The 53952-nt window shown below is 33.5% G+C and overlaps 10 protein-coding genes across 10 annotated transcripts; 7 read left to right on the forward strand and 3 right to left on the reverse strand.

Moving 5' to 3' along the window:
* Positions 1-342: 342 nt before the first annotated feature.
* LOC133700600 (subtilisin-like protease) lies at positions 343-2741 on the forward strand. Its single transcript, XM_062124175.1, has one exon. The coding sequence runs from the start codon at positions 343-345 to the stop codon at positions 2623-2625; it is 2283 nt and encodes a 760-aa protein (XP_061980159.1). The 3' UTR covers positions 2626-2741.
* Positions 2742-4378: 1637 nt separating this feature from the next.
* LOC133700637 (trihelix transcription factor ENAP1-like) lies at positions 4379-6210 on the forward strand. The gene has a single exon (XM_062124222.1). The coding sequence runs from the start codon at positions 4752-4754 to the stop codon at positions 5616-5618; it is 867 nt and encodes a 288-aa protein (XP_061980206.1). The 5' UTR covers positions 4379-4751; the 3' UTR covers positions 5619-6210.
* Positions 6211-6339: 129 nt separating this feature from the next.
* On the forward strand, positions 6340-9214 carry LOC133701956 (subtilisin-like protease). The gene has a single exon (XM_062126152.1). It carries the CDS (start codon positions 7280-7282, stop codon positions 9212-9214), a length of 1935 nt encoding a protein of 644 aa, XP_061982136.1. The 5' UTR covers positions 6340-7279.
* Positions 9215-13505: 4291 nt separating this feature from the next.
* Positions 13506-15888, forward strand: LOC133700717 (subtilisin-like protease 4). The gene has a single exon (XM_062124355.1). It carries the CDS (start codon positions 13549-13551, stop codon positions 15847-15849), a length of 2301 nt encoding a protein of 766 aa, XP_061980339.1. The 5' UTR covers positions 13506-13548; the 3' UTR covers positions 15850-15888.
* Positions 15889-16237: 349 nt separating this feature from the next.
* Positions 16238-19010, reverse strand: LOC133700718 (uncharacterized). The gene is made up of 3 exons (XM_062124356.1): positions 18782-19010; positions 17882-17997; positions 16238-17587 (listed from the first exon to the last, which is right to left on the reverse strand). The coding sequence occupies exons 1-3, from the start codon at positions 18977-18979 to the stop codon at positions 17095-17097; spliced, it is 807 nt and encodes a 268-aa protein (XP_061980340.1). The 5' UTR covers positions 18980-19010; the 3' UTR covers positions 16238-17094.
* Positions 19011-25659: 6649 nt separating this feature from the next.
* Positions 25660-27623, forward strand: LOC133700752 (glyoxylate/hydroxypyruvate reductase HPR3-like). The gene is made up of 2 exons (XM_062124402.1): positions 25660-26146; positions 27037-27623. The coding sequence occupies exons 1-2, from the start codon at positions 25673-25675 to the stop codon at positions 27559-27561; spliced, it is 999 nt and encodes a 332-aa protein (XP_061980386.1). The 5' UTR covers positions 25660-25672; the 3' UTR covers positions 27562-27623.
* A 4581-nt stretch (positions 27624-32204) lies between these two features.
* LOC133702231 (leucoanthocyanidin dioxygenase-like) lies at positions 32205-33862 on the reverse strand. Its single transcript, XM_062126519.1, has 2 exons — positions 33242-33862; positions 32205-32961 (listed from the first exon to the last, which is right to left on the reverse strand). The coding sequence occupies exons 1-2, from the start codon at positions 33748-33750 to the stop codon at positions 32388-32390; spliced, it is 1083 nt and encodes a 360-aa protein (XP_061982503.1). The 5' UTR covers positions 33751-33862; the 3' UTR covers positions 32205-32387.
* Positions 33863-40612: 6750 nt separating this feature from the next.
* Positions 40613-43701, forward strand: LOC133700840 (PGR5-like protein 1A, chloroplastic). Its single transcript, XM_062124533.1, has 11 exons — positions 40613-40912; positions 41165-41280; positions 41391-41487; positions 41621-41721; positions 41987-42043; positions 42199-42275; positions 42504-42555; positions 42757-42867; positions 42978-43075; positions 43161-43236; positions 43402-43701. The coding sequence occupies exons 1-10, from the start codon at positions 40708-40710 to the stop codon at positions 43228-43230; spliced, it is 984 nt and encodes a 327-aa protein (XP_061980517.1). The 5' UTR covers positions 40613-40707; the 3' UTR covers positions 43231-43236; positions 43402-43701.
* A 1913-nt stretch (positions 43702-45614) lies between these two features.
* LOC133701083 (histone deacetylase complex subunit SAP18-like) lies at positions 45615-47854 on the reverse strand. Its single transcript, XM_062124868.1, has 6 exons — positions 47656-47854; positions 47521-47553; positions 46485-46595; positions 46251-46346; positions 45953-46021; positions 45615-45870 (listed from the first exon to the last, which is right to left on the reverse strand). Exons 1-6 carry the CDS (start codon positions 47794-47796, stop codon positions 45838-45840), a joined length of 483 nt encoding a protein of 160 aa, XP_061980852.1. The 5' UTR covers positions 47797-47854; the 3' UTR covers positions 45615-45837.
* A 2819-nt stretch (positions 47855-50673) lies between these two features.
* Positions 50674-52082, forward strand: LOC133701413 (uncharacterized). The gene has a single exon (XM_062125321.1). The coding sequence runs from the start codon at positions 51009-51011 to the stop codon at positions 51939-51941; it is 933 nt and encodes a 310-aa protein (XP_061981305.1). The 5' UTR covers positions 50674-51008; the 3' UTR covers positions 51942-52082.
* Positions 52083-53952: the final 1870 nt, after the last annotated feature.

Genomic DNA, 53952 nt, shown 5'->3' on the forward strand with positions numbered 1-53952 from the left:
GGGAAAAACAATAAACCAGTTGGCAATGGAGCAGAATCCAAGGTTCTGCAAAATCTATTGCAACTTCGTTCTGGCAAAGACTAGCGGCTTTACCAAGAACTAAAGCAGAACCTTTTGGACATACTCTTGTGGCTCTTTAGCAAGTCCAACAAGAATTGCGGTAATGATCCAATCGCAAGATTGCCAATCAAAGAGAATTTCCAACCGCTTACTGTATGCCGGATACCGTTGATACCAACAGATTACAGACATTCTCTTCCTTCCTCTCTGTATATATAAGATGTTAAATTTGACTTTAGAGTCACTCAAAATATCCAGCGCTTTCCTGATTCTTTTGCTATTATGGAGAACAGGAGGTGCGAAATATTTCCAACCATGTTGGTTACAATACTCCTTAGTCTGAGTATCTTGTTTAGCTCCACTCAAGCTATTACTGATCAAGTAGTCAGTTCATCAACTAGTAACTCCATTGTGAACCAGGAAAGCAAACTAGAAACTTACATTGTGTTCTTAAAAAAATCGGAAGGCATGGTGTCTGCGAAACCTGAAGATCTAGATAACTGGTATCAATCATTTTTACCAGCAGTTACTACCTCAAGCTCAAACCAACAGCGTTTGATACATTCCTACCACCATGTGGTCACAGGGTTTGCGGCAAAACTTACGAAGCAGGAAGCAAAGGCTATGGAAACGAAGGAAGGGTTCGTGTCAGCCTGGCCCCAGAAAGTTTTGAACGTGAAGACAACTCATACTCCTAACTTCTTGGGTTTAGAACAGAATTTAGGATTTTGGAATCATTCAAATTATGGCAAAGGAGTGATAGTTGGAGTCTTGGACACCGGAGTAACACCAAATCATCCTTCATTCAGCGACGAAGGAATGCCTCCCCCGCCTCCAAAATGGAAAGGGAAGTGTGAATTTAACGGGACCTTGTGTAACAACAAGCTCATTGGTGCAAGAAATTTCTATTCTGCTGGTACACCGCCAATTGATGGCCATGGGCACGGGACACACACAGCAAGCACAGCTGCAGGAAATCCCGTCCCAGGTGCAAGCTTTTTTGAACAGTACAACGGCACTGCAGTTGGCATAGCATCATCAGCTCACTTGGCAATATATCAAGTTTGTAGCGAGTTTGGTTCTTGTTCAGAAAGTGACATATTAGCTGGAATGGATACCGCAGTGGAGGACGGAGTCGATGTGCTTTCACTATCACTTGGTGGTCCATCAGTTCCTTTCTACGAGGATTCAATTGCAATTGGCGCATTTGGAGCAATTCAAAAGGGCATTTTCGTGAGTTGTGCTGCGGGGAATTCAGGTCCTTCTAATGAATCATTATCAAACGAGGCCCCATGGATCCTAACCGTAGGGGCGAGTACTGTTGACAGAAGCATAAGAGCAACTGTAATGCTTGGAAATAACGCTCAATATGACGGGGAATCCTTTTACCAGCCTACGAATTTCTCTTCATCTTTGTTGCCACTTTTTTATGCAGGTTCCAATGGTAATGAATCAGCTGCATTCTGCGATCCAGGGTCTTTGAAAGATGTTGATGTTAGGGGAAAGGTTGTGCTGTGTGAAAGAGGTGGATATTCAGGATTGGTTTATAAAGGTCAAGAAGTGAAGGACGCTGGTGGTGCTGCAATGATTGTCATGAATGATGAGTTTTATGGCAATGTTACCACAGCCAGTCTCCATGTACTACCGGCATCACATGTTACCTATGCAGATGGATTGAGTATCAAGGCCTATATAAACTCAACATCATCACCAATGGCCACGATCCTTTTTAAAGGAACTGTTTTTGGTGTCCCGTATGCCCCCCAGGTTGCAATGTTTTCCTCGAGAGGCCCTAGTTTGGCGAGTCCTGGGATCTTGAAACCGGACATCTTGGGTCCTGGTGTTCGCATTCTAGCTGCTTGGCTTCATCCAGTGGATAACAGATTGAATACCACACCCGGCTTTAATGTGATTTCAGGCACCTCAATGGCTACTCCTCATCTTAGTGGGATTGCAGCATTGCTCAAAAGCTCGCACCCTGACTGGTCACCTGCTGCCATAAAATCTGCAATCATGACAACCGCTAATTTAACAAATCTTGGAGGCATGCCCATTACTGATCAATTTTTTGTTCCAGTTGATGTCTTTGGCATCGGCTCTGGCCATGTGAACCCAACGAAAGCAGATGATCCGGGGCTTGTTTATGATATTCAACCTGACGACTACATTCCTTACTTATGTGGTCTTGGTTACAATGAGACGGTTATAGGAATCATCGTACAGCGCCCTGTGACCTGCTCAAATAGTTCAAGCATACCTGAAGCACAGCTAAACTATCCTTCTTTTTCCATAAAATTGGGGTCTGGTCCTCAGGCATACACAAGGACAGTAACAAATGTCGGTCCTCTTAAATCATCTTACATTGCTGAAATCATTTCGCCACAAGGTGTTGATGTTAAGGTAATACCTAGCGCGATTGAATTCGGCGGGGGCAGTTCGAAAGCAACATATTCAGTGACATTTACTCGAACCGCCAATGTGAAGGTGCCATTTGCTCAGGGATATCTGAATTGGGTTTCTGCGGATCATGTTGTTAGGAGCCCTATTGCTGTTATCTTTGAATAAGAAACAGATTCATTAGGGTCCTCACCGTGACATCTTATCTTTCTGAGCCCTGGTAGGAGCTACCACTGAGCTAGCTTGTCTTTGTTTATGACTTTACGTGAGCCATCTTATGGGAACATCACCTTCGAATAAGTTGAAAAAGAATAAACTACCAAGTTGTTTGAATTTATCAATTTTGTTCATTTTTTCAGTGTTTTTTTTTTTTTTTATGAATTTACGGATTAACAGTTTTTTTCAAAGCCACCATAACAGGAAGACTAATTAACCTTTCTATATATCCAGAATTGTTATTTAAACAGGAGATGATTACAATTTTGATGGTTATAATTTATCTAAATTTCTATTTGAGTTCCTATATATTTTAAAGTTTTCTATTTAAGTTCCTGATATCATAATATTATAGAGAATAATATAAATCATATCTTGGGATCTTATCTAACAGTTTAAGCTATTGGATTAAGATGATTTTTTAACATGGTATCAAAACCTTGATGATCAAGAGGTTACGAGTTCGAATCTCATCATCCCTATTTATTTGATAAAAATTAAGCACAAGGTAAAATGAATTTGTACAAGTTTCAAGCCCAAAGGGCTTTCACTTGAGAGGGTATGTTAGAGAATAATATAAATCATATCCTGAGATCTCACCTAATAATTTTTGATAAGAAAAAAAAGAATGGGGATTACCTGATCTTTTATAATATTTTGCCTTTAATAATACTTTACATTTAACTCTTTGTATAATTAATAATATTTTTTTTATTAATATGGATGTGATCCAGCTTATATGTATCTCGATTAATTTTATAGTTTTAAATATAATTAATAATACTTGATATAATGCTTGGAGATGCTATGTTATAAGTTGGGTTTAATTTCCCTATTTATAAAGAAATCTAAACTTAAGGATCAACTTAAATAAAGTCATAATAATTCTAGGAAATTAAAGAAAATAATATTAATAGTCTTCGTTACCTAGAAGGAATAAGAGATAATCATAGCTTGTAAATCCGAGACTCGTAGCTTTCTATATCCTCCTGTCTCCAATACCAGTATGTCTGCAATATGTTTTTGGCATATGCTTCTAAGAATTTGTTACTTTCTTTCCTTGAAGCCAACAACTTGATTCTTATCTGTTTTATTTTTGACTAAATATTATATTTAGATGGATTATTTTTTAAGTTTTCAAAAAGGAATAAATATATATACTTCATTTTTTTATTATTATCTACATTAATGTATATTGTTTTAAAATTTTTCTTAATAATTTTTAATAAAATCTTTAAGGGTGGGTTTATCTGTTAACCAAATCAACCCAAGCAAGCGTTAGTAACAATGGATTCGAGATGTTCTCGACCTGCCCCTGTTATGGTGTCAGGCTCCATTAGAGCATCCACATTGTTGCTCTCTAATTAAGCTCTCTAGCTAAAATAGCTAGAAAATACATGTCTTACCCGCACCATTGATGTTCTCCAAAGGGCTCTCTACTGTGGCTTTGTCTACAGTACTACTCCCTATAGTTATGGAGCTGCAGAGAGGGAAGGAAGAATGATTATTTCAGATATCTTTTCGTTTTCTTCATCCTTTGAATAAATTATTTCAGATTCTACTTTGCCAATCATTCCTAACCATTTTTTTAGTTCTAAAACATTGAAAAAAAGACCGTGATTTAACATCAAAACGTGCAAGATTTTCTTGGTATAAAGAGGAGGAATTTATTATTATTTTATAAACCCTTCTTCTTCTTCTTCTTCTGTTTTTTTTTTCCTTGGTATAAATATTGCAAGTTATTAATGTACAAGGGATCCGAGTGAGAATAACGAGGAGGGCTAACGTTATGCAAAATCTGAACACAAAACAATCCTATTATTGGTCGGACCGACTCGGCACGATATGTCCCAGCCCGACACGTCGTCCCGAAGACTATTGTTGTTCGCGTTGTCCAAAACCAAAACTAGTACTGTCCGGCGCGTCACCTTCGCCGCACCGAAGTCATCCCACCCTTCCCCTTTTATCTCCCTCGCCTCTCTCTCCCACAAATTAATATTCCTCAACCCAAAACACACCAAAACCTAATTACCAAACCAAACAGCCACCAACCACAACCTTCTCAATCAACGACTATCATGGGAGATCTGATCGAGTCTGTTACTCCGTCAACGACACCACACTCTCGTCCATTACCAATCCGTGAAGATTGTTGGAGTGAAGAAGCTACCTCTACTCTTGTTGATGCTTGGGGACGCCGTTATCTCGAGCTTAACAGAGGCAATCTCCGTCAAAAAGACTGGCAAGATGTTGCTGATGCCGTCAACGCGCTTCACGGCCACACCAAGAAAACGTACCGTACTGACGTCCAGTGCAAGAACCGGATCGACACCATTAAGAAGAAATACAAGATCGAGAAATCTCATGTCGTTTCCTCCAACGGAACCCTGACGTCGTCTTGGCCCTTTTTTGAACGGCTTGACGCTTTGATTGGATCCAATTTTAATTCATCCGGGAAGAAACATCTCTCTCCGTCTCCTCCGGTGGCTCTTCCGCTGCCTCCGTCTTACCGGAGGACTCCTCAGGTTAGTTCTACTCCACCGCCGCAGCCGCCAGCTCTGGCGGTGGCTTTGCCGCAGAAGAGGCCTTTACCGGTGGACGATGATTATTTTAGGAGGAATTATTCGGCAATGGCAGCAGCGGCGGCGGCGGTGGAATCTGATAGTGAGGAGGATGAAGATGAGGAGTTTGAGGGAGGGGAGAGGGAGAGAGCGGAGGAGGACGTGGAAGGAGAGGGGATTAAGAGATTGGCACTTGCAATAGAGAGGTTTGGGGAGGTTTATGAGAGGGTAGAGAGCGAGAAGTTGAAGCAAATGGTGGATTTGGAGAAGCAAAGGATGAAATTTGCTAAGGATTTGGAGATGGAAAGGATGAGGATCTTCACCGAGACGCAGGTTCAGCTTGAGAAGATTAAGAAGGGTAAGCGTGCACCGGAGGATTATTGATGATTAATAAATTGATAAATCAACAATGAAATTGATCCCTTTTTTTTTTTGGTTAACTTACTGTATGTAAAAAAGCTTTGTTGTAAGATTAGGGTTTTATTTTGAAGAACAATTTTCAATGTTATAATTGTGGATTTTGTGCCCAATTTGATGATGTTAGAAGAACTTTAGTTACAGCTGATAATAATTTTGTTAGATTAGTTTAGTTTAGTGACTTTGTTGCCTGTCACCTATTTTAATTGACTTGAGTAAAAGAGTTTTATTGTAAAATTGGAGTTTCATGAACAAGGCAGCATGAGAGTGGACGTGTTTGCAATGTAACTCATACTGGGTATGGCGACTTATAATGTGAAGCGGATAGCAATATTACTTCCAGTTTACTAGAGATGGGTTCCTGTTCGGCATTGGTTAGAAGGGCCTGGTTTTGTTTCCAGCCTCGATTGAGGATAAGGTGTCAGTACAAGATTAGGTAACGTTTGCTGTTAGAGATGGCAATCTGAATAAAGAAAAAAATGTATTTTGTTCCGCCGAAGGCTGTTGTTCTTGTGCCTAGTTTCAAAGTATTTTCAATGATAAACAACAAATTTCCTTACTTCCTGGTGCAAATGCTGTTCAAATTACATCATCTTGTGTCTTCTTTTTTTTTTCTTCCCGTTTTTGTTCACACTTGATGCATCCTATGATGCTGCGATTTTGTTCTGATCTCCCAGTCCTGGATGCACCTTTTGTGGAAGTTTATTCTGCTTGTCCTTGTTTTATGTGCAAATTTGCAGCAGGTTCTGTTTCTGACAAGTACTATTGAGCTCTCAACATGGTGCCTTTGAAATACAATTTCTTGTAGTTGCTGCCTTGGCTTATTGCTGTATTGCTTGTGCTCTTCGTTGGTGAATTATATTTCTTGCGTTTTCTGGTGGTCTATTTTGATGGTTCTCTCAGATCAAGTGTTCACAGCCTTCTCCCCAGATGCTTTCTTTCCCCCTCCTTTTTGCCTGCTGAACAGGATTAAGTGCTAATATGAGGTAGCTGCCTTTTTTGGTGCTTGAAGGTTTCTTCCCGAATATGTTTTACCGGTACTTCTACTGCGTGCAACAATTATCTGGTTTCAAAATAAGGATGCTTTATATTGCTGTGCAGCCGCAGCTGCTGCTATAAATGTTAATATTTGTGGCTATGTGCACCTCTTGCTCCAGATAATGTAACTCCTCCTGCTTCTGTTTTTGTTGCTGCAGTCCTTCAGCTAATCCTTTATTGTTATTAGTTTTATGTTATGCCGATATTTGGATTGGCCCTCTATCAAGAATCGACCGTTTGTCTCCCACAGCTTATTTATTCCTTCGGCTCGTCTTTGGTTGCCGTATTGTTCTCTTAGTTGTATTCAAAAAGGGAAAAAAAAAGAAAAAAAAAAGAGATGCAATGACCTGGAATAGTGAAAAACAAGATTAAGACCAACATCCTAAGGTCAATCAAGCATATCGCATAAGATCAATCGCAATAACACCTCGTTAACTGCATAGACAAGCATGATGGTGTTACCAAGATCATACACCTCTGGCTGCATATAGCAAATATGTAAAATAGAAACAAAGTGACACGTCCATCAACCTAAATGCCGGCCATCGTTCATTTCCATATGCAAACTCTCTCCCCTACGCTACATAAATATGTGTTTAGGTTTGTGCATTGATTTACAATTTCAATCATTTTCTAGCTCTTTCACTAGAATGGAAAACAATAGGTCTGAACTGTTGCCAACTATGGTGGTTGTCTTTCTTGTTGGCTTCATCTCCATGTTTAGCTTCTCTCAAGCATTCACTGATGAAGGGAAACCACTAAGAACTTCGGAGACTAGTCAAAAAGGCAAATTTGAAACTTACATTGTCTTTGTACAGAAGCCAGAGGGGGTGGTTTCTGCTGATGACCTGGACAGCTGGTACAAGTCATTTTTACCAGTTACAATTCCAAGTTCAAACCACCAGGAACGCATGGTGTATTCTTACAGACATGTCGCCACTGGGTTTGCTGCAAAACTAACAGCAGAAGAAGCAAAAGCTATGGAAGATAAGGATGGGTTTTTGTCTGCAAAGCCCCAAAAGGTATTATCTCTACATACAACTCACAGTCCAAACTTCTTGGGGTTGCAAAAAAATTTAGGATTTTGGAGAAACTCAACTTATGGAAAGGGAGTGATTATTGGGGTTTTGGACACTGGAATATCTCCGGATCACCCTTCATTCAGTGATGAAGGAGTGCCTCCTCCACCAACCAAATGGAAAGGGAAATGTAACTTCAACGGAACTGTGTGTAACAACAAACTCATTGGTGCAAGAGATTTTACTTCATCGAAAGCTGCACCACCATTCGATGAAGAAGGCCATGGGACTCACACGGCCAGCACAGCAGCTGGAAATTTTGTAAATGATGCCAGTGTGTTTGGCAATGCTAATGGCACAGCAGTTGGTATGGCGCCTCTGGCTCACCTGGCCATTTACAAAGTCTGCTCTGATTTTGGTTGTGCAGAAAGTGATATATTGGCTGCAATGGATGCTGCTGTTGAGGATGGTGTGGATGTGCTTTCGCTTTCCCTTGGTGGTGGCTCAGCGCCTTTTTTTGAAGATTCAATTGCAGTGGGAGCTTTTGGAGCAACTCAGAAGGGAATTTTCGTTAGTTGTTCAGCAGGGAATGAAGGTCCATATAGTGGTTCTTTATCAAATGAGGCCCCGTGGATTCTCACTGTTGGAGCAAGCACCATTGATAGAAGCATAAGAGCAGATGTGTTGCTTGGGAATTCCAATCATTTTTTTGGCGAATCCCTCTTCCAGTCAAATTCACCTCCATATATGAGTCTTGTTTATGCAGGTGCTCATGGTTCTCAATCAGCAGCATTTTGTGCACCAGAATCATTGACAGATATAGATGTCAAAGGCAAGATAGTTCTTTGTGAGAGAGGTGGTGGGATAGCAAGAATAGACAAAGGACAAGCTGTGAAGGATGCCGGTGGTGCTGCTATGATTCTTATGAATGACAAGGATAGTGGCTATAGCACCTTAGCAGATGCTCATGTACTTCCTGCATCACATGTGAGTTACTCAGCTGGGTTGAGCATCAAAGCCTACATAAACTTAACACAAGTTCCAACAGCTACAATCATGTTTCTTGGAACTAAAATTGGTGATAAAACTGCTCCGACGGTTGCTTCATTTTCCTCTAGAGGGCCAAGCTTGGCAAGCCCAGGCATATTGAAACCCGATATTATTGGCCCTGGCGTGAGCATTCTAGCAGCATGGCCAGTTTCTGTGGAGAACAAGGCAGATACGAAGTCCACATTTAACATTATCTCAGGCACCTCAATGTCTTGCCCACATCTGAGTGGCATTGCTGCTCTGCTGAAAAGTGCCCACCCTGACTGGTCTCCTGCTGCCATCAAATCTGCTATCATGACTACTGCTGATTTAGTTAACCTTGGCAACCAGCCAATTCTGGACGAGAGGCTTTTACCTGCTGATATATTGGCCACTGGAGCTGGCCATGTTAACCCATCAAAAGCAAGTGATCCGGATGAAAATAACGATCTGTTCTTTTGCATTTTCATCTCCTGAGTTCGGATTCGATTTTTCTAATGATTGTTTGCAGGCATTTAACCTTTTGAAAGAAAAATTCATTTCAGCCCCCATAATTTGTGCACTAGATTGGGAACTCCCATTCGAATTGGTGTTTGATGCAAGTGACTGTGCCATAGAAGTCGTTCTCTGGCAACAAAAAGACATTGTATTACCTTTCATGAGTCTATTCTTAGGTATAAATAAAAAAAATATATGTACTTTTACAATTAATATTTTTTATAAATAGAAAACTAAAAAAAACTCAGGAACCGAGTCAATTCCTTGATAAAAATGACTATTGAGATACATGAAAATAATTGTAAAAAGAAACCATTGAGAATCATTGTTCTGCGTAAGTTTTACGACGAGCATATATAAGTTCGAAATAGAAAAAAAATATAATTATTAAGTATAATATATAATTTTCTAAACTAAATAGAAAAAAATAAAAATAACTAAGATTTTTATTGCTAAAACCTCTTACATCAATTTTTATAGATTAAAAAAACTCCTACTCGAGCTTAAATTACTTTTACCTTGATCTACATAAGAGCCCTCTTTTTTTTTTTTTCTTTACTTATGGAAAATATTCAGAAAAAAAGTTAGTATAAATAAATTTAAAAAAAAATCAGTGTTTTACTTGTGAAAACGGTTAGTATACTTGTTATCTGAATTTTACAATCAGTCCCCAAGTAGATTAATAACTTAAAATGATAGCTGAGAACTCGATGTCTCGATCAATGGCTAGGTTCTGCTTGTCACCTCCAACGCATGCGAGTTGCTTGCCGTGGCATTTTGTGTTGGAACTGGAATCCATTCCTTCATATTGATTTGACTTTGTAAATTAATGCCGGGCTGCCAGAACCTAGATAATACTGAGTATCAGAATCTCTCCGCTGTTAGGGTTTTTTGCTGCTGTCAGTTGGGTCCCTGACAGTTGATTGATGATGTCTTAGCGTTAAAGAGACACCATGATAAGTTTTCCTTATGGTTAACCTTGGCAAACATTTATGCAGCTTTTGTTAGCCTAGTACAGATCTTTCTCTGATTCTGATTTTGTAAAAACATATTATAATCTTCTTTGTTTGAGATGAGTTCATATTCTAACGAGACACTTTTCAAAGCTCCCCAGTAGTATTTGAAGATCTAGAGATACATCCGGAAGGCCTTATTGAGAAAGCAGCAATGGTGGCCTGTTAAAATTGCTGAGGGCAAGGAGGTCGCGGATCCATTATCATACTTGCTGTCATATTTGTTAGAAAATCACAGGCTGAAGTTCCAAAGAAATTTATCTTCCTTCGTCTTCCTCCTCCTTTCTCTATCCTTCACTTTAATTCACAAATTTAGTGCTCCAGGAATAATATGGCCTTATTTGAGCATCCTATGTAACATATCTCTCAGTTCCATTTACATGTTGAGGTTTAACGGTGTAAACATAACCAATCTCTGGGTTGAGTGCCGAAAGGAGTGCACAGCATAAGAACTTGAGGGAATACTGAGAGAGAATAAGCATTACAGCATATTTCACGAGATTCTTTACATTAACTGTAAACTAAAAGAGAGAGAGGACAGGGGCTATATATATATATATATATATAATATTTGTTTTGAGTTCTCACACTTTTATGATAGAGATTGTATGCTTGTTGAGTAAACACAATTGAATTAATTTTTTTTATTAATTTTATTATTTAATATTGGATTGATTGAGGTATTAATGAATCTTTCCTTATATAACATTATTCAATGAATAATGCTTTGTTTGTTTTTCTTCTATGATTTTTTTTCAATCAATATTTTTTTCTCCTTTTAATTTCATTTATTAATATTAAATTTATTTTTTATTGACTTATCACACTCTCATTATATGGATCGTGAGTTTGACAAGTTAATCTAATTGACTCAATTTTTTTTCTTTTTTTTAATTGATTTTTTTTTAATTTCATCCTTTAATATTTAGTTGATTGGAAATTAAACTTCATAATTTATTTTGTTTACTTTTTATTATGTTATTCCGGTCTCATAACCCATAAATGATGCTTAACGAATTAACCCGAGTTAGCCCAGCTTGTTTTTTGTGTCCTTTTTTTAATCGATTTTTTTTTAATTTTATCATTCAATACCGGGCTAGTTGAGTTACATAATCTGTTTTGATGTGTTTTTTTATTGTGATATCTTGGTCTCATGATCAAGATCATGAATTTTGACATTTTAACCCCAATTAAATCGGTTTGTTTTTTTTCTTTTTAAGAGGTTATCTCAGCCTAATAACCTGGGACATGGTTCTTTCAACATTAAAATTGTTTTTTATTGGTTTGTCCTCATATTATGATGACCTGGGCTATGAGTTTGGTAAGTTAACTCAATTGACTAAGTATTTTATTGACTCTTTCTTTTTTCAATTTCATAATTTAATGTTATGTTTGATTGTGAATTAAGTTTCATAATTTGTTTTTATTTGCTTTTTATTAGGTAATTATACTCTCATGACTCGAAAATAATGTTTAATTGGTTAATGTAGGTTGACTTGACTAATTTATTGTGTTATTTTTTTAATTAAAACTTTTACAAATTTCATCGTTTAACATTGAATCCAACATGTGCAATTGAGAATTGAGTTTTATAATTTATTTTGAATTGTTTTTTATGGAGTTATCCAAATCTCATAATCAAGTTACGGATTTAGCAGGTCAATCTAAGTTAAATCAAGTTATTTTTTTCTATGAGATTATTTTATTCTAATGACTTATGTCATAAGTTTGGCAGATTGACTCAGTTATTTTTATGTTATTTTTTAATTGATTTTTTTAAATCTCATCCTTTAATATTGAGCTGATTGGGGATTGAAGTTCGTAATTTGTTTTGATTTGATTTCCATGATGTTAACTTGGTTTTATGACCTGGATTGCGGGTTTGACAAATTAATTCAGTTCGCTTTTTTAGGTATTTTTTTTTTAATTTCATCCTTCAACATTGGGTTGATTGGAAATTATGATTTATAATTTGTTTTAATTTGTTTTCTATTGGGTTATCATGATCTCGTAATCCAGATTACATATTTGACATGTTAACTAGGGTTGATCTAAGTAAATCTAGTATGTTGTTATCTTAATATTAAAAAAAGATGTTATCTCTTGGAATTATTTTTAGTCAAATTATGTTTTTACGGGTCGTATGAGTTATTTTTCGATCCATAAAATTAACCAGGTTATATCGAATCAAACCTCACAGTTTTTTTTTTCACTAAAAACAAATATTAGTAATATCCGAATATACTTTTTTATATTTAAAGAAAAATTTAACCCGACACACCACACCACATAACTTGCACGGTAAATATTCTATGGCCTGCCTTCTCTACCCGAGAAAAATTTGTCATATACATCTAGAGGATGTGAAAAGCTCCCTGTTTCGGCATGAAGGCATATACTGATTGATGACGGACTGGGCTTCGGTCTGCTTTCAAATTTCAGATTCGGCTAAACACATCTTGCCTCGGAAAGAGTTAAAAACTAGAAGGTTACAAATACAATAGCTAGAGGGAAAAGAAAGCAAAATCAAGACTTAGTCGATATTTAAGGGTGGTAAAGACTGATGCCGCAGAAATATTCCATCTCCAGATTTTTGCATGAAGTCTTATTCTGGAAACATATATCCTAAATATGCACACGGAGACAAACGCAATGAGAAGGAAGTCATCAGAATGAGGCATGGAAAGCAATAGATTCGGGAACTTGAAGACCAGGTCAGAGTATCATGTTTTGCATGGTGATGAAGGTCCATTTCTTTTAAGCGGCAAGTATGGTAGAATAATATTTATCCATGACCAAACGACGATTCATAAATTTTATCCATGCATGTGAATTGATTTATATTCTTACAATTTAGATAAAGTATTTGTAAATATATTTTATGAAAAGCGGATCACTCCTTTATGTAAAAGAATTTATAAATACTTATAATACTAATAGGAGAACACTTTGCAATTTTTTTAAAATGTTAAAATATGAATGTTAGTGGAATTATCAAGTTTTATTTTCACTCAATTTAAATATCTTTTTTATAAAATAAAATAAAAAAGTATTTCAGACCAAAAGACGTTTCATGTTGCCGTCTTAACTAAGAAGGCAACAATAAAAACAAAAGCAGCAGGACATTCCATAATCCATGATACTGCAGTAGCAAAACTTGATTCACACTGACAAACTCTACTGAATATGCCGGCCATGGATCTCTCTCTTTTTTCCCTACTACTATATATGTTGGTCTTGAACCGATTATAGGAACACAACCCAGTTGTCATAAATATATGTATCTTTTCCTTCTGTTTCATGAAGAAAATTAACTTGTTTACAGCTATGGCTATCATTCCTTTACTCCTACTAATTTTCATGCTTAACTTCTGTCCTGAGATTGCTCAAGCTACTCAGCGCACAACTAAAATAACCGAAAAGACCACCTTATTAAACTACATTGTCCATGTCGCAAAACCAGAAGGCAGAACTTTGGCAGAGATTGAAGATCTCGAGAGTTGGTACCAATCGTTCTTACCAGTTAGCACAGCAAGCTCGCAGAAGCAACAACGCATGCTTTACGCATACCAAAATGTAATGAGTGGTTTTGCAGCAAGATTGACTCAGGAGGAAGTGAAAAGCATGGAAGAGAAGGATGGCTTTCTTTCAGCACGGCCTGAAAAGATATTACATCTACAAACAACACATACCCCCCGCTTCTTGGGTTTGCATCAGGAACTGGGATTCTGGAAAGAATCGAATTTTGGAAAGGGAGTGATCATTGGAGTGCTAGATGGTGGAATCTTCCCCAGGCACCCGTCATTCAGTGATGAAGGAATGCCACCACCTCCTGCCACATGGAAAGGGAGGTGCGATTTTAACGCTTCAGACTGTAACAACAAACTCATTGGTGCAAGGTCATTCAATATTGCAGCCAAAGCCAAGAAGGGATCAGCAGCAACTGAACCACCAATTGATGTAGATGGACATGGCACCCACACAGCAAGCACAGCTGCTGGTGCCTTTGTAAAAGATGCTGAAGTGCTAGGAAATGCCAGAGGCACAGCAGTTGGAATCGCGCCTCACGCTCATTTAGCAATTTACAAAGTGTGCTTTGGTGACCCTGGGGACGATTGTCCTGAAAGTGATATATTAGCTGGGCTTGATGCAGCTGTCCAGGATGGTGTTGATGTGCTCTCACTTTCTCTTGGTGGAGATTCAGTTCCTTTCTTTAATGATACCATTGCCATAGGATCATTTGCAGCAATTCAAAAGGGAATATTTGTAAGCTGTTCAGCTGGAAATTCTGGCCCTTTCAACGGCACATTATCTAATGAAGCCCCGTGGATACTAACAGTTGGAGCAAGCACTGTAGATAGAAGATTTGCTGCTATTGCAAGGCTTGGAAATGGTGAACAAATTGATGGTGAATCCCTCTCCCAACATAGTAACTTCCCTTCAACACTATTACCTCTAGTTTATGCTGGCATGAGCGGTAAACCAAATTCCTCTTTATGTGGTGAGGGAGCATTAGAAGGTATGGATGTGAAAGGAAAAATAGTCTTGTGCGAGAGAGGAGGGGGAATAGGCAGAATTGCTAAAGGGGGAGAAGTGAAAAACGCCGGCGGTGCTGCCATGATACTCATGAATGAAGAAGCCGATGGCTTCAGCACCAACGCTGATGTTCATGTTCTTCCTGCAACACATGTCAGCTTTGCTGCAGGGCTGAAGATCAAAGCGTATATAAATTCAACACAAGCACCGATGGCAACGATCCTATTTAAAGGAACTGTCATTGGAGACCCATCATCTCCTTTTGTTGCTTCCTTCTCATCACGAGGCCCCAACCTGGCAAGCCCGGGAATTCTGAAACCTGACATCATTGGGCCTGGAGTGAGCATTTTAGCTGCATGGCCATTCCCTCTTGACAACAATACGAACTCAAAATCAACCTTCAACATAATTTCTGGCACGTCAATGTCATGCCCACATCTTAGTGGCATCGCCGCCTTGCTCAAGAGCTCTCATCCTTACTGGTCACCTGCTGCTATCAAATCGGCCATCATGACTACTGCTGATACCCTAAACATGGAAGGCAAACTCATTGTCGACCAAACACTTCAACCTGCTGACGTCTTTGCCACTGGGGCAGGCCACGTTAATCCATCAAGAGCAAACAACCCAGGATTAGTTTACGACATCCAACCTGATGATTACATTCCTTACCTATGCGGTCTGGGCTACGCAGATAACGAAGTTAGCATAATTGTGCATGAGCAAGTTAAATGCTCAGAAAATCCAAGCATTCCTGAAGGTGAGCTGAACTACCCTTCATTTGCTGTCACTTTGGGACCTTCGCAGACATTCACAAGGACCGTGACAAACGTTGGCGATGTAAATTCAGCTTATGAAGTGGGCATCGTTTCCCCACCAGGAGTTGATGTGACTGTCAAGCCTTCCAAACTCTACTTTTCAAAGGTGAATCAGAAGGCAACATACTCCGTAGCGTTCTCTCGCACTGAATATGGTGGCAAAACCAGTGAAACTGCTCAAGGATACATAGTATGGGCGTCTGCTAAATACACTGTTAGGAGTCCAATTGCTGTAAGTTTCAAGTAGGAAAAGATGCATCTATGGATTCTTATCGGTGGTATAAATTTGGACTCTGAAACTAAAACTTAATTCACACCAGATGTCCTGTATCCAGTTTCTTTTTTTCTTTGGATTTAAGATGAAAAGAGAGAATAAGAAAAGTTTTCATTTTTCTTGCAGCAGTAAACTCTTGCTTCTTTCCTTTTATTTCGAACATTAGTTATTCCCACAGCCAAACCCCACCAGCATAATGTGGGGAACTCACTGATTGCCATACCAGCATAATGTGGGAACCTAGACATTCATAGGGAAATGTCAAGGGAATCGGTCATTGCCATATTCTGACAACTGGAAGCACTCTCTTTCAAATGTTATCTTTCTCACATGAACAAAAACAAAAGGAGAAACAAAAGGAGAAACAAAAGGAAATTACCTTCCAATCGGAAAGAATGTTGGATAAAGCACGTACAGATTACAACAATAGTTAAAGCAACCACCAAAAACACTTTTTCTCACAGGAAATTGCAAAAGATATTTCATCCAACAAAACTACAGAGTAGTGGCACTACAGCCTTCCGTGGCCAAATGTTACATGAAGACATACCATATTACGGAACTAGAGCACAGGGAGCATGAAACTTGCCGTAAACAGGGAATAGCACAGGACATATCTCTGACTTCTTTGCACCCAGTTGCTGGACCACTGTACAATATGTTTGTACACCCTCATGCCATCAGATACAAAGAAGCTGAATCTAAAGGTCTTTGAATAATGCTCCACAATAAATAGAAAGTTTCAGAAGCATAGGCAAAAAGAAAGCAATAGGGCATGACCAGAAGTTGTCTGTAATTGACAATTTTGTTGATTGAATAATAGCACTTATCATAGGCAAAAACAGTAACAAAGAAAACACCATGATGAAACCCTCAAAGTTCAGGAGACAAGTGTTTCCATGCTTCATCAATAATCTCCATGGAGTTTGCTCAACCAGATCCAAGAAACAAATGAGAAAATACCAAGTTGTACCAAGCTTCAAACAACTTACTAGTCCACAAAAGCTTCAAGTATCTGTTCCAAATTGGAGATTAGATGCCAGAAAACCAGGAGAAACATCCGAACTTTCTGGACTGCATAACCTCAAACTGTGTTCAGTTTAGGTACAAGGGAAAATGAATGCTCTGGAAACCCCCACCCCTAAATCATCCATCATATGGTCTCCATCAAACATTCTGATCCAAGAAAAGCCGCGACAAACTTAATCATGTGATATGTCAACCAAATCCAGGAGGCACATCAGGGTCTTCATCACTGCTGTCACAGGGCTCCTTTGGCTCAACGTCTGCAGAAAAGCCTGGTGGGGGAAGATCAACATCATTCACCTTCAGCATGTCCTCTGAATGGTTGGGCCTTTTCTTCTTTGCTTCTGGAGGACCTTCACATGGCATAGGCAGCTGCAACTGTTCTCTCTTTTCATGGTTACTGTTCTGATGATTGTTTGATAGAGAGAAGCCTGGTGGTTCTTTTGGGTCACTAGACAAGTTATCATCCATTGATACAGCTGATGCCTTTACCAGACCTTTATAGTTAGTTCCATTCTCAACTACCATTGCACCATGAGTAGATGATTCACCGTCACCCTTCCTTTCAGGGTTGACCAATTTATTATAGACAGATTGCACTGTCTCTGTGATTTCATTTTTCATTCCATCAGCTGATCTAATGACTTCCCATACACCATCAGAAATTTGGCTCGTCAGTTTGTTCCTAGTGATTACAAACAAAACACAGGAACCATCATCAAATACAAAGCATTTTCAAGACTCAAATCAATTCAATAGTTGAATAGCTTCCAATTTCTTTGCCAAAGAATTGAACTTGAATTCTGAAATTTCTCCAAAATAAAAAATAAAGTTCACAGAACCAAATCTCTGAAACCATAGAAAACAATCAAACATTTTGTGCAGATATGCTAGGACCCCACTTTGCATAGAAGATTGGTAGCCCCTCCAAGTACTCTATTCAAAATCATCAAGCAGCATAGAAAAATGAGAAACTTACCCAACCTCATCGTATAAGGCATCAAAAAGCTGTCGGGGTTTCATACTTTCAGCACCAGCACGATTAAGTGTTGCTGAATGTCTCACAATGGAAATAATGTTGTTGCGCAACTCTTCCTGCCAGTCAAAACTTTTGTTTAGATATACTGATGAAGTAACAAGAAAGCACAAGACCACACCAAATGCTTCAAACAGAACTTTCTTAATCAAATTCCAAGTCAGTTGTCACATGCTTCAGAGCAGTTAGTGGCAACGAGGATAAAAGACTATCCAGCTTTTCACCTTATACAAAAGTTCAGTTTGGCGGGGATACCGATAGAGGTCTTATACGTTAATGATGAGAATCTATGCAAATCCAAATAAAAACACTCCCCATGCCAAAGCGCTACAGATCAAGCAAAATGCATAATGTCAAGATTCAAACCAAAAAATCCCCTGCAATCCCACTCTCCAATGTTTTGCCGGAGCCAGTGTCCCTAAAGTTAAACAAAGTTCAGTGTTTTCATATTGTAAAGGAGTATAATTACACAAACCAACTACTAAATATTTACCCTCGCTTTGTAGGAAGGGAAGTGGGGAGGATAGGTTTCCTTCTCTTCCCTTCCCTTCTAATCAAAAAACTAATTGGATGAGTGGGTGGGTGGGTTAGTATCTATCCTTTCTCCCTTCCAATCCTCCATCCTTTCCCAAATTACTAAACAATTACACTGCTTTTGCATTAAAATTTATTAATGAAATAAGAAAACTCCCTTTAAAAAATTTAATCAACAAATTCCTTAATCACTACTGCTTTATGATAAATCATTCTTTCATTGGGTTGGCATATCAATTCTAACGTCAGTGATTAAATTAAAAGCAACGAAGAAAAACCTAGGGGGGAGAGAGAGAGATTCGATCGTACATTGTCTTTGAGCTTGCGGATGATGTTGAGACGGAGATTGTCGAAGTCACCATCGTCTTTCAGTTTAGCTATTACCTCCTCTTTGCTTACTGTTGTTGTTGTTGATGATGATGATGATATTCTCTTCTTTTTGTTGCTCTCCATGACCCGCTCTCCTCTTATTTCCTTCCTCTCTTCTCTGCTTTTCTGACTCCACATTTTTTTTTTGTTTGAACGTTTGGGTGTTTTCTTTCAGGGATGTTACAAATATTGAGGTCATGTGTAATATTTATATATTTAACCTTAACTTTAAAAATTTTAAAAATAAATATTATGGATTTAGCTGCGGGTCAGAATTTTTAAAATACAGTCAATTTTTACATGTTTTATTTTTATATTTAATAATTTATGGATTAAGTATTTATGCAATTTTAGGGACTCTTTACAGAGTCAGGAAACATATATTTATTAAATTTAAAATACAAGGACAAAGTTAGACAAAATCATAAAATACAACCTCTAATTTGTCAAATCTAAAATACAAGGATAAAATATTAACCTTGTATTTGATCATAAACATAAAGTAAATTTTTCTATATTAGTATTATACAGTGAAATATTAGAATTAAATAATTTTTTTCAAACTTGTAATTGAATCAAGAATAGAGAAACTAGCTCTCAACTCTAAAAAGACTTAATCAAATATCTATGACAACAACATGGTAACGAGTAGAATTATTAAATTTGAGTTTATTATATTATTATGATTTTATAGTATTTTTATGTTGTTTTATTTCTCATTATGGTTGTATTTTTTTAAGTTAATTAATCCCATTTGTTGTTGTGGGTTAGAAGAACTTGAAAAAAGTCTTATAAATTGATATCAAGGTAAAATTAAATATTAATCAACAAGTTTAAAATAATCAAGAAATTTCAACATTGTTAATTAAAAATACATTAACCTAAAAATACATCTATCTAGTTGATTAAAAATTAAAACATCTCTTTTGTATAATTTCTAACTTTCTATTTGCAAAATAGGTTGCAGAAATCATATCCAACTTAGAAATATCCATTTTAATAATTTTATCTTTTATCTTTATCCTTTCTAATTTTTGTTTCTCCTAACTTTGTTGTATCATTGTAACTTATTGCTCTAACATAAATTTCCTTATTTATTTATTTTTTTGTTCCTTAATTTCAACTAAAGTATCTTTAAATTGTTGTAAGAAATTTGTTACAGTTTTCTCTCCAACTTTCTCCTTACCTTGTATATGTTTAGGTTGTTCATTTGTAGTCTTTTGACTAATTGGCCTGTCTTGATAAATCAATAGTTCATTATCTTGTTCTAAACTAACAGAATTGAGAGTAAATGGAGTTGATGAAACGGAACTTGCACTGGTATGACCTTTTTATTTTTTTATTTGACTTTTGTTGTTGACTTACACATTTCTATTGTCATTTGGGTTTTTTTATAAGATAACTCAACAATGTTCAAATTGAAATCATTTGCTAATATAAGAAGCGTACATTTACCAAGCATCATTAATCTGATAAAAAATAAGATAAATTTAATATGATAAAAAAATATTTAACAATTTAACATAAAAATGAATATTAAAATTACCCTTAATTCTTTAGTCATTCCACTTTGATAGCAATTTTCAATTTGGGTAACAACAGCAAATTTATCAATTTCTTTATTTATTTTTTACCATCAACTTAAGATGTTTAATTACTTGTAAATGATTGTTTAAATTTCCTCCATTCTTTATAAAATAAGCATATACTCAAATCCAAAAATGTTTTGTTTGTTGATCAACTTCTGTGATTGAATCTCTTCTTGCATTTAATCATACAAATATAAGTAAATAATCTTCACCGGACAATAACTTCTTACTTTTTTGTTGGTTTTTCACTAGTTGGACAATTTAATTAGAGTATGTAGAATATTAATTATTTGATTAAAATCACTTAGTTGAGAGGGAATATATCATAACTCGCTTATAAGAAAATTGGTGAATGAGTTTGGCAAATTTGAATCTATTTACATAAAAAAAATTAAATTAGAAATTTTTGATATAACATATATTCAAATTATACTTTAAAACACCATTAATTGATGTCATAACTTGATTTTAACCCTCATTTTTCTACATATTTCTAAAAAGATGAAAAATCATAAATAAATAAAAGAATAAAAGGGAAGGGGATTAAAATGGAGTGACAAAAGAAAATGAAGAAATAAAAAATAATAAGAGACAATCGGGAGACAGTGCCCAAAACATGAAAAAGAAAAATAGGAGGGGACATTTTGGGAGACAGTGCCCAAAACATGAAAAAGAAAAATAGGAGGGGACATTTTGCACAAAGTAAGGTTAAAAAGAGGGAATGAAAAGGAGGCTATAGGTTTTATCATGCATGGACCGTAAAACTTCACCTGAATGGAGAAGCTAGGTCAAGGTGCTTTGAGATTTGAAGTAGCATCAGTTTTTGAAGAGGAAGAAGGGGAAAATACAGACGGAATATAGTCGTTGCTCAATTTTTATTTGTACCTTCTCCATGTTTCAGCTTTCTTGATAGAATGTGCAGAAATTTTACATGTTGACTTAACAATCCTGTTGAAGTTGCTAAAAAGAGAGAAAAACAAAGCTAACATGATCATTATTCCCTTCCTTTTACATGCTGCGTTGTAGACGTTACTGAAGAGATAAATTGGTATTTTTTTTCTTCTATAAATATACCTTTTTATTTCACTATAAATTGTTCTTTAATATATTTTAATGAATTGATATAATTTGGTGGACTTGATAAATCTAAAAATAACTCGGATTATTCTTGATCAATTTAATATTAAAAAATAAAATAAAAAATAATAATAAAAAATTAACCCGAGTAAATTCATTAAATCACGTAATACAGATTATGAGACCAAAATAATCTCATAAAAAATATAAAATTTAAACAGAAAAATAGTAAAAATTTATTATAATAAATAATATTTTGATATATATATATATATATATAAAACATTTTCCTAAGATAAATGATAAAATAACATTCTACTTGGCATAGAACATACAAGGGAACTAAGAAAAAGCCAAGAACCCTTTTCCGTAGGATAAGAATGCATCCCGGTAGGGTGCTCCTCTTAAAGAAGCTTCAAAATGGCCATTGCAATTTGGAGAAGGTGAAAAGAATTGGGCTGGGAGGAATAGTGGATGCTAAATACCACATAAAATCCTACACCTAGTAAAGAGTAAAGACTGAAAAGTAGCCAATATCTTTTTAGCAGGCCTTGATTAGACGAGGACCATTCTAACTTTAGTTTTTTGCTCCTCCAAGGAATTCCAGAGTTGAATTCACAGCAAATATGAGCTTTTTCTAGTCAAAACATGAAAGAAATGGGCCAAAATTATTAAACGCCCTACTCCTTTTAGGCCAGGCAAACGTCTCCGATGGGAGAATATGAGCTCAAAAATTCTATTTTAATTGTATAAGTTTTTAAAAATATTTTTTATTTAAAAATATATTAAAATAATATTTTTTTAATTTTTTTTAAATCAACGCATTAAAATAATCTAAAATATAAAAAAATATTAATTTGAAGTAAAAAAATAAAAAAATTATTATAATAGAAACAAATGATCAATCCTTGTCTGCATTATATATGGAAAATGCCAATACCGCTAGCATGACCTGCATCCAAATTGCAGTCAAGGGACATGATTGCTGATACAGTCTTGCAAATCCTGACTTTTTTAAAACTTGTGGTGCAAATTTCATCTTCTCGTGTACAGTTGCTCGTCATGTGAATGTTAGTGCTAGACTACTTAGCTTTGGAAGCAACTTCAAGGCTCTGGGCTTAAAAATAATTGAATTTTCTGACCCCAAAGTTGGTTGATGCTTCTTGATGATGTTGAATTGTCCTAGCATTGGGCCATGAAACATTGAAAAGAGAAGCTAGCTACCCTAACACTCAGAAAGGACTTGCAGCATGATATTCGTGAATCTTCGTGTTCACGAATGCATTGGGCCGTATAAAGTGAATCTTCGTGTTCATCGTTTACATCTGCAAGAGGAAAAGTAAAAGGGCAGTGGGGTTGGTGTGAAATAGTTTACAGCATGATATTCAAATAGTTTCGAACCCATTTCCTTCAGCATTCCCAACTACCTCCTCCTAGTGTAGGTCCATGACCAGCCAATAACTTAGAAACCAACCTACCACCCATTCTATAAAACGTATTGAATGAAATTATATATATGTTTCTTTGTAGATTCATTGTTGTAATTGGTTTTTATAGCACAAAATATATGGTATGTTATTATTTTTTAATTAATTGGATATAATGTGTTTCTTTTTTGGGTTATAATGAGAATAATCATTCTTAATCTCTAATTAAATATCCCCTGGCCACTCCTTTCATGAATTGAACTTGGAGAGCTTATAAAAAAATAAAATTAAAAATCTAATTTTAACTATTGATGCGTTCATTTAAACACAATAAATTGTTGGTGGAACCTTAACTTCTTGTGACAGAGAAATGTTACACACTTGGCTCATACCAAAATATACAAACACATGCAGTCAAAGGGCAAAGTATCTCTGTCAAGAAAATTATCATAGCTATTGGCTTTAAAAAACAACTGCTGCCTGCTAATTGCTATGCCCCACTGACGGATCCATGGCCTACACAAGACCCCAACATGTGCAATGCAATCCAACAGCACACCAAGCAGCAAATACAATATGCGTCATGGCTTGGCTCCTTTGCCTGTGCTCTGACCCCTGGAATCTGTGAAGGAGTACAAAACTGAGGACTCCTCACCTAATGAAACGGCCGGTCAATATGATTTTCTTTAAGATGAACTTCATCAATGGCCTCCATGGGACCATTTTCTTTTGCAATCCAAGGAATTTATATAACAAGATCAAGCCAAAAGGGTTTATTAACAAGATCTGAGCTTTCAATCTTGCTGACCTAGCTAATAGTTACAGGATCATGACCTCTTCCTTGCATGGATCTCCTTCTCTCTGTAAAACTAGATGTCATGCTCGCGCAGGCTTGTAGCATGCCTGTGTGTTATCGTAAAACAAATATAAATTAAAAAGTATACAGAAAAAACTATTGCAATCAACAATGTTTTAAAAAAAAATTACAAAATTTTTTTTGAAAAAAAATAAAAGAAAAAAACCGTGCATGGAAACACTGTAGCAATCTATAGTGTTTCATAAAGAAATATACAGTTATAATTCTCAACCATCTCAATATTAAAAAAATAAAATTGACTGTAGCAATCCATAGTATTTTAAAGAAAAAAAATACAAAGCAAAATTCTCAATCAGCTTAATATTAAAAAAATAGAAGCAACAAAGACAATTTAAAAAAAATCATATGAAAAAACAAAAATCATAAAAAAAAAGAAAAAAAAAAAGATCAATCTTCAATGTTTTGTGAGGAAAACTACAGTTGTAATTCTCAACCAACTCAATATTAAAAAAATAAAATCGACAAAAATAATTTTGAAGAAAATTATAAAAAAAACATAAAAACCATGTGAAGAAACACTATAGCAATCCAAAATGTTATAAAGAAAAAAATTAAAAAGCTAAATTCTTAACTGTCTCAATATTAAAAAAATAAAATCGACAAAAATAATTTTGAAAAAAATCATTAAAAAACATAAAAATTATGTGGGGAAACACTGTAGAAATAAAAAATGTTTTAAAGAAAAAAAACTACAAAACTAAATTCTTAACCATCTCAATATTAAAAAAATAAATTCAATAAAGATAATTTTTGAAAAAAAACATGTGGAAAAACACTGTAGCGAAGCAAAAACTATGTGGAAACACTGTAGCAATCGACAATGTTTCAAAGAAAAAAACTATAAAGCTAAATTCTCAAGCAGTTTAATAGTAAAAAAAATAAAAGTGACAAAGATAATTTTGAAATATATATATATATATATATATATATATATATATATAAAGATAATTTTGGGGGGGGGGATAAAAAAATGAAAAAAAAAGGCATGTGAAGAATGGAAAAAAAATACAATAAAAAAACATATAAAAAAAACTACAGTAATTTCCATCCAAAGTTGGTCAACGAAAAACACTTTCCAGTTAAAGAAAAATTTGGCTTGGTTTCCAGAAAAATGTTTTCCTAGAAAATTTAGGCGGAAAACATTTTCTGGAAGTTGTGAAAAATTTAGAAATGTCATATTATTTGCTGATTATATCAAATTTAATCATCAAGCTTTTGATTGCTATATATATTTTGTTTTGAATATTTAATTTTCAATTTTATTTTTTAAAATTTAATTTTTATATTAACTTTGGTCCTCATTTTTATAATTGTTATTTGAATTTTCCCTTATTATTTTTTTATTGAAATTTTTTATCTATCAAATTCGATTCTCATTTTTTTTATTGTTACTTATTTTATTTAAAATAATTTATGAAATTTTAATTATTATTATTTTAATTTCTTCATCTTTCATCTTTCTTTTATTTTTTAGATTTGATTTCTATTATTTTGATTATTATTTATTTTATTTAAGATAATTTATGAAATTATATTTTTTTTCAATTTCATTCTCATTCAACTTTTTAATTTATAAGATTTGTTCCTTATTATTTTAATAAACTTGAGAAAATAAAATATTAATAAGTTATTTTTCATGATATAACTAAACACTGGAAAATATTTTTCAACTTAGTTTTCATTACACTATCAAATATCAGAAAATAATTTATTTTTTTAAAATTTACTTTTCTAAAATTTACTTTTTTAAAAAAATTAGTTTACAGCGGGGCATAAAATACAACCATTCTCGCAACGACCATGATTGCAAGGAACGTATAACAAGATCAAGAGAAATAACGTCAACACCCAAGATTTGCCAATGGCTTCATACGCAAATCAAGAATGCTTTCAGTCAAATGACGACCTCCCTATAGTCCTCCTGCATCGTCTCCCTTCATTCAACTCGCCACTGAAAGACATACTACAGCCTCACTTCCACCTCCTCGATCCAGCTGATTCACCTGAACCTGCTAGCTCCTTCCTCTCCTGCCATGCAAAATCTGTTAGAGCTCTCATCTGCATCTACAATACTCCCCTGAGTGCAGAAACCCTCAATCTCCTTCCTTCTTTGGAGCTGATAGTGGCAGCCAGTGCTGGCGTTGACCACATTGATCTAGAGGAATGTCGATACCGTGGAATTATTATGACTAATGCCAGCACAGCATTTGCGGAGGATGCTGCAGACCATGCCGTGGCACTGTTGATTGACGTTTGCCGTAGAATATCTACTGCTGACCGGTTCGTTCGTGCTGGCTTGTGGCCAGTTAAGAGAGACTGTTCACTTGGTTTCAAGGTTTATTATCTTGTTTCTCTATCTTTTTTGCTTTAAACTCATCTGTTGATTGAATTCATATTTTAGCTTGAAGTTGGTTTATAATTGATAGAGCTATGGTGAAGTTGTTATTCAAAACTATTTTGAAAAAAAAAAAATTTTAGTGTTTTTATATTATTTTAATATAATAATATCAAAAATAAATTTTAAAAAATAAAAAATATATTATTTTGATATATTTTTTAAAAAAAATATTTTAAAAATCAATCATTATTGTAATAAGATATAAATCTCCTTAAAAGCCTCAGCCACATGATTGCTAAGCCCGATAAAAAAGTTAAGTGTAACTTCAATCAGAATTCTAAAGTTAATTATACCAACATGAGGTAATAAAGTGATATTTTGAAATATTCTTATTCCAGGAACTCATGAAGATGGAATCATGATTTTTGTACGTAGTTGATATTATTTGGAACTATTTGTTAGAGAAAGATAGCTTTAATTTTAGCATGCTATTGAGATATGAGGTACGTAGCTAGCTAATGGATGGATTGAGTCTGATATTGGGGCGGAAAGGGAAGCTAGCAATAGCACACACCTATGGGTGCAGTGCAAAAATGTCAAAGAAGCTGCTCCCCTGCCACGGTTATGCCTATGTAGTGGAATAGTAAGGAGATTTTAACTTTTGATGCAGGTTTTTAAGTGCTTATAATACTTGTTACGCAGGAAATGACATAAATTATATATTATTCGGCATTTAAAGCATCGCTGCCTTTGTTGATTTGTGTATATATGTATATATAGACGGGCAGCATTGCTTCATTAATTTTCTTTGCTGTATGACTACTGGATTTGATAGAGCACATTATTATTGGTAAATTGTTTCTTAAGAAACATAAATGTAATTGCAGATGGGAAGAAAACGAGTTGGGATAGTTGGACTGGGAAGAATTGGATTTGAAGTAGGAAAAAGACTTGAGGCTTTTGGCTGTAGCATCGCTTACAACTCACGAAAGAAGAAGCCATCAGTTCCATTTTCTTACCATGCTAATGTCCTTGACCTTGCAGAAGACAGCGATGCTCTCATTCTTTGTTGTTCACTGACAGAACAAACTCACCATATAATCAACAAGGATGTGTTAGAAGCGCTGGGAAAGGAAGGGGTGATCATCAATGTTGGACGCGGAGCTCTCATTGATGAAAAGGTGTTGGTGCAGTTTTTGTTGAGGGGAGATATTGGTGGCGCCGGCCTTGATGTGTTTGAGAATGAGCCTGATGTTCCCAGAGAGCTATTTGAACTTGATAATGTAGTTCTGTCTCCACACCGTGCTATTTTCACCTCAGAATCACTTGAAGCATTACATGAACTAGTTTTCACCAACTTAAAGGCCTTCTTTTCAAATAAACCTTTGCAATCAGTCTTTCAGATTGAATGAAAGGATTCTCCAATTATGTGATGTAATTGTTTCACATGTTGACATGTGTTATTATAATTCCACTGTAGTATATGTTATCTTCAAAATAAAGCCAATTATTTGGTTACATGTAATACAACATATTTATTATTAATAAAAGTTTTTTTTAATATTTAATTATATTAAATTAATGAATCTGATATTTGATTAATGAATCTGGAATAATGATAAAATTCATGGAAAAATAATGCTTTGCATAGAAAATTATAAAATTTTTATAATTATGAGATTCCTAATGCATTAAAATATTGTTCTTAAATGTTCTTGGTCAATACTTTATTAATACTGGATAATAATTAGAGTTGTTAAAACTAATGCATATTATATTTATTCTTTTATAAAATGAAGTGATTGCTCTCATAAACTGAGGTATAAGGAATGCTTGAAACTAACATGCAGGTGATTATCAGATAACATGTACACTGAATTGACCCGTAAAAAAATTTCATATGGAAAGATCACTTATGTTTATACTCACGTGATAGTTGTATAAGTGATCCTTAAACTTGAGGCCACTAGGTTAAATTATATAAAGAGTGTTATGTTTTGATTCTGGCCATATGTTGTCCTAATCAAGGATAAAAAACGGGAAGAAATTGAGTATAACATAAACTATATAAAGGTATTAATTTGAGTAATCAAGAGATGAGTCATCACCATATATAAATTAAGGAAAATGTTTCATCTATTTTCAATTAGTATTTACTGTGAAATACTTGGCCGAGATGTAATGAGTTTAAAAAGGAGTTTCAAAATCTTATTTAAAAAATCAATTACTATAATACTGAGAATTAAAACGGTTTAACAAAGCAAGCATACTTCATCCTATAATGTCTAAATCAGAATATCCTTGATAAAGGGATAATAATTACATTAAAAAACAGGTCACTAAAATGTTAAGTCACTACCAAAATCTTTAGATTTACCGACGGAATTTTCTGTCAGTATTTGCACTACCATTCTGTTGGTAAAAAAATTACCGATGAAATCACCGACTAAAAGTCTCCGTCGGTGAATCTTTTGTCGGTAATTTTTTGTCCGTCAGTAAGTCTATTGGTAATAAAAAAAATATTATTACCGATGAATTTACTGACAGAAAAAGCGAGCAAAAAAAATATTTCATTCCATCGGTAACTTTCTCAGAAACAAACCGTATGTAATTTCATCGGTAATTATTTAAAAATATATAAATATATATATATATATTACAAAATTATAAAATAATTAAATTAATATTAATCAACACTCTGTGATACTCAAAATGCTTGGAAAAAAGAATATCAACTCAAAAAAATTAGCAACAAACAAATAACATAAAAAATAAATTCAACTAAAAACATTCATATGAAAAAAATTTAAAAATCCTATAAATAAATCAACTAAAAATTGATCTCATATGAAAAAAAAAATCTTACAACAACATTCATGCAATTATTAAAAACAAAACAATTAAAAATAAAATAAAAAACAGATATAGTAAAAAAAACATGAAAAAAGAAGAATTTTTTTTTTTACCTTAATGTAGTTGCAAGTGAAGCTAAGAAGAGAAAAAAACCAAATTCATAAAGTATACTAATTAAAAAAAAACTGAGAAGAAAACATAAGAAAGGAGAAGAAGACATCCTTGAGCATGGAGGAGAAGAGAAGGAGTTGAGGAGAGAAGAGAAGAAAAAGAAGAAGAAGAAGAAAAAGAAGAAAGGAGACGGGTCTGTTGTGAAATTAGAGATTCTAGGCTTTTTATTGAAAAGTTTACCGATGGATAATTAAATATTTAATCATTCCATCGGTGATTCTGTCTATAATATTTAATTTAAATTTTGAATTTAATAAAAAAAATTTAGAAACTGCCAAATATCACCGACAACTTTTCAATTCATTTGTAATATTTAATTTAATTTTTTCAGAAAACCGTCAAATAACACCGATGACTTTTCAATCCATCGGTGATTTTGTCTGTAAAGAAAAATAATTAACAGTGCAATTGAGAAATTAATAGTTCCAGAACTCTTTGTAAAATACCGACAGAATGTTCATTCGGTGATTCCTTTTGTAATTAACATGATGAATAGTGTTGATAGTTTACCAATGATTTTTCTGACGGAATTACCGACAAAATATATTTTGTCGGTAATTCCGTAAGTAAAACTGACATGTCATTAATTTTTTTTAATTATTTTTCCCACTGTAATTCCCTCGGTAAACACTAAGGGAATATTTCTGTCGGTAATATCCGTCAATAATTTACCAACGAAAATATTCTCTCGGTATTTTCGTTTGTATCTATCAATTTTCTGGTAGTGAGTCAAACTATTTATGACTTTCTTAATATTTAGGGGATCATGACATGTTAGTGGACATTGTATTTGATTTTCAAATATAAAACAATTAATTATTGAATTAATAATAAGTTAAATTATTTAATTTACTTAATCTTATTTTATTTAGGATTGTGATTTATATTTGGGGCATCTTATTAGCTAACTTAATGGGTGACATATATAAAAACTATTGATTATAAATTAAATTGAAATGATTAATCAAGTTTGACTTGATTGTTAATAAATTTGAGACATTAAATCAACGTGATTCGTTTGTCCATAATTATTGTGAACGGAGAAATTGTAGACGCGTTAGTGGAAAATGATGGCTTTATTGGTTGGAATTAGAATGTAATCGAGTTGAATTGGTTTTGAGAAATCTGAAAAGGATAGTGGCATGCATCTTGGAAGCGCACTTTTGATCACAAAGAGAGAGAAGTGACGAGAGGAGATGCTTCGGGAGCTAGGGAGAAGAGAGAAAGGAGGGAGAAGAAAAGGGATAAATAAAAGAATAAAAGGGAAATGGTGAAAAAAAAAAAGAGTCAATGGTATTTTCATCTTTTACTAAAATTTGATTATGGTATTGATCACATCAACCCGATATATAAAGTTTAATTTTAAAAAATATAAAAGCAAAGTGTAATAGCTAGCACTCAAATATCAAGAGGTTAGAGTGATTTTCTCTTTTTTAATAAGAAAATAATAATGCTAAATGCTAAAATAAAAATATGATAAGAAAAGATTTTCTAAATAGGATTAAGTGTCACTAATTTAATCATCCATATATATATATAGGTTTCATTAATCCAACAATCCTAATATTTGAGTCTTCTTCTTGTCATATTTTCTTGGTATTTGACGTCACTCGGTAAAAAAAACACAGAATAATTAGCATGCATTAATTAATTTATACAAGATTCTTAACACATAAATATTAAAGTTTATTTTGATCCCGTTTATGAGTCATGAGTGTATGATGAGGCCATCGTATATTTATATTATTTTTCTCCTAATGGAGTGTCGATTTTTTATTTTTTTTTATTTCAGTTTGGTCAACTGTTAGCTACTACTTGCTAAAAAAAATTATATATTGAACTATTTTCAAATAAAGTCGTACTTGAGAGAATATCTTGAATAAAAAACTGAACGTTGACATCCGCAATTAATCTATTAGGAAAACAAAAACTATAATATAATCAGTGAATAGTAGTTTTCTATAATTATTCTTAATAATTTTTCATATTTTGAAGAGTTTTTATGATAATAGAGGAAGTTAAATTTTGTGGGTCACAGAGTTTTTCAACATTGCTAATGGGACCAAGTTAGTCGAACCATTCAAAAAATCATTAATTATAATCAACTTTAGTTTTTTTTTTTAATATAATGCATGCTTTTTACCCTACGTATATATACATATTATATAAGATATTAAATGCCAGGAATATTAAAAAGAAAAAAGAAGATGACGACCTTAGTACGTATATATATGTACTAATTTGTCAAAACTCTTAGTGTTGAGATCGTTTTGTATTTTAACATCAAAGCGTGGGGCGGAAGTAAAATTATGAATAAAGACAAAATAAACTAAACTAAGATAAGAATCTACGAGATGTGTTATTTTTTGTATTTGAAAGAGAATCTGCAAGTGTTTTTAGAACCATAAGAGTTGGAATTTTAGCTCAAATTAAACACAGGATGTAAGTTGGCATGAGATTTATATAGTTAATTTTGCGTGAGAGATAAATTTGGATTTAAAAGCTGGTATTTGGGCTTCTTTTTTTTGTGTGTGTTAGGCAAAAAGATAATAAATAGGAAAATTAGTTTTTTCAATCTGAATTAAACTTTTAAACTTAATAATTTTTAATTAAATTCATAAAACTTATTAAAAGTGTGATTACGTATTTAAAATTAATTAATTCTTTTAATTTTTACCCAATTAACTTTCAAATTTAATTTTTTTGAATTCAATTATATCTTTAATTAAATCAATTAAATATGTTAGAAGTTTAATTAGTTCTTTAAACTTTAATTTATTCTTTCAATTTTAGTGGATGTAAATCTCAACTTTCTTTTTGTTAAGTTTTTCTTCAACTTATCTTGTTATAATATCTCAATTTAATTATTCTTCTAGCTTTTTGATATGTTTTAACTGAAAAACTTATCTTTTTGTGTCTAGAAAAGATTTTTAAATTTTAAATTTTTATTTTTTTTAGGATTTTTGAATAAAAAATATATCTATTTCTAAAACAATTTTGTAGATACAAAAGTGGGTTATGAAAAATAAGAGGTAGCAATCAAGTCTTTATTATTCAATTTAAAAAAAAAAAAGAAAGACAAATCCATGGCCTTACACGTGCCACATTAAGAGTACAAATCACAAATGAATCTTTTTTATTTTTAATAGTGTCTCGTAGATGAACCATTTCAACGACATAGCTTGATCGCCTTGAAGAACAGGATGCGCTGCCATTAATTAGCTTTCCTGGGTAGGAGAGAATCTTGCGTCTTCCTGAAAAGCTTATGCTCGAGATGCTGAGCAAAGGTGCGGGGAGGGAACAATGGTGGCTCAGCTTCAGTCACAATCTCTGCCAATGGCTTGAGGATGATTTTCTCCTTTGGTGGCTCGCAAAAAACTGCCCATGAAATCCTTACCTTCTCCTTGTTAACAAGTCCCCTGTGAATAATACTCTTGTATTTTCCATTGCTCAAGATCTCAACAGTGTCACCAATGTGCATGATGATTGAGTTGGGGACACATTTTGCCGTTATCCACTTGCCTTCATATAAGAGTTGTAGACCAGGCACCATGTTGTGGAGTATAAAAGTGAGTGCACTTATATCGCTGTGAGCTTCAACCCCTAAGGCTAGATCTGGCTGAGGGCACTTGGGGTAGTAGTTGATCTTCATTTGGAGTAGCAACTCTTCCAGACCACCGACCTCCTTTTCTAGTCTTCCTTCTTCCAATCCCAGGCCAAGTGACAGTACTGACAGAATTTTGGTTGCTAAACTTCTCAGCTGCCTTGCATATTCACTAGTGACTTCACTGCAAATTAAGTAGACAATTTTATGATATTAAATGTAAGTTTGGAGATGATATTACATGGAAAAAAATTTGACTTTACTAGCAATACTTGTGTTGCTTCGACCCTCATCTTTCCTAGTAAGGAAAAACTGAAGAGAAATTGGAAAGCATAGTCAAGTTGGACGTGAATGTGACTGTGGGATACGGACCCATGTAGGATATGGATCTTGAGTCTAAGTAACAGGCGATTAACAACTAAAAAAGAAGTATTAATTGTCTCAGAAAGATAAAGAAAACTTACGTATAATCACTAGGTGTCTTAGGCCAAATGGACATGTCACGCTTGTCCTCAGGAAAAATGAGATGGAAGAAATAGTCCTCCCACTCAAGCTGCCCACTAGCATTGTTAGCTAGCTTGCTTCCATACCCTTGAACATTTCCAGAAGCCTGATCATTAGCATGCTTCTCCTTTTCCTCAATAGGAAGATCAAAGAAAGCCTGTCCAGCTTTCTTGACACGATCAATCAAATCATCAGGAATTCCATGGTTAACAAGGTGCATAACACCCCACTCTTTAGCTGCCTCGACTAGCTCTTCCCTGCATTTCTCACGGACCACTTTGTCCTCAGATTCCATTTCCTTCAAATCAATGGTTGGAACTTGAGGCCCTTCAACTTTCTTCTCTTCTTCGAAAACATCGCGAATGCTAGTTAGCTCCTCCTGGGACCGAATATATTCTTTTGGGATTGATTGAATCCCACTGCTTGCCAGACTCTCAACTCTTGGAACTAGGAATGATGAAGTCACCATTATATAGCAACAGTACTCTTGATGTTGTATGAAACTAAACTTTTGCGAACACAAAATCGTTTGATAGGATGCTGAGGTTTGAAGAAACGCTAAGCAAATATAAATAATAAGTTTTGGGATCATGTTCTTATAGAGGGACAACGATCAGAGATAGAGACATTGATCTGGGTCGGTTAATCACGTGATTAGACATTGTACCAGACTCTTTAGCACAGTAAACAAAGGCTGATTTAGCAAGCAAGATTGGTTGACTGGAGGGTCAAAGGACGACGGGTAGAGGGATCTCGAATGCCAGAGTATTTCTACCAGTCCTCTTGTTGTTCACTTCCAGATGTATAGTTCGACAACATTGAAATTGTGTTTGAGTCTGTCTCACGAGATGAATGTACGTAGTGGGTGTCTTAATTTCATCTCGGAAACTCCAAATGTTTCTTTCAATTATTTCATACAATTCTCATTATTATTATTATTATTAACAATATACTAAAAGGCGTGGGGAAAGCACTGTAGCTTCCCCACGCCTTTTAATTATACTTATATATAATTATTATTATTATTATTATTATATTATAATATTTTTTTTTGTTTTCATTTTTTTTCTGTTTTTATTTATTATTATTTTTTATGCCTTTATGGGTTTTTTTTGTTTTTTCTTTGTATTTTTTCTTTTAATGAATTTTTTTTGTTTAATTCAGTTTGTTAATGGTAAATTTTTTTATTTAGTTATCAGACTTTCATGATACGGATCCCGAGTTTGACGGGTTAACCTGGTTTAACGAGTCCCAGAATTTTATTTTTTTTGCTTTTTTCTTTTTAATTAATTTTTTTCATTTAGTTTAGTTTGTTAATGTTAAATTTTTTTCTATTTAATTATCAGACTTTCATGACACGTATCTCGAGCTTGACAGGTTAACCCAGTTAATTATGAGTTAACCCGTCAATTTTTTTTTTCTATTTAGTTTTTAAACTTTCATGACGTGAATCTAAGGTTTGAGAGGTTAACCTGGTTTGAAGAGTTAACTCAGTTAATTCAGATTCTTTTTCTTTTTCTTCATTAGTTTTTTTCTTCCCGTTGATTTTTTTTCTTTGTTTTTTTTCTTTTTAATTAACCTATTTAATTATCACACTTTTATGACACGACCTTGCAGTTAGACCCACATCCAAGGCTCTTGGGTCCGGTGTTGCAACCAGACTCACTTAAACTTGAATCATGTAAGTTTAATATTATTATAAATATTACTCTTGGATCATGTGTTGCAGCTAGACCAAAGGCTCTTGGGTATATCTTTGCAGAAAGACATAACACTATTAGATCTTAGCTCTTTTTGATATTTTTTATGCAAGAAAAAAAATAACCCGTGGCGTATGTCTTTATTTTGTTTTTCTTTTCTTTTCTTTTTTAAGCCTTTTACTGTGGATTGCATAGTGCAGTCCACAGTGAAAAAACTGATGCCTTTAGTTTTTTTTTGTCGTTTTTTCTTCTTTTGTAATTATTCTTTTAATTTAGTTTCTTAATATTAAATTTTTTCTGTATAATTATTAGACTTTCATGACACGGATCCCAGGTTTGACGGGTTAACATGGTTTGACGGGTTGACCCAGTTGATTCAGATTGTTTTTCTTTTTACTCATTAGTTTTGTTCTTCCGATTTCATCTTTTAATATTGTATGCAGTCCACGGTGAAAAGGTTGATGCCTTTAGTTTTTTTTTCTTTTTATGCCTTTCACTGTGAACTGCACAGTCCAGTCCACGGTGAAAAGGTTAATGTTTTTTTTTCTTTTTAATTAAATTTTTTTTATTTAGTTTGTTGATATTGATTTTTTTTCTATTTAGTTATCAGACTTTCATGACACGGATCTCAGATTTGACGAGTTAACCCAGTTAATTCAGTTTTTTTTCTTTTTCTTCATTAGTTTTTTTTCTTAATGTTGGTTTTTTTTTTCTTTATTTTTTTCTTTTTAATTAATCTATTTAAGTATCACACTTTTATAACACAACCTTACAGCCAGACTCATATCCAAGACTATTGGGTTTGGTATTGCAGCCGGCCCACTTAAACTTGGGTCTTTCAAGTTTAATGTTATTATAAATATTACTTTTGGGTCAAGTATTGCAGTCAAACCTAAAACTCTTGAATATACATTTGCAAAAAAACCTAATAATTTTAGATTTTAATTTTTTTAAATATTTTTTATGTAAAAAAATTAACCCGTGGCATCGCACGGATCATTTAACTAGTAGTTCCAATTCCCCATCTTCATCTATTTTTTTATTGACAATGATAGAGGAAAATGTGAATAAATTTGAATACTATTCCTGAAATATCATATAAAAGAGAATTAACAAAATATTGAAATTTTTTTAAAAAAATAAAGAATTGTATTCAGTAAAACAAGTATAATAATTAAAGGATTTCTTTTCGTCAAATACTATTTACCACAGTTCTTTGATTATACAAGAACAAGGTTAATTAAGTTATAAATAAATATAATTAAAAAAATTCAACATCATAAATTACCGTTGTCGATGCGTCTCCTACACATCCTCATCAATGTATTACATATAAACATTATATCAAATTGTCTATTAAGATCTGTTAGCAAATCCTGAATAATAATTCTAAAAAAAAAACTTGAAATCTCATGTTAGTTGAAATGATACCTTGAGGATGAGATGATTAAGTTCAACGTCAGTAAGAATTTTGAGTTCTTACAAATATTCAAACACCATTGATCATATAGATAGTGCTCTTTCATGACATAATCTCAGAGAAAAAAGAACATGTGCGTGATAGAGAGGGTTATCGATTGAAAAATTGAGAGTTGAGTTAGACTCATTTGAATCTTGATTTTATTTAATTATTTAATTGAAAATGGAAAATATGATGATGTTACTGAGTGAAAATTGAACTATGTAGGATTAGAAAAAAATCTTGAGAAATTAACTCTCAAGTTTTATGGTATATATTCTACTAAAGAAGTTCTTTGTGGTTGTTTTTTGTTTTTTTTTTGGTTAATTTCAAATTATTTAGTTTTTGAGATAATATATCCATCTACTTTATATAGTGGGCGTATTCCTCCACATACCCTTTAAGATTTTTTCACTTCCATAAGAGCTCATATATCAATAATTTTTCTCATATGGCTCATTTTTTTTTTAATTAAAAGTGTCCCTTTGACCACCAAAAATAATTTAATTTTCAAAACATAAAAAATATAAGAACTTTACCAAAAGAAAATAGCTTATACAAAAAAGGTTTTTTTAAAAAAAATTGAAGCCATAGAACGTAGAAATCAGAGCCTAAAAAATTAAAATAACCCAAAAAAGAAGACAAATTAGACATTTATTACTAATAAAAAGGAATTAAATCCACGTCCTGTAAATTTATATTGTTTCGATCGGCATATATCTATATATTTTTGGAGATTTTACAAGTTATTTTTATGTTTATTCTTTTGCTTTGAGTAATGTTATATTTGAATTAGAATTCTACATTTCAAAGCAAAGATTAATAAAAGGTGTAATTTGATATCTTGAAAGTTCTCTAGACTTTCTTGCTTTTCCTTGGGTGCGTGAGAGACTCTCAAACGAGGGCGAGCAGCCGAGCACTGTACTGCCAGCATGGTCTTAAGGCAACACGTTCATTACATGCAAAATCCGAACACATATTTTCTTGTCGATCAAAAACTAAGTCAACAGATACACATCGCACTGTGTTATTGTGGCACTTGTGGAACCCGAGATTGGCCAGTATTACCCCCTTCGATTTTCTAATTAATAGGATGGATTAATGTCACAATTAATTAATTATTAATTGCCGACCAAGCATGCAGCAAGTCCAGCAAGTGGTTAATTTCTCTTTGGAAACTTTATATTTCTTTATGCGAGTTGTAAAGCTCCAAAAGCTTGGATTATTTGGATATTAATGAAGACATTAATTAGTTTGGGGCCGGTGGATAATCACGTGATGAGAGATCACACCAGATTCATTACCACAGCGAAGGCAGGCTTATTAATTAGCATATGCAGGATTGGTTGACTGGACTGGAGGGTTCTAGCACGAGTGGAGAAGGGAACTCGATCGTGTCCTAACTAACTCTATCAACAACACGCGCTGGTACGTACTTCAATAAGGTAGAGTTAGCTAGGAATGATGATCTGTATATAATAATTTACTTGTTAAGTTGTTTGGTTGCATCTTTTAGTATTATAAAAATTAAATTTTGTTTTGTATAAAATTATTCTAGTGTAAAAATTTTTATTCCATTAAAACAAGTATGACAAGTTTGTTCAATTCTATGTATAATAGTTAATTTAGTTTATCCGAATCAATCTAAAAATAAAAATAATTATTATCATAATTTTTAAACTCGACTAGGAGTCGACCCGGGTCACGTGTCAAGTTGAGTATTGATCCTGGTTAACGTATGAATAAAAATGGTTATTATTATTGTTTAAAAATCCGATCAGGGGGTCGACTCGAGGCCAGAGCCGAGTCACGGATCGGGTTGATCATTGATTTAGGTCAACATAAGAATAAAATAATTATTATCATAGTTTTAAAACTCAAAACTCAACTTGAGAGTCAACTTGGGGCCAGGCTCGGATCACAGGTCGAGTTGATCATTAACCCGGGTTAGCATAAGGATAAAAATAGTTATTATCATAATTTTAAAGCTTGACTCTCTTCTAATGTTTACCAAACATAAAATAAAACAAATTATCCAGTCCAATCTAAAGAACATCAAACATAGAACACAATAGTTATTTGTCCACTCCTATCATGTCTAGTCCGATCTATTAATATTGTCTAACATACTAAACATTATCTAATACTCTATATATGTTGGTCATGATTTAATTTCTTTTCTTTTGGACAAACAATATTTTAGCATAAATATGTAAGATTCTTGAGTTTGAGAATCTTCACTTGTTTGGCAAGATGAATATGTATATATATATATATATATATATATATATATATATATATATATATATATATATATATATCATCTTATCTTTCCTCTTAACAGTTTTTATTGTTTGAAATCTTGAAAACTACTCTACCAAGGTATTTTTGTTTTATTGATCCATCGTTTCTTACTTGCGAAGTTATACTATAATTGTAGTTAATTCACATTTAATTTAATTATTTTTTTTATATGTCACATTTAATTTTTATTAGTGGTATATATCTCGTTTAATTTAACTTATATGGCTTGCTGAAATTAGAAATATGATGGAAATATGATTTTTTTTTTACTTTCAAAAGAAATATATATTTTAATTCTATGGACTTTATGTGGTAATTAATTTATGTTCAATATATTCCATGATTTCATGTTTGATGCTTTTTTATAACTTTCATCTAAAATTTATGCATTATTTACGTGAACGAAAAAGCACATTGCATATACATAAATGGATATACTATGACATGTATGTTCTGACAACTAACCTTATGATAGGTATAGTGGTCGATCAAGAAGGTACGTTCATGTTCTTGGCTTTTTAGATATAAGTCAATAAGTTAATACTAAATGAATTTATTGAATATACTAAGCTAATATGAGAGTTATTCATATTAGCCTTTAAAATTATTCAGAGTCTTATTGACGCACAAAATAATTCGAAAAAAAATCCCCTTTTTTAAAAAAATATACGCTAAGCCCTTTATTACCAAATTAATAACAGGAAATCTATGTTTCACTTTTAGCAAAATTCGATTTTACCCATAGCATTAGGGTTACTAATTATATTACAATTGCAATATAAACTAAAATTAGTGAGATTTTTCTACATGAATATATCAACAGTGTCAGATCAATTTCTTCTAATATAAAAAAAAAATTAAGTGTTGTTAATGTTTTTTTAGTAGAAAAAACAAATTAAACCATATGAGGGTTGACCCAATATAACTTGGTTGACTTGATGGATCCAAAAAAAAATGAATAACCGGTAAAAACATTGTTTGACTAAAAAAATTCAAAATGACATTCTTTTTAAATATTAAGATAAAAATATATTGGATCAATCCGGATCAATTTAGGTTAATATGTCAAATTCACAACCTGAATCATGAGATCATAATAACCTCATATAAAGTAAATAAAAACAAACTATAAAACCTAATTTTCAATCAACTCAATATTAAAAGATAAAATTAAAAAAATCAATTAAAAATTTATAAAAAAATCATCCAAGTTAGTTGGAGTTAACCTATAAAATTCACAACATGAGACATGAGACGAATATAACTCCATAAAAATAAAATTAAAATAAATTATGAAGTACAATTCATAATTAACTCAATGTTGAATGATAAAATTAAAAAAAAAATTCAATTAAAAAATAGCTCGAGTTAACCTCTCAAACTCATGATCTAGATCATGAGACCGAGATAACCTCATAGAAAGTAAATCAAAAAAATAACTTGGGTTACCCTATCAAACTCATGGCTTTGATTATAAGACTAAAATGGGCTAAATATTTGGGCTGAAGTTGAAACAAAGCTAGAGCCGAAAGCACTCAACCCAGCCCAAACCAAAAGTATGCAACCGTAGCCTTTACAACCAAGCCTAGATCATGACCACCATCAATGCCCCATGTGCAAAAACAAATCCCACAAACGAGCCCATTACTCCACGTGACGACACGTATAAGAGCACGTAATCATACCACCCATGCACACGTCGGTCCGAAACAATGACATGGCAGTCGGTCCGAAACAATGACATGGCAGATTTTGTAAGCCGCATTGGCTAAACAAAAACACAGTATTTGATCTTTTGAAAAAGCCGTTACATTTCCCTCCACACATTTATCCTTCGCCTTATCCTTTTCCAATTCTAATATCACAAAAACGACACCTCCGTTAACCAAAATCCACGATACAAACTCTCACCAGAAACCACACCACAGAGTAACCATACTGTTCTTTTTTCCCTTCTGTTTCAATGGCTAGCAAATTAGCCTTCAATTTGACATCTCCCCGAGTCTTCACTGCTCCTATTCAAAGACCAATCATCTCTTCATCTTCATCATTGCCGTCCTTATCATCTCCTTCTTGCTCTACCAGGGTTCAACTCAATGGAAAACAGTTTTCTCTTCGCGGAAGAATGCTTTTTCTTCCTACCAAGGCCACTGCTGACCAGCAAACTGGTCTGTGTCATCCTCTCTCTGAACCATGCATGTTGCTTTTAAATTTTGTCAATTATATAAGTTTTGTTTTATCACAGTGATTTGTTTGCTTGTTCTATTAGAGATTAATCGATCAACCATTTTTTTTGTGTTTACATAGTTTTATGACATTTCTTCTGATTTGGTGCCTTGATTATAAATGAAATTCAACAATATAAAATAAAAAAGAAGGCGGCAAAGGAGCATTTGCTGACTCCCAGCATTCTTTTTCAGATCAAGTCCAAGAAGATGACATGGATGATGGTAAGATCCTGCAATATTGTAGCATAGACAAGAAAGGCAAGAAGTCGTTGGGTGAAATGGAGCAAGATTTTCTGCAAGCGCTACAAGTAGGGAGAATCAGTATTTTCCTTTCTTTCCTCTGTGTTCTTCTCTCTCAAATGCATAATGACTGTACAAAGAACAGGTGTGATGAAGTTTACTTCGGTGCCCTTTGTAGGCATTTTATTATGAGGGGAAAGCTATAATGTCAAATGAAGAATTTGATAATCTCAAGGAGGAACTAATGTGGCAAGGAAGCAGCGTGGTTATGCTAAGTATGGGCTTTTCATAATCAAGTCCCAGCAGCCCTATTTGTTTATGGAACTAGTCCTTCTGAATTGGAAAAGTTTTTAACACCTATTTCCTTTTAATTAATGGCTTTTGCTGTATTTCTATAATGCATCACAGGTTCTGATGAACAGAAGTTTCTTGAAGCCTCTCTTGCTTATGTATCAGGGAATCCAATCTTGAGTGATGAAGAGTTTGATAAACTGAAGATCAAATTAAAGGTTATTAATTTCACTTGGCTATTTTCATGTCTCTGCGTACTTTTCCACAACTATCACCACACCAATGTTAAATTTCAACCATACCTGTGCTTGACAGAATGCAAACAAAAAGTTTGAAAGAATTCAGTTATCATTCATCATCCTCTATACTTCAGTCATTTCAGATCAATTTACTACATCTTTCCAACTATAAAATGTTTGCCGCTTGAATTGAGATTATGCTGCTAGTTCTAATTATAAAATGTTTGTCATAATTTTCATACAGACAGAAGGCAGCGAAATAGTTGTTGAAGGTCCAAGATGCAGTCTTCGTAGTAGAAAGGTGCGTTTGTCTATAAATATTTCGTTACTTCTTCTGCTCCTAATTCTGGGAAATGCATGCGCATTACTTTGTATTCTGGACAAGTAATCTCTGCATGTGTTCCTAACGACAAGCAGGAATTAACCTAACATGTGCTGCCAACTTTCTTCCCACAGGTTTATAGTGACCTGTCTGTTGACTATTTGAAGATGTTCCTGCTGAACGTCCCGGCAACTGTTGTTGCACTAGGCTTGTAAGTAACAAATATTCTTTGTCTCTTGAAAGAACTAAAGCTCTTGGGTAGAATCTGATAAAAAAAAATACAGTGAATAATTAATTAAGCCTTCCCTTCCTTCTTATTGTTTATTGTGTGTAAATTAAGGAGGCTCCTTCCAAATCTTGGCAAAAGTTTTACTTGAAGATTTTGATCTATTTTTCTAGCAACTGGTGGGATGTAATTTTCCTTGGGTTGTCTTGACAGGTTTTTCTTCTTGGATGATATCACTGGTTTTGAAATCACTTATCTTTTGGAGGTAAATCACAATTTCCTCTCAAGACTTTATGATTAGAGCACTGATCACCGGCGAGACTGGGCGTCTTTCTTTCATATTAGAGAGATACTTTTGCACTTACAAATGGCCTGTCAAAAAGTTTAAAAAATAAAATAAAATCATTACTTGGAGCTTCAATTGATCTTTGACATTTCTATGATTTTGTTAATTGATGCGCTGCAGCTCCCAGAGCCTTTCAGTTTCCTTTTCACCTGGTTTGCTGCAGTGCCCCTCATTGTTTGGTTAGCTCTGACACTAACAAATGCGATTGTGAAAGACTTTTTGATCTTGAAGGTAAAATTTGCGCTAATATCTCTTTTCCTAAGACTCTAATAAGCAACAGCCACATAGTGTCAACAAGCTGCACATTGCAATATTACTGATGATGAATGCCATGTTTATAGGGCCCCTGTCCCAACTGTGGCACGGAGAACGGCTCCTTCTTTGGAACCATATTGTCTATTTCAAGTGGTGGAACCTCCAACACCCTTAAATGCTCAAAGTAAGTTCCATGTTATTTGCTGACCACATTGCTCAATGGACCTTGTGACTTTGATTAGTGACGTTGCTGCAATATTTTGCTTCAGTTGCTCAACTGAATTGGTGTACGATTCGAAAACACGCTTGATTACACTGCCAGAAGGAAGCGAAGCTTGATTAGAGGTAAATACCGTCTACCGGTCTACCCTCCAGTCTGCTTAAACTCTAAAGTGTCTCATGCTTGATACTTGATATAAATAGCTAGGACTCAAAACGTTGTTTCAATCTTCATCCTTGAAGAGACAATATGCTGTGCATCATGGTAATATTCATGGCTATCGAATGCAGGAACTGTCCATTTAAGGGATATACAGTACAACTGCTACTAACTTGTAAGTTTGGCAGCGAAGAGTTTGCCTTACGCAGACATTTGGCGAACAACCGTGGAGGAGAGATTTTCAAATGCTGTGTACACTGGATTGTATCCTAGTGATTGTGCTAATATTGTATATGCAAGTATGTACATGTTTTATATATACATCGACCTATCACAGGCTTGTTAATTAGAAGCTGAGAGCAGTTTGTATGTTATGAGCTCTATAATCCGCTGAGTGTGTGCTGGAATAATGAATTATTCTCTTTCTGTTAGCCTGTTATCATTGGCAAAAGGAACACCACAGTTGCTGCTTGGCTGGGTTTTTTTTCCGGCACAGCTAACACCCAATACTAGAACTATGAAAAATCTAATGTTTTCACAAGTTCATCGATTTCCTTGGTGCCACCAGTTTGTAAGCATAACAGTGCCGGAACGTCAAGCGCAACTTCAAGTATTTCTTTATCATTTACCATGAGAATCCATACACTTGAAGAATCCCTAAAACATAAAACTGGCTTGGGTCAGTTTCACTGTTCAGTGAAAATGGTTAATATATTTTTTTAATCATTAAATAACAACTCTTTGCGTGTTGCTCTGATGAGAGATCACCGGTTTGAACTCCTCTAAGACAAATATTCGTTGTAATTTAATATTATACTCTTAAGAAATTATATTAGTAAGATGGCTTGTTTAAAATATATTGGCGTAAATGATAATCAAGTTCATGTGGCCAAGGAGATAGGTGAATATTTCTAGGCTTGCACTGCAGATTCGACTTTTATGGTAAAATTTATGTTTATTGGCTCACTTTTTAATTTTCTTTTCTTTTTGTTTTATTTATGAGAGTGTTTGAGAATATTATGTTACCATAGAATTTGCTAATAAAAAAAAGTTTATAACTACTCAAAAATAAATAAATAAAAACCCAGGTGCATGGAATTTTATTTATTTATTTTATACTTCAACATTATGTTTTTATTTTCTTTTTCTATTTGTTTTTTCTTTTCGATTTCTGATCTAAATTTATCTTCATATTTTGTTAATCTCAACCTTGTATTTGTTTTTATTTTTGAAGGAAAATAATGCTGCATTTAATACTTCTTTTTATCACCACATATATTTTCTAAGTTAGCTTGGATTTCTTTACTATATTTTTCTCCTCACCTAACAAATAAAATAAAATAATTAATAATTAATAATTAATAATTAAAATAAATAATTAATGTTTCAACATATAATAAGAAATTTAAAACTAATTAGGAATCCATAAAATATATAGAAATATCACGTAACAAAGTTAGTTGAAACTAATACAAAATTAGTAGTCTTGTTGTTGAAACTTCATAGCGGAAAAAAGAATGGAATATATCCCTCTTACATATGGATTAAATGCATTAAGGTGTCCTCTTAATGCTCCAAAATATCTCCAAGTTTAATCTTGGCTGAAAACTAGCACAATCAATCAATTCAATGTTTTTTTTAAATCCTTCGCTTTGGATGTTATGATGAATTCATTTGGAAGTAATGGATCCTTGGTGTTTGTGGATAAGTTCATTTAGAATGTGTAATATGTCCTTGGTATTAGCAAATTGATCTATATCACTAACATTTAATCGATGCTTGGTTTTTTTTTTTATTTGGATTTAAATTTAAATACACTATAAAAATTATTTTTTAGTTTTGTCATGTTTCTCGTAAAATACTATGGGTTTTTATAGGAATTTTAATTTAGTTTTTGTAATTATTATATGCCTAATATGAAAAAAAAAACTTAATATTTAATTACACACAAAATTTATTTATGTTGTTTAAGAGTTTTAATACATTTTTTATATAATTTTATCACATTTATTAATATTTTTTCTTCAATCATATACAAAAAATCTGTTTCTTCTTCAATTATATACAAAAATATGAAGACTTTGTTCGAATGTTTATTTTAAATTTGTTTTTAAGACTATAATAGCATTTTTTTAAGAAACAATCCTTACAATTTATAAAATATCATTAATTTTGCATTTTTGTTTTTTTATTATGTTATTAAATAACAAATAGTTTCAAAAAATACAAAGGCTCATATGAGTTTTCAAATTTAATTTACTGGATCATAACCATGCCAAAAAAAAAACCAAACAATTTTTTTATGTTTTAAAAAAATTTGGTACAACTTGTGGGAAGGCTAGTATAGACAAACCATAATGTGATAATATTGCAATACTAGCATTCTTACAGAAGTTCATTGTAACATCCCTTGGGCATTCATATTCCAAACACAAGCAAAATGAAGTATATGGACACCTGTTCTGGTACAATAGCATCAATCTACCTTGAAACTCTAACAAATGCTAGCCTTTCGAAAATCAGTTACACAATAGCATTGGTACTCCATTTATAAAAATTGTTCCACCTCACATGATTGCTACATCCAAGTAATCTCCGATCTACAGTATGGGAACAAAAACAATGAGAAACCCAATATTACGCTTTTGGATGATTCTGCAAACTAGGACATTTTAGTTTTACCTGGAAATTGAGTTCGGCCAATGCCTTGAGATCATCTGGTCGTCTCCCACTTGAATGTGTCATCCCCACCTAAAAAAAATAAAGTGAAACGCATTGAGGTAGACAACTTTCTATAAACAATTGGGAAATTTCTTTATACATGTGTGTTTAAAGTAACTTTTGTAGTATGCGATTTGTTTGAAGTAATGAGTGGGGCTGTATGCCCAGAACTTAAAACATGGCATAAGATAGTTCAGAACTAGGAAAAGAATAGGGGATTTGGGGAAATAGAAACATCAGTTAACAAAGAAGCACATACCACTCTCAACACAAAACGGCCATGTTTATCAGGATAAACAAAAGCAAATGACAGCTTTGCATTTCTTCTCCTTGCCTCTGGAGCAACCTCTTTGACCTGATAAAGAAAAACTAGAATTAACTACACAGAAAAATTGCTCTCTCAACCATTGATGGGAAGGTCTTTGTTTTTTCTTTTTCTTTATCCATCTTATTTTAAAAAGGGGCTAAACAGGAAGGATAAGAACCAACATACAAGATCAGTTAACTCGCGAAGCGTTGCATCTTTCCATGTATAAATTTGAACCTCATCTTTTGGTTCCTTGCCTCTCACAGCAAAATCTTCTGGCTTGTGATGACTTCCAATCTGCAGAAAATTAGAATGAAAATCAGATACAAAGTGAATTCATCAATTTAGTAAGTGATTCCATTCAAGCTTGATGCTTATTCACGAGGTCAGATAATATTTGATTATTTCAACAACAAGTTCGTGGTATCTATTCATTAATAAATCACAATTCAAAAAATTGGCTGTGTTATTACTGATCTCTGATCCGATTCCAAGCTATTTCTTATGAATCCAAAGGTGAGATTGCTCACGCTAACTCTAAATTGAATGGCAGAATGATCCTTGAAGAGCTTGATAAAGGAGAAGGGGAAGAAAAAGAAAACGAGGGAAAACCCCTTAACTAAACCTTAATTCACGCTAAAGGTAATAGCAAAGCAAATTCCTTTGCACTATAATATAATCACCCAAAGCTATATACATTGTTGGTTCAAAGAAATAATGTTCTTTGAACTGGCTACCTGCCTCCAGTTCTTTTAGAGCCTTCTTTTGGAAGGGAAAGTTACCATCACCAATATCTAATATCCAAATTCTTTTAAAATTCATGAAATATATCTCACGAACCAATTCCAATGAGTTTGGTAGCTTTCCTAAGGGAATTTTCACTACATTTAAATCAATTCCTGGAATTTCACTAGAATCCACAGCTTCTCTACCCTAGTACCTACACAGACTGCATCACTCCAATTCTCAACTAAACCCTAAATCAAATGCCTTAATTTCAAAATAAGGCATAACCAGATGCTAAACAACTAAACCCTAGAATTAAAAAAAACAAAGGCACTTTCGGTTATTTACCCATTTCAGAAAACACATTATGCATGCAATTGTAGCTTTAAATTACTTTGAGCAGAGAAAAATGAAAAGAAAAAAAAACACCTTTCTTAGCATTATAGAACACTAAAAATCGAAGTCGAAATCTCTATTAAAAAAAAATTGCAGGTACCTTAGTGAAAACTCGAAGTAATAAAGGACAAGTCTGCATTTTCAACAAATAAAAAGCACAAATATCAGTCCACGACTTCAAAAATATACACTATTGAAAGAGAGAACAAACAGTACTATATAGGCTAAGGTAGACCTTTTCACGATCGATAGGTTCGATGCGGGGACGAGGAGGAGGAGGTGGAGGATGGGCCCGACTGGGAGGAGGAAGGGTTCTGGCATGGGCTGCGCCACCACCCATCTCGCCGTCTCTGTCTCTGCTGCTCTTCTTCTCCATTCACTCTCTCTGCTCTCTTTTTTCCTCACTTAGAAGTTTGAAGAGGTAAGGACGAAGACTTCAGTTTTGAAACTTTATTATGGGCTCTCACCTAGGTCTATCGTCTTCGGTGACCCCCTTTTTGTTTATGGGCCAATTAATTTCTGCTAAGCCTAAGCCCCTCTCTTTAGATTTTTTTTATTTTCTTTATATATATATATATATATATATATATATATATATATATATATATATATATATAATTTCATATTGAATTGGGATTGGTTTAAAATGTCTCTAATAAAACTAATCTTTTTCGATAGTCCTTAACTCGATTCAAGTTTTGGTGGTCGGTTTTAGATAATTTCGTTGATATATTTTTTTATGTGGCATAGAATATATATATATATATATATATATATATATATAAAATAAAATTATGATATTATTTGGAAAAAAAACAATAATTTGCAGATAATTATTCAATATCAAAATTATAGTTTAAATAGTCTTCCCTAGTTAACCATAAGCTGGAAAAAAAATAATTAAGGCTTGATAAAGCAATAATGTGTGTTTTTCCTTCCAGGTTGTGTTTTTAGGCTTCTGCCTATCAAGTCGGTCCACAAACACTTCAGCCACATGCCCTACGTTAATCTCCTCCAATTGTAAAAGACTCAATTACGAGTGAAAAATAAGCTATAGACATAATGGAGTATATGCTTCATAATACATACAAATATTTAACGCGTTAAAAGTACTTGAAATTACTTAACCTTTACCTAAATGTCTACATCTGCTCGGTAAATATTTTTTTGCAGTAGCACTATAACTTGGACCTTTTGTAATAATAGCTAGGTCCATAACATATCTTGGACTCTGTGTTGAAAATTTATTTTAATTAAATAAATTATTAGTAAAGGTGAAATTAATCTTAAAATTTTTTTAGTCTTTTTATTAAAAAAATACTTGTTTTTTTAGATTTAATTATTAATTTATGATGGCTAATTAAAAGCTAATACAATAAGAATTAATTATTTAACCACTTAACTTTCAAAATTCACTATAAAAAAAAATAACTTTAAATTTTTAGATTTTACACATTTTTCCTTGCCTCATTTTTAGTGTTTTTCTAATCCTTTTATGTTTTAATTTTCCTTCCAGATCTAAATTTTATACTCTTCTCATTAAGAGATATTTGAGTTGCATAATCTTTAGCTCAAAGATTTTGTTTAGAAGTGCATTTGAACTACGATGACGTTGTTGGAATCTTGGGAGGCATATTGCAAATATCTCAGTTGCACAAGTGAAAAGTAATAAAGTTTTAATAACAAATGATTCATCTTTGACAATAACAAAATTCTCATATATTTCAATAAGTAAATACTCTTTTTAGTTTAATTTAAACATATATATTTTAATTTATTAGTATATATGGTGGGACTTTAAATTAATATCAATTATAAGTTTGGATATATACTTAGCATGCATGCTAGTGTTATATTTATATTAATAACATATTTGTAATGAGTTATCATATTACATACTTATAAATTTAAATTTGTAAGAATTGTAGTAAATAAAAATTAAATGATTGTATGGCGTATTAGATAAGCATAAAGTTTAAGGTGTGCAAAATCATTTTTTTTTAAATGATAAATTGTTTATATACATTCATGGGACGTCCACCATTTGACTTTTGAACCTGCAGGAAAAAAAACTGGAATGTCATGACTAGCCAAGCTACCATGAGACCCACAGAGTTGTTGAAGTGGGAGACATGTCATCAACACCATAAGAGCATGGAGCCTCGCCTTGAAGAGGGACTCCGCCCTCCTTTCTTTCCCCGGAACACGCCTTCCCCTTTTTTTTCTTTTCCTTTTGGCACCCGGCGTCATCATCAGTCCACGCTCCGAATCAATTTCTCCCCTGCCCTCTGAGACCTGACACTTAACCCACTTTACCTCCTCAAAAGTTTACCTTCTAAGACAGACAAACAAAATATTTGCTGATTCGAGGTAATTTGACACCAAAATGGCAAAATGCATGCATGGGTTGGGGGAAAAAAACATACATTTCCTTTAAGCTGTATTTGACCATTTAGAGCCTACATTACGTACCAACAAGGGATACTTCTACTTCTTCCGGTATTGGTATATAAAATTGAATCAACTCGGTCAATTCAACTAACCTATGATCTGATATATAAGATTGAGAAAACCTTACAGAAATTATACAAAACTTGTAATTCGGATCATGAGACCAGATTACCCCGTAAAAGCAAACCCAAAAAAATAACGAAGTAAAATTCTCTATCATAAAAAAAAATTGAATAAAAAACACAAATAACAAAAAAAAAAAATAAAGAACAAATCTGGTATAAAATTAAATGAAATAAAACAAAGAGGAATGAAATTAAAAAATAAAATATCCCAAGAAAAAAATTAATAAAAAGTCGCAATTAAAATAATTAGGATCAATTTTGATATCAATATTAAATGAAATAAAAGAATAGGGGAAAGAAATAAAAAAAATAAAAAAATCAAGAAAACGATAAAAAATATAACAATCAAAATAAAAAAAGTCAAATTTGATAGATAAAAAACAAAAAATAATAAAATTAAAAAATCATTCTAATTTTATAAATTATATCACATAAAATAAACAAATCAAATTGAAAAGCTGGTTTGAAAAAAAGAGAGGAAGGTTTGGCAGGGGAATCAACAGGGAGAAAAAGAAAAGAAAAGAAAGTTATGGGCCAAACTGCATTGCTTTACAGTTTGACCGTTCTCGTATCCTGCAGTAACGTAAAAAGTAGAAGAAATCTTCAGGCATGGTTTGATATATACATATAGCAATCACAATTCAGTAGCAGGGACATTTCTCCTTGTTACTGATATTATGCTGTGGAAATCGCCACCTTGGCATGAACCCTCTTTTGCATCAAAACCACCTAACTTTTATTCTTTACAATTCTCTACTATATACAAAGGAAAAAAAAGTGAAATAAAAAGAACTCTCTTTTCCTTTTTGCTTGTTCTTTAATATTCTTCCAAAAGTTCATTTCACCATAAATCTTCCTATTTCCTCTTTGCAACTTCACTTCTGTTACATCCACAGGTAGAGAAAGTAGCTGATCCAGAAATTGAGCTCTAATTCTTTTTATGTATCAGCAAATATAATCACCACACTGCATTGCTTTACAGCTCCATCTAAACCTATCTCATAATTCTGAGATGGGTTCTCCCTTCTCTCTCACTTTGATAATTCTTCTTTCATTAAATTCAGTGAGAGTTGAAGCTCAAGGGATCAAATCTGCTCGTTTACTTGATCTACTCATCAGAGACTACACACTTAAGTCCAGTGGCGTACGCTTCAAGACAGGTATGGTACACACTGTACACTTGCCAGCAAATTTCTCCGGCATCAAAGTCGATGCGGTGAGGTTTCGATGTGGCAGTCTAAGAAGATACGGCGCTCAAGTTAAGGAATTCCATCTGGGTATTGGTGTAACCTTGCAGCCATGTGCTGAGAGACTCGTGGTAATTAGACAAAACTTGGATCTTAACTGGTCCCCTATATATTATGCCAACTATGATTTATCAGGATATCAACTTGTGTCACCTATTTTAGGCCTTTTAGCTTACAATTTTGGTAGTGATGTGAACGTTAGCGACTCTTTTGAGATCGGAATTCATGCTGGAGAAAAACCAATTACTGTAGACTTCAGCAATGCATCAACTACTGCCAATGTATCGGGAGTTAGGCCATTGTGTGCTAGTTTTGAAAATGATGGTAGGGTGATAATTAAAGTCCCAGAATCACTTTTTGTTTGTGTAGCTAAAAGGCATGGGCATTATGGTTTGGTGATTAAGTCACCGCCAGCGCCACCACCATCAATGCAGATGATAAAAAGGAAGATCAGCTTGTGGAAAGTGGTGGTTGGGAGCTCAGTTGGGACTGCATTGGGTGTGTTTTTATTGGGGATGCTTTTTGTGGCAATGTTTGTTCAGGTAAAGAAGAAAGCAAGAATGGAGGAAATGGAGAGAAGAGCTTACGAAGAGGAAGCTCTTCAAGTATCGATGGTTGGACATGTCAGGGCTCCTACAGCAACTGTTACTCGGACGACGCCTATAATTGAGCATGGGTCTAGACCTTATCCTTCTTGAACTGTTCGTTTTCTTTATGATCATTATTCTTTTTGTAATATTAGATGCAAGGACAAGTAATTTGTATTGAGAAGAAGGATAGATTAGCCAAATTCTTTTTGAGTTCCTTATATGGGTGCAGAGACAAACTCTGTTTCTTGAGTTCTGTTTTCATTTGTTTACTCTCCCTTTAATTCCTTCTCTTTTTTATCCTGTTTTTAGAATATAATCCCATTATGATTCAAACAAGGTAAACAGGCAATAATCTTGGTTTACGGCAGACAATTTCTAGATCAGAATAACCAATTCAAATTTTGAATCTTTAAATAATATGCAGAATTCGTCTCTTTTTTTCTCTGCTGATTCACTTGTTTGTCCATTTTCTTACAAGTGAATTAAGCATTCAGAAATGAAAAACTGTAACCTTTCTTCTTCTTCTTTTCGGGTGGGCGAGGGTAAAGCTGCTAAAGTCGAAGTTCGCCTAATACTGTAATAGTTGTTTGAGAGGTACAAAGAAAAAGAAAAAGCGACACGTTCTATAATGCTGTTTTAAGATAATGTCTCCGAATATCATGGCAGCACAGACATGTCCGATGTACCTTTTACAATGAGCATAGACAAAAGACTTTTGTAATAGTCTTCGTGATCTGAGGAAAAGTCAAACCTCATACTTGAACACTGTGGCAAGTAGCGTTCAGTATAGTTGCTTCTTTTCTGTTTTTTTCTTTTCTTTTTTTGCTTGAAAATAAATTTTTTATTTTTTAAAATTTATTTTTAATATTAATATATTAAAATAATTCAAAAACATTTAAAATAAATAAATAAATTTTTTATTATTATTAAACAGCGTTTGAACCGCGTCTGCCTTTTTGCTTTCACTTCAGAAATGCTGTCGATATTGGGCCACTTAACATCAAAGTTACTATAAGAATGATCGGTCAAGATGTTTTAGAATTTGAAATATGCTCCGGTAATTTGGTAAAAGGTTTTGAATTTATAAATGCGGGTTCTTACATGCGTCCATGGAAAAAGGTGCATTTCTGATTGGAAACCCACAAAAGGTGTGCCTCTGAGTTTACTACTACAGTTTCTGGATTTTGGTACTTTTGTATGTTATTCTTTCTATGACACTTGAGCAGCTTCATAATTGTGCTTCAATTGCAGTATCATCTGAAAGTGAGCTTGTGAAACCTCTTCTTGCAGCAGAGGTATGCTTTTCAACATTGTCTTTATCTGCCCAAATTAAGCTGGAGTAAGGGTAACTGGGAGGGGCTTGTGAACAAGAAGCAAATTCGTCATAAAAATTTCTAATAAATTGATGACAACAACTAGCCTAAAGGTTTCGGATAGCTTAAACTGAAATGATAACCACGAATCAGTTTTGGGTTGTTGTTAATTTTGGGCAGTGTGTTTGCAGGATTTGTGGTGAAAAATTGTGGTAGAAGACGATGAAGAATTATTGCTGAAAATATGAATAATTAATTGTTGCTAGAAATTCCTTTAACCAATGCTATAGAATTTGTTGTTTTTGTTGGGTTGAAACTGTGAGGAACTGTGGGGAAATCTGTGTAAGTTATGCTCTTGAGTTTGATATTTTTATTTGCTTGAAAAGGTTAAGAATTGTTGAGCAATCTGTTATAAATATGAATTTAGTGGCATTTTTATAAAAAAGCATGGTTTTAGCTTGAGAAGCCTGATAAATCTTGAGCTCTAAGGTAAATGTTTTCTAATTATTGATGAGTTGTGGATTCTATGATCCTATGAGAAGTGGGATTTTTATTTCATTTGGTTTTAATGTTGTTTAATGTTTTATATTTTATTTATCAAGTTAAACTATTGAAGTAAAAAAAAAACAAAAACATAAACTCTTCAAAGTATGGTAATAAAAACCTAAGATGAAAACCATCTAGGTGGTGGTCTAGTGGTAAGAGCTTGTAACTAAGGGGTTTGCTCCCTCTTAGGTCTCAGGTTCAAACTCTATGACTGCTCATATGATGGCCACTGGAGGCTTACATGGTCGTTAACTTCAGGG

This window comes from Populus nigra, chromosome 8, assembly GCF_951802175.1.
Source record: "Populus nigra chromosome 8, ddPopNigr1.1, whole genome shotgun sequence".
Classification (NCBI taxonomy): domain Eukaryota; kingdom Viridiplantae; phylum Streptophyta; class Magnoliopsida; order Malpighiales; family Salicaceae; genus Populus; species Populus nigra.

Excerpts from the sequence above, each read along its gene's own strand:
- LOC133700840 (XM_062124533.1), top strand. The coding sequence starts at position 40,708 with ATGGCTAGCAAATTAGCCTTCAATTTGACATCTCCCCGAGTCTTCACT. Across the intron at positions 41,488-41,620 it reads AAGCAGCGTGGTTATGCTAA|GTTCTGATGAACAGAAGTTT; the intron begins GTATGGGCTTTT and ends AATGCATCACAG. Across the intron at positions 42,276-42,503 it reads ACTGTTGTTGCACTAGGCTT|GTTTTTCTTCTTGGATGATA; the intron begins GTAAGTAACAAA and ends TTGTCTTGACAG.
- LOC133701083 (XM_062124868.1), bottom strand. The coding sequence starts at position 47,796 with ATGGAGAAGAAGAGCAGCAGAGACAGAGACGGCGAGATGGGTGGTGGC. Across the intron at positions 46,596-47,520 it reads TACTTCGAGTTTTCACTAAG|ATTGGAAGTCATCACAAGCC; the intron begins GTACCTGCAATT and ends AATTTTCTGCAG. Across the intron at positions 46,347-46,484 it reads TTCGCGAGTTAACTGATCTT|GTCAAAGAGGTTGCTCCAGA; the intron begins GTATGTTGGTTC and ends TTTCTTTATCAG.
- LOC133700600 (XM_062124175.1), top strand. The coding sequence starts at position 343 with ATGGAGAACAGGAGGTGCGAAATATTTCCAACCATGTTGGTTACAATA.
- LOC133701413 (XM_062125321.1), top strand. The coding sequence starts at position 51,009 with ATGGGTTCTCCCTTCTCTCTCACTTTGATAATTCTTCTTTCATTAAAT.
- LOC133700718 (XM_062124356.1), bottom strand. The coding sequence starts at position 18,979 with ATGTGGAGTCAGAAAAGCAGAGAAGAGAGGAAGGAAATAAGAGGAGAG. Across the intron at positions 17,998-18,781 it reads TCCGCAAGCTCAAAGACAAT|GAAGAGTTGCGCAACAACAT; the intron begins GTACGATCGAAT and ends TTTGACTGGCAG. Across the intron at positions 17,588-17,881 it reads GCCTTATACGATGAGGTTGG|GAACAAACTGACGAGCCAAA; the intron begins GTAAGTTTCTCA and ends TGTAATCACTAG.
- LOC133702231 (XM_062126519.1), bottom strand. The coding sequence starts at position 33,750 with ATGGTGACTTCATCATTCCTAGTTCCAAGAGTTGAGAGTCTGGCAAGC. Across the intron at positions 32,962-33,241 it reads AAGACACCTAGTGATTATAC|TGAAGTCACTAGTGAATATG; the intron begins GTAAGTTTTCTT and ends CTTAATTTGCAG.
- LOC133700637 (XM_062124222.1), top strand. The coding sequence starts at position 4,752 with ATGGGAGATCTGATCGAGTCTGTTACTCCGTCAACGACACCACACTCT.
- LOC133700717 (XM_062124355.1), top strand. The coding sequence starts at position 13,549 with ATGAAGAAAATTAACTTGTTTACAGCTATGGCTATCATTCCTTTACTC.
- LOC133701956 (XM_062126152.1), top strand. The coding sequence starts at position 7,280 with ATGTGTTTAGGTTTGTGCATTGATTTACAATTTCAATCATTTTCTAGC.
- LOC133700752 (XM_062124402.1), top strand. The coding sequence starts at position 25,673 with ATGGCTTCATACGCAAATCAAGAATGCTTTCAGTCAAATGACGACCTC. Across the intron at positions 26,147-27,036 it reads ACTGTTCACTTGGTTTCAAG|ATGGGAAGAAAACGAGTTGG; the intron begins GTTTATTATCTT and ends ATGTAATTGCAG.